Genomic DNA, 69,948 nt, shown 5'->3' with positions numbered 1-69,948 from the left:
TTCAAGGACAAACCCCCCTGCCTGAGGGTACCTGGCAGTCAGCTGACCTGGTCCTGACTAGTTCCCCACTAACCAGGCCCCCACTTAACAAGTCCTGCTGACTGAAACCCAACTGACCATGTTCTGCTGACCAATCCCTGCAGACTGGGTCCCCCTGATGAGGCCCCAGTGACCAAGCCACCACTGACCAGGTCCCCAGTGACCCATCTCCCCAGACCAAAACCCATTTTCTTGAGTTACGTGTTCACTAGGGTTCAAAGCTGAGTGGGGACAGGCTAAGCTTCAGAATCGGGGCACTTTGAATGTTTCCAGGTATTTCCACATCATTCTCCAAGGTGATGTTACCAATGCGCTCTCCCACCATTAAGGGTTTCTTCCTGCCTCCAAAACTGTTGGCATTGCCGGACTTTTATCTTGGGTGATGGGTTTGCAATGCCTCGTGGTGGCTTCCCGTCCCTCATGACTGGTGAGGTTGGGTGCTCTTGTGTTTTCATCCTGTGCCACCCAGGTGCCCCCCCACCCCTTTGCTGTCTCTGCTTCGTAAGAAGATCTTGTTGCCTGGTCAACTCCAAGTGATCACAGGTTCAGGGGTGCCCCCAAAATGAGGTGCTTGGTGTTTGATGAATGACGTTGAGGCCAGGACAGGTCAGGAGGCAGATGGTCCTTGTGGACAGAAAGGGTTTCTTCCAAGTCTAGACATGACCAGAGAGAAAAAGGGGAGAAGGAGTGAGCCTGATTTTGAAAGATGAGAATTGGACATGAAAGGAGGAGAGGGAGGAAGAATAAGCAGTTGACTAAAATATATACGTGGTGATTCCATGCATATGATCAAAACATGATCATGTGATCATGCACTTTTCTCAAGCTCAAATGGAAGAAGTACACATAAGTTTCCCCATTCCTCCCACAAAGCACAAAAACCCTGGGCTGGACGTCGTACATAAAAACGTGGGACTGGATAGGATTCCACCTTTAAAAACGAGAAAGCTTGTGTTTACCACGTGGATGAACCCAGAAGACGTTCAGTGAAATAAGCCAGGCACAGAGAGACAAACGCAGCCTGTCTCACTTGTGGAATCTAAAAAGCTGAACTCTCGGGAGCTGAGGGAGGGAGGAGGGATTAGACAGATGCTGGTCAAAGGGCACAAGAGGAATTGTCCAACACGGTGACTCTCATGTATTCTCGAAAAATGCTGAGCAGGCTGGGTGCAGTGGCTCACACCTGTAATCCTAGCACTCTGGGAGACCCAGGCGGATCACTTGAGGTCATGAGTTTGAGACCAGCCTGGGCAATGCAGAGACCTCATCGCTTTTTTTTTTTTTAATATAAAAAAAAATTGCTGAGCAGATTTTGAGTGTTCTTCCCACAAAAAAAAATAAGCATGTATGGTGACAGGTATGTCAAGGATGTATTAGCTTGATGTAGGTATTTACACTGTATATGTCAAAACACGTTCTATGCGTAACATTTACAATTTTGTCAAAATAAAAACTGAGAAATTGGATCAAAATAGAAAATAAGACTGAGTGGTGGAGAGGAGAAAGACACGCTGGGGATTTCGGGACTCAAGGAATGACACAAAAGTGAGTTATGTGGGGTTTTCTTTCCTAGTCGCAATCAGCCCAAACTTGGACCTGAAGAAGCTCAGAACCCGTGAACGCCACCAGGCACAGTCAAAAAAGCAAAAAAAAAAAAAAAAAAAAAAAAAGCCCAAACAAAACCCTGTTCTCTCTAGCCAAAGGACCAGGAGGCGGGCAGCCCAGCGAGATCCAGCGCATTCAGACAATTACCGCTAACTAAGCCGGTCCTTGGCCTTGGGTTGATTTTTCTGCTACCTCACTTTGGGGCCGGGCTGGTCCCTCCACCCTCTCAGGATGCGTTTCTCAATCCAGACGCTGGGGGGCGCTGGTACATCGCGAGCCCCGCGAGGGTCTTGCCCGGGACGCCGCGGAGTCTCCTTCCCTCCTAGGGACACAGAGCCTCCCAGGGCCGCGCCTGTAAGTTTTCCAGAGGTCGCCAAAAACATTCAAGACCCGGAAGGAAAAAAACTGTAATAGCACACACTTCGATGTTTGACCACGTAAAAGCAAGGCTACAAAATCAAATACTTGAAGGGAACGTCTACTTAGTCGGACACCGTGCCACCTGGATTCACCGTTGGCTCCAGAATTCCCCCAACGGTGCCATCACGTTGGAAAATCATTTATGGGTTGGATCTTCTCTATTGGCAAGAATGGCTGTGCGTACACAAGAAGCATATGAGTTTATTGGGACCTCAATAATTTCACAAGCAAAAAGATAACAATCCCTTCTACTTGTTTACCTATTTGTGTGTGTGTGTGACAGGATCTTGCTCTGTTGCCCAGGCTGGAGTGCAGTGGCGCGATCACGGCTCACTGCAGCCTCAAACTCCTGGGCTCGAGTTTGATCTTCTCACTTCAGCCTCCCCAGTAGCTGGAAGGGTGCACACCACCACACTCAGCTAATTTTTTGTGTGTGTGTGTGTGTGTGTGTAGAGTCAGGGTCTCACTATGTTGCCAGGGCTGGCCTCAAACTCCTGGGCTCAAGTGATCCTCCTGCCTCGGCCTCCCAAAGTGCTTGGATGATGGGTGTGAGCCATCAGACCCAGCTGCTGCTGCTTTTTTTTTTTTTTTAGACGGAGTTTCACTCTGTCGCCCAGGCTGGAGGGCAATGGTGTGATCTTGGCTCACTGCAACCTCCACCTCCTGAGTTCAAGCTATTCTCCTGCCTCAGCCTCCCAAGTAGCTGGGACTATAGGCACCTGCCATCACACCTGGCTAGGGTTTGTATTTTTAGTAGAGACAGGGTTCCACTGTGTTAGCCAGGATGGTCTCGATCTCCTGACCTCGTGATCCGCCCACCTCGGCCTCCCAAAGTGCTGGGATTACAGGTGTGAGCCACTGCACCCGGCCCTTCTTTTCTTGTTTTAGACAGGAAGAAATACATTCAATGTGAGTGCCTTTTAATGTTTGATATTAATCAGAATATTGGCTATTAATGGTATCAGTATTAGAGATGCTCCACCCAGCCCTCTGCCTTCACCTATGCTGTTCCATTTGGCCTCCATCACCCTTCCCTTCCCACATCAGCCAATTTACCTCCCATTCATCCTTCATATTTCAGCTCAGTGTTACCACCTCAGGGAAACTTTCCCTGGTCCCGAGGGACAAGATACTGTTTGTTGCCGGGCGCGGTGGCTCACGCCTGTAATCCCAGCACTTTGGGAGGCCGAGGCGGGTAGATCACGAGGTCAAGAGATCGAGACCATCCTGGTCAACATGGTGAAACCCCGTCTCTACTAAAAATACAAAAAATTAGCTGGGCATGGTGGCATGTGCCTGTAATCCCAGCTACTCAGGAGGCTGAGGCAGGAGAATTGCCTGAACCCAGGAGGCGGAGGTTGTGGTGAGCCGAGATCGTGCCATTGCACTTCAGCCTGGGTAACAAGAGCGAAACTCCGTCTCAAGAAAAAAAAAAAAAAAAAAAAGAGCAAAGCTGCTGGGCATGGTGATTCATGCCTGTAATCCCAGCACTTTGAGAGGCCGAGACGGGTGGATCACAAGGTCAAGAGATCAAGACCATCCTGGCTAACACTGTGAAACCCTGTGTCTACTAAAAATAGAAAAAATTAGCCAGGCATGGTGGCGCATGCCTGTAGTCCCCACTACTCGGAAGGCTGAGGCAGGAGAATCCCTTGAACCCAGGAGGCGGAGGTTGCAGTGAGCCGAGATTGCACCACTGCACACTCAGCCTGGGTGACAGAGTGAGACTGTATCTCAAAAAAAAAAAAAGAGCAAAGCGGTGAACTCTGGATTCAAAAAAAGAATAATAATTAGAGAGCACAGAGGAGGCAAGCCTATTATCTGGAAGTGCCACCTACTTTTCACATTCCACACTGGGTTACACCTAACTGCAAGAGAGGCCAAGAAATATGATATTGGAACTTTGGTCCCTAAATAATTGCATGAAGCAGAATTGCACGCTGAACTGAAACTAGAGAGAAAAGTCAACTTTAAAAATATTGAATTTTGGACCTCTCGCTTCTTTTTACTGGAGCTTAGACTTTTGTCCTGACAAACTTAGTAATTGGTTCCAGAAGTGGGGTACACCAATGATATTCACTTAATAGCAGGGTTGTGAGGACACAGATATTTCAGGCTGGAAAGCTAGGTTTCCTCCCTAGGCCAAGGCAAACCATTTGGTAAAACATGGTCAACCAAGTCACTTGGCTGTGATTTTGTTATTATAGAAGGGGAGAATGCATTTTTGTGGAGCGCTGGCACTCCACATTCCATCCCCTAGCCACCAAATATATGAAAACATCCTTCTTCCCACCATAGAGTACATTTATACCCTTCCTGGAAGAATGCAATCTAACATCCCATGTCATCGATGCATCCAGCTCAGAGTCCAAAATCTCTGGCTATTACACAGTCTTCTTCATCAAGCAGGTCTTACCGTTTCTCTCATGATCCAATAATTTGTAACTAAAAGCCAATTTGTCTAGCCCTCTCCTCATTGAAAATACAATATTATACCAATTCCTGGCACATAATAATGATCAAATCTTGCTGGGCAGGATTTATTTATTTATTTTTATTTTATTTTTATTTTTTTAGAGACAGGGTTTCACCATGTTGGTCACGCTGGTCTTGAACTCCTGACCTCAGGTGATCCACCTGCCTTGGCCTCCCGTAGTGCTGGGATTACGGGCGTGAGCCACCACGCCCAGTCAGTATTTATTTTTTTAACTATCTGCTTGTAAAGTAGAATAAATCCTTTGTTGAGACCCTGGTGGCTCTCTCTGGGAAACTCTGTCATCTGTTGTTCACTGTAGTCTCTGGTTTCTCTACCTCGGGTGTTCTTCCTTGTCCACCTATCTTCCACGACCATATCTAGAGTGAGTTTTGAGGGGGATGCCCTGCTTGGGAACTCTGCAGTTATCCCAGCCTGATTCCTGTGGTGCAAATCAGGGACTTCCTTAAGGCTGACACGCAGGCTGGGCTCCTGGTTTCAAGGTAATTCTCTAAAACACTTAGTGAGCTATTTGCTCCCAGTCAGTAACCACATGCAAAGTTCTTCTGAAGACATCATTTTTACATTTCTTAGTTTACCCAGGCCTCTCTACCATGATAACGGAGGCTGCCTGAGGGCATTTGAAACAAATATGGTTAAGTGGAAAGCCTTATTTACTACTCACTCAGATGTGTAACAGGGGTCAGATGACTTCTCCAACTCTTTGCAGCCTTTTATCTGTGGATTCTTCCATCTCTGTTTGCATGTCGGCCAAGTTCTTGACTGCTAAGTCCACGTCTTTCTTGTAATACTTTGCTAAAGGCAGCAGGAAGCAGCCAACTCACAACCATATTCTGGCTCTTCCTACTAATCACTTCATCTAGAACTTCAAGCTCGGTTACCATATGAACTCTCTTCCTAGTTCTCTAAGATTATAGTTTCACCAACCGTTTTGACTTGGCCTAAGGAGGATACCCAGCTTTCCAGCCTGAAATATCTGTGTCCTTGCAACCCAGCCATTAATCAAACGCCATCTATTCTCACGGTTACACCCCGCTTCTGGAACCAATTACTGTTTGTTAGGACAAAAGTCTGAGCTTCAGTAAAAAGAAGTGAGAAGTCCAAAATGCAGTATTTTAAACAGACAGAAGTTTATTTCTCTCTCTAGTTTTGGTTCAACATGCAACTCTGCTTCCTGCAACCAACCACAGACCCAAGTTGCTTTCATTTTATTTCTCCATTAATTGCTAAGGCATTTGCCCTGTCTGGAGGTTGGATCTTAGGTAAGTCCACATACCAGCTTGCAAATAAGGTATAAAGAGAGCATAGAGGAGGTAAGTCTACTGTCTTCGAGGCTTCACTCAGACGGTGCACACATAACTTATGTTCATATCGTAAGGTCTTTCAGGCTGAACCATGGTGCCGTGGCCCGCACGTACAGCTCTGGAGGGCCTTCCGGAATTAGAAAGCCTGAAGTAACTGGAAGACCCTGAAAAGCAGAAGAACGATCAACCCCTGTGGTGCCTAACTAACTTGAGACAATCTTCTTTTGTTTCTTATTTCGGCCCCAGTCGATAAGGCCACTGGACATTGTAACCAACCTTGGTCAACCTCGTGACTCCAGACCCTACGACCCCCTCCCAGCTTGCAAACCTATGACGCCCTCCCAGTTTGCAAAAAAACTGCCCTAAACTGTAACTTCTGGAACTGTCCACTGCTTACCCCAAACCTATAAAACCAACTCCTATTCCTCCGCCCTTCGCTGACTCTCTTTTCGGACTTAGTCCGCCCGCACCTAAACGACCATGTTGCTCTCACAAAGCCTGTTTAGGGGGAGGTCTCTTCATTCAGAGCGTGCGTTTTAACACATATTCCATCAGCAAGAGTCACCCACATGTCCTCACTGCAAGGGAGGCTGGAGAATATGGCATCCCTGCAAGGTCATAATTCTGTCTGCTACAGAAGATGGGAGAGTAGAATTGGTACACAGTGAGTATTCTCCAAAGCATGATTCAGTTATTGTCTTCCAGTGTAGCCATGAGCCAATCTTACATATAAGAACACTGTAAGACAAAGATACTATTACCTTCAGCCTAGGGATGTTAAGAGGATTAAAAGACAACGTGGCACCTGTATACTGGCAAGAAGATTTGAGATGTTAAATGGACAATCATATTTGATTTAAGTGTGTACGAGGTAAAGCACAACTCGGGGCCGGGCGCGGTGGCTCACACCCGTAATCCCAGCACTTTGGGAGGCCAAGGCAGGCAGATCACAAGGTCAGGAGGTTGAGACCAGCCTTGGTAACATGGCGAAACCCCATCTCTACTAAAATACCAAAAATTAGCCGGGCGTGGTGGCACGTGCCTGTAGTCCCAGCTACTCGGGAAGCTGTGGCAGGAGAATTGCTTAAACCTGGGAGGCGGAGATTGCAGCGAGCTGAGATCGCACCACTGCACTCCAGCCTGGCAATAGAGCAAGACTCTGTCTCAAATACACACACACACACACACACACACACACACACACACACACAACTAGTATCTCAAGCCTACACTTAGGATGAGGTTAAAGAAACTACTTCAGACTTTCTTAATTATTCAAAAAATATATCAAGGAAATAATAGTAGCATTGGTACACAGAAGTAGCCTTAGCAGATGCCATTGCTGACCCCTTCCAAATTCTTTCGGCTCACCCCATAGCTCACCTGCAGATAGTTCTCATACACGCCAAAGACTTCCCACACAGAATGTTGATGGCCCCACACAAGGAAAACCGAAGTGCCAGTGGAATGCTCAAAAGGTAACTGTATTAGTCCGTTCTCATGCTGCCAAAGAACTACCTGAGCCGGGCACAGTAGCTCATGCCTGTAATCCCAGCACTTTGAGAGGCTGAGCCAGGGGGAATCACCTGAAGTCAGGAGTTCAAGACCAGCCTGGCCAATATGATGAAACCCCGTCTCTACTAAAAATACAAAAATTAGCCAGGCCATGGTGGCCCACACCTGTAATCCTGGCTACTCAGGAGGCTGAGGCAGGAGAATCGTTTGAACCTGGGAGGCGGAGGTTTCAGTGAGCTGATCATGCCACTGCACTCCAGCCTGGGCGACAGAGCAAGACTCTGTCTCAAAAAGAAAAAAAAGAAAATGAAGTGAGTTTATGTGTGCAAGGCACTTAGAACAGCATGGGCACATTAAAGACATGTCCGTGTTAACTGTAATTATTATTAATTATCGTGTGGTTATGCCTGTTTTATAGCATTAATGGCCAAGCTCTCTAACCCACACGGTTCCCTCGGAGTGCGGCTCAGAGACTTTGGGGAGGACGTGGGGCCTTTTTTTTCCTGCCTGGCCACTGGCTTGCCCCTTCCCAGGTTCTTCTTTTTTTTTTTTTAATAGGGTTTCACTCTGTCGCCCAGGCAGGAGTGCAGTGGTGCAATCTCAGCTCATTGCAAACTCCACCTCCCGGGTTCAAGCAATACTCATTAGCTTCCCAAGTACCTGGGATTACAGGTCCGTGTCACCATGCCCGGCTAATTTTTTTTCATTTTTAGTAGAGACGGGATTTCACCATGTTGGCCAGGCTGGTCTCGAACTTCTAGCCCCAAGAGACTCAACCCCCTTGGCCTCTCAAAGTACCAGGATTAGAGGTATGAGCCACCGAACCTGGTTTAAGAACTGTTTTTTGTTTTGTTTTGTTTGAGATGGAGTCTGGCTCTATCACCCAGGTTGGAGTGCAGTGGTGAGATCTCAGCTCACCGCAACCTCCATCTCCTGGGTTCAAGTGATTCTCCTGTCTCAGCCTCCCAAATAGCTGGGATTACAGGTGCATGCCACCATGCCCAGCTAATTTTTGTATTTTTAGTACAGATGGGGTTTCTCCACGTTGGTCAGGTTGGTCTCAACTCCCAACCTCAAGTGATCCACCCACCTTAGCCTCCCAAAGTGCTGGGATTACAGGCGTGAGCCACCACACCTGGCTGGAACTCTTTTTTTTATTAAGAGATAGGGCCTCACTCTGTTGCCCAGGCTGGAGCGCAGTGGTACCATCATGGCTCACTGCAGCCTCAAACTCCTGGGCTCAAGTGATCCTCCTGCCTCAGCCTTTGGAGTAGCTGGGACTACAGATGCATGCCACCACACCCAGCTAATTTTTAAATTTTTCATAGAGATGAGTTATTGCTCTGTTCCTCAAGCTGATCTCAAACTCCTGGGCTCAAGCAATTCTCCCACCTTTGTCTCCCAAAGTGCTTGGATTACAGGTGTGAGCCACCACACCTGGCTTCAGGGTCATTTTTATTATCACCCTTGTCATCGTATTATTCGATTGTGCCCCGTGAAACGAGACTCCATAGAGTGTAAGCTGAGAACGTCTTTGCTCTTTTCTGTCAGAACTCAGTAAACTCACACTGTTGCCTTGGTCTCTCTGCATGTCTCAAACTGCAGGAGACACGTTTGGGGGTGGTCCCCATCCTCTCCTCTGTTGTTTGATCCCTGCAGCCTCACCTCTGCACTTAACAGCAGACACGCTCACCTGCTCTCAGTCCCGTCAACCGGTGACTTTGGCATAGACCCCACAACCACCGTTCAGGCCTCCCTCAACTGCCACTTCCTCAGGGAGGCTTTTCCCTGCCTTCCACCCAAGACTAATCAAATGCCCACATTCTGCATTCATTAACATTTTTAGGGCTCTTGGCTCACTCCTGTAATCCCAGCACTTTGGGAGGCCAAGGCGGGCACATCACCTGAGATCAGGAGTTCGAAACTAGCCTGACTAACATGGAGAAACCCCATTTCTACTAACAATACATAATTAGCTGGGTGTGGTGGTGCATGCCTGTAATCCCAGCTACTCTGGAGGGTGAGGCAGGAGAATCTCTTGAACCCAGGAGGCGGAGGTTGCGGTGAGCCAAGATTGTGCCACTGCACTCCAGTCTGGTAACAGAGCGAGACTGTCTCAAAACAAACAAACAAACTTAGCCCACGCTCTTAGTGCTGGTCCAGATCCACTGGGATCCTACTGTTTCTCTCCACACCAAGAACTGCTTCTAGCAGCTTCATCTCTCTGCTAGAGGGAGAGTATTGCTTGAACCTGGGAGATGGAGGTTGCAATGAGCTGAGATCGCACCACTGCACTCCTGCCTGGGCCACAGAGAGAGACTCTGAAAAAAAAAAAAAGGAATTACCTGGGAAGGGGCAAGCCAGTGGTGGGGCGGGCAGGGAGAAAAGGGCCCCAAGGCTTCCTCCAGCTGCTGAAGTGGGTGTGGCCCATACAGGGGCAGGTCAGCAGAATCAACAGCCCCTGAGAGCAGCCTTCAATCAATGACAGCGTGGAATTAATTGGTGGATAAATACCCCAGCTCCCTCGCCCCACAGCTGGGACAACTCCAAAGAGTGTGCTCTCTGCTTCCTCCAGAGGCCCTCAGTGGGACTGCACCCTGTTTGCCCGTGGTAGTAACTGGCTTCATAATGGCTACTTTCTATTCCGTTTCACTTCCCACCCTCTACTCGTGTCTCCTTGAGTTACCTCCCAAATAAACTACTTGTCCTTCAATTTTTTTTAAGAGATGGGTCTCACTCAGATGCCCAGGCTGAAGTGCAGTGGTGCAATAATAGCTCATGGCAGGCCAGGCACAGGGGCTTACGCCTGTAATCCCAACACTTTGGGAGGCCAAGGCAGGAAGATCACTTGAGTCCAGGAGTTCAAGACCAGCCTAGGCAACACAGCAAGACCCCACCTCTACAAAAACAAAAAGATATCTAGGCATAGTGGTACATGCCTGTAGTCCTAGCTATTCAGGAGGCTGAGGTGGGAGATCAGTTGAAGTTGGGAGATGTAGGCTGCAGTGAGCCAGGATTGTGCTACTGCACTCCAGCCTGGGCGAGAGAGAGAGAGAGAGAGAGGAAGGAAGGAAGGAAGGAAGGAAGGAAGGAGGGAGGGAGGGAGGGAGGGAAGGAAGGAAGGAAGGGAGGGAGAAAGGAAGGAGGGAAGGAGGGAAGGAGGGAGGGAGGGAGGGAAGGAAGGAGGGAAGGAGGGAGGGAGGGAAGAAAGGAAGGGAGGGAGAAAGGAAGGAAGGAAGGAGGGAAGGAAGGAAGGAGGGAAGGAGGGAAGGAGGGAGGGAGGGAAGGAAGGAAGGAGGGAAGGAGGGAGGGAGGGAAGGAAGGAAGGGAGGGAGGGAGAAAGGAAGGAAGGAGGGAAGGAAGGAAGGAAGGGAGGGAGAAAGGAAGGAAGGAAGGAGGGAAGGAAGGAAGGAAGAAAGGAAGGAAGGAAAACCTCACTGCAGCTTCAAATTTCAGGTCCCATGTGATTCTCCTACCTCGGTCTCCTGAGTAGCTGGGCGACAGGCACAGACCACCATGCCCAGCTAGTTTTCGCATCTTTTGTAGAGATAGGGTCTTGCTATGCTGCCCAGGCTGGCCTCAAACTCCTGACCTCGAGTGATCCTTCCACCTCAGCCTCCCAAAGCACTCCGATTACAGGCGTGAGACATTTTGCCCGAACTCCTTGAACTTTCGTGTCAAGGTTGGCTTCTGGAGGAACCCAGCCTGAGACAGTCATTTGCCCTATTGTAATTAATTCCATAATTGCAGTTATGGGTTGTCCCGCCCCACTGGGCTGAGTCATGCCCACCACAGTGTTCCAAAAACCTGCTCGTGGTAGTAGATGCTTGAAAATGGACCCTGGGTCTCATGACTGGGAGGTGGCTGGGATGCCGATGGGTCATTCCGTGTCCCCCACCCCGTCCTTAGAAGACCCAGATGGAGAGGTTGTCGTGCCGGAGGGAAGCTCACTCCTGAGCTATAAATGGCAGCCTCCACCTGCCTCATGCCCCAGAATACACAGCCTGGACAGCTGGGACAGGGTCCCCCACAGCCGGGAACCCCAAGTGACCCTCCCAGCCCTGACCAGGGCTCCTGGGGTGTTCCCTGGAGCACATACCAGAGGGGATGTAAGCGTAAGTCCGTTACAAGGCTACAGAGCAGGGCACATGGAAGATGCTGATAGACGCATACAGCTAGTCCTAACACCATTCCTAGCCGCCTTCTCCCCTCCTCCGCGTCACACTCCACCTCCAGGAGCTCCCTTTGCAAGACACCATTCCAGGGACAAGGGTCTTCCCTACAAGGCCATGCAGCACACACAGGCGTCTCCTGCGGGAGGGATCTCTTTCCGAGGCCGGTGGTGTCAGGCCTGGAATTAGCCACACCACCTGTGGTGAGGCTGGTTGTAGGGTCTCTGGGGACACCGGAGACAGCAAGGGTGGAGAGGACATCAGGACTGACCTCTGATGACTCAGGCTGAGACAGTCAAGAGAATGAGAAATGGTGGGCACGGAGGTCTGGCCGTGGCAGAGCGGTGCCAGTAGGGCGGGGGTGTCTCAGGACTTCTCGCCAGCTTGATCCTAGAGTCAGTCAGCTGGCCACTCACAAGCTGGGTGACTGTGGGTTAGCCACTCTGGGCCTCAGTTTCCCCATCTGTAAAATGAGGAGGGGCTCATAACCACAGCTCATTTCTGGAGTTTGTTGTAAAGGCGAAGGGGCCCCGCTGGAGCCGCCTCGCCTGGCTGGATGGCCTTGCACAGGCTTGTCTGACGTGGAGGGCCAGCCTCAACTTCCTGCTCCGTAAAAATGGGAATAAAAGCCTGGGCACAGTGGCTCGCTCCTGTAATCCCAGCACTTTGGGAGGCAGAAGCAGGAGGATCACCTGAGGTCAGGAGTTCAAGACCAGCCTAGCCAACATGGTAAAACCCCGTCTCTACTAAAAATGCAAAAATGTAGCCGGGCATGGTGGCAGGCGCCTGTAGTCCCAGTTACTCAGGAGGCTGAGGCAGGAGAATCACTTGAACCCGGGAGGCAGAGGTTGCAGTGAGCCGAGATCATCCACTGCACTCCACCCTGGGCGACAGAGCAAGATTCGGTCTCAAAAAACAAAGGCGGGGGGGAATAAAAACAGTCCCTGCCTCTAAGGGCTCAAGGAGAGTGAAGCGGGATCTGTGAGTCGTGTGCTGAGCTTAGTCCATGAACGGCACTTCCTTATCCACCGTGATCGACAGCCCTCAAGACGAAATTATTCTGGTCTGCTTCTGTCACAGGAGGAAACTGAGTCTGTGTAGCATGGGGGAGGGGTGGGATAAGGGAGGAGGATGAAGAATGGAGTTGGGGAGGGGTCTGGGCTGGGCTCTCTTAACTCCTGAACACGGGGAGAAGCCAATGTCTTTAGCCCATGTACGAGGTTCTAGAATGTTCTATATGCTATTTTTTTGGCCCCTGCACCAACAGGGGTGATGTTCTCACCATGACAAAGAGAAGTAAGCTGGCTTAATGAACAGTGAGGCAGCTGGGAGGGGGCATAGGGGAGCTGGACACTCTTGGCCTGAAACCTACAGTCCCCAGTGGTGCTGGCCACTGCCCAGTCTCTCCCATGATCCGGTTTCCTCTACAGCCTTGGGCAGAAAACAAGATGGCCTCCCTGCCTCCACTCCATCCCACACAGGAGTCTTCATGCTGGCTGGGAGCTGGGAGCCTAGGAGTCTAAGAATCCAGGAAGGCTTCCTGGAGGAGCCATTGGATCTGGGCCTTGAAGGATGAATAGAGGTTTCCTAGTCAGAGAAGAGTGTGTGTGTGTGTGTGTTTGTGTGTTCATTTTAACAAACACTTTCCCATCTTCTAGGGGCCAGGTACCCAGAAGACCACAGATAAGGCCAAGACGACCCAGGCCTGCCCCAGAGCAGTTCACATCCCACAAATGCTGCTGGAATCATAACAGTAATAGTAACAGCTCCTGCGTGCTGAGTGTGCACTGCTAGGGCACAGCATGTGAGAGGAATTCAATGACTGAATGCATGAGCCAATAAATGAAACTTTGTCTTTTAAAAAAAATAAGTATTTATTTTTGTTTTATTCTTTTAGCTCTGCTCTCTAAGGAAGGAAAAGGCTTTCTGGAGTCAGCGAATCCTGCCAGGGATAGCTGGAAGGGAGAGGGGAGGCACAGATAGTAGGCCAAGGCCTGGGGGTGGGAAAATGGGTGTGTAAGGGTCCTGCGTGGAGGAGAGTTGGGGGCAGAGGTTTTTTGTTTTTTTGTGTTTTTTGAGATGGAGTTTCGCTCTTGTTTCCCAGGCTGGAGTGCAATGGCAGGATCTTCACTGCAACCTCTGCCTCCCAGGTTCAAGTGATTCTTCTGCCTCAGCCTCCCAAGTACCCGGGATTACAGGCAGGCGCCTCCACGCCAGGCTAATTTTTGTATTTTTAGTAAAGACAGGGCTTCTCCATGTTGGTCAGGCTGGTCTCGAACTCCCGACCTCAGGTGATCTGCCCACCTTGGCCTCCCAAAGTGCTGGGATTACAGGTGTGAGCCACTGCGCCCGGCCCGGGGGCAAGGTCTTAAGCGGGGGGGGGGGGGGGGGACTGAGGCGCTAAGGCCATCTCCTGTTCTTTGGGAACTGGGGAGCCATAGCTTGATTCCCAGCACAAGAGGGAGGGAAGGAAGACATGAGACCTAAGGAGGACAGCAGGAGCCTGCCTTGGGCTCCAAGAGTTTCAGAGATGGCCCCGATCAGTTGAGTGGCCTTCTCGCCCTTGTGAGCTGGATGCAGTAAAAGCCACAAGGGGGCAGGAGAGACGGAGACAACGGAGAGAGACGCAGAGACAGTCACCAAAAGAGAGACAGAGGGGCGCGGTGGCTCACACCTTTAATCCTAGCACTTTGGGAGGCCGAGGTGGGTGGATCACCTGAGGTCAGGAGTTCGAGACCAGCCTGGCCATCATGGTGAAACCCCATCTTAAAAAAAAAAAAAAGAGAGAGAGAAAGAGACAGAGGCACCATAGAAAGAGGTGGGAGAAATCTGGGAAGGCTCCCTGGGCATGGTGGCAGGAAATAAAGTGGAGGCCTAATCCCTGACACTAGAGAGCCAGGACCCAGAGGGGAGGAGAAGGCTTGATGCTGGGCTAAAAGGCCAAGCCTGTTTAGGAATCCAGGAAGGCTTCCTGAAGGAGGGGCCATTGGATCTGGGCCTTGAGAAAAGGGGGTGGGGGATTGCTCGTTTTACTTAACGAGCACTTTCCCATCTTCTGGGGACCAGGTACTCGGGAGCCACAGACAAGCCCAAGGCAGAAAAGACAGGAGCCCCCCCACATCGCAGCCCCAGGACTCTGCACCCACCCACAAGTCTTCTTCATTTCTCCCAAGGACGAACAGGGAAACTGAGGCTGCCCAGAGCGGCCCCCACCCCAGGTCCTGCCCGTGCAGCTTCTCCTGGGCCTGTGCCGTGCCCACACGCCCACGCGGAACCTGTGTCACCAGGTTAAAAATGGAAACAGCTAGGACCTTTTTTTTTTTTCTTCCTTTAAGAAAATCCCACGTCCAAATAAGGCGAGGACTGCGGGGAGCACGGTGAGCTGGCCAAGTCCTCCCGGGCAAGCGAGTGGCGGCTGGCCCGGCCGGCCTGGGCTTGGGCCTCCTCCAAGACTCGCCCGGCAGGAGGGCGGGTGCACCCGGGGAGGCTATAAGGGCTTCTCCTCCACCCTGCCAGGCTCACTCGCCCCGCAGCCGCAGCCCCCGCCTGCCGCAGCCCCCACAGAGCCCGCCGCGCCCCCCACGTCCCCCACGCCAGCGCCCAGCCATGGAGGCCATCAAGAAGAAAATGCAGATGCTGAAACTGGACAAGGAGAACGCCATCGACCGCGCAGAGCAGGCCGAGGCGGATAAGAAAGCCGCCGAGGACAAGTGCAAGCAGGTGAGCCCCCTCCGCTGGGCCGCGCCGGGCTGCGGGGCGTCCTCTCTGTGCGGGGGGCCCTGGTGGGGAGGACAGGGGCTGATGCTTTGGGCGAGGAAGAGCGAGGGGACCGTGACCTTCCTTGGATGGGGCCCGGGGCTGGAAGGGGGGTGACGATCGGACCCACCCCCAGCAGGGCCAGTGCGAACAAACGGAGTCTGACAGGGAGGGAGAGTGAGAACGTTTGTGAGGGAGGTAGACGCGTCGTTTGCGCTGGGAGGTTGTGTACTAGATAGGGCAGTTGGGGTCATGCTGTGTGTGTGTTTTAGCGTGTGTGTGTACAGGTTTGGGTGTGTTTGGGTGTGTATGTGTGTATAGGGTGTGTTGTGTGTACAGGGGTGTGTGTGTGTGTGTATATATTTGAGACAGAGGCTTGCTCTGTCACCAAGCTGGAGTGCAAGTTGGAGTGACCAGATCGCAGGTCACTGCAACTTCCGCCTCCCAGGTTCAAGTGATTCTCCTGCCTCAGCCTCCTGAGTAGCTGGGATTATAGGCGCGCATCACCACACCTGGCTAATTTTGTATTTTTAGTAGAGCCGGGGTTTCACCATTTTGGCCAGGCTGGTCTCGAACTCCTGACCTCAAGTGATCTGCCCGTGCTTCCCCAAATTCCCAGCACACGCCTGTGCTGGGATTACAGGCGTGAGCCACTGCGCCTGGCCATTTCTGTGTGTTTGAGCAAGTGTCTGTGTGTGTACATCTGTGTATGTGAGCATTTCTGTATCTGCATGTTTGAGCATGCGTACACGTATTTGGGTGTATTTGGGCAATTCTCTGTGTGTCTCTGCGTGTATCTGTGTTTAAGCGTTTCTGCGTGTGTCTGTGTGTGTATACCTACTTTTGTGTGTTTGAACAGTTCTCTGTGTGTCTGTGAGTGTATCTGTGTGCGCCTTTCTGTGTGTGCACATGAGTTGTGTGTGTGTCTGTGGTACGTGTCTATCCGTACATGTGCATATGTTTCAGCTGAGGAGAGTGTGGAGGGGTGACGGTGACTGTGAGAACGAGTGAGTACTAGGAGGGCTGTGAGAGTGCGGGATGCTGCCCGCAGTGCAGGGAAGGTGTGAAAGAGTGTGTGTGTGTTTGTGAGTCTGTGTGTGTCGGTGGTGGGGGGCCATGAGGGTGGCGGGAGAGGCTGGCTGTGTGTGTGCTTGTGCAAACGTTGGTGTGATGGTGATTGAAGGTACGTGTTGACATGGCTATGTTTGCATTGGCATATGTCTATCTGGGTGATGGGTTTCTACTGGCATGCGTGTGTGGGTGTGCACACGTTTGGATGTGTGTTTCTGTTGGGGTGTGTGGATGAGGAGTGTGTGTTTCTATTGGTGCGTGTGTGGATGAGTGTGTTTCTGTCAGGGTGAGTGTGTGTCAGTGACTGGCGTGTGCGTGTGCTTGTGGATGTGAGGGTGGCTGTGTCGACCTGTGTGTGCGTGTAGGTGATGCTGTGCTGCTGGATCAGGAAGTCTCCACTGTAACGGGACCCCGAGGTCTCATGGGCAGCGGCCCAGGAGAGTGGCCGGGCGTGTGAGTGTGTGGTGGGGTCCCAGGGCTGAGACCTGCTGCAGGGCTGACTGCATGGGGTCTGGGGACCGGGATGGGAGCAGAGTTGAGAGTGTGCCTGAGAATCTCAATGTGTATGTGGGGGTGTCCCTGCTGCAAGCTTGGAGGCTGGGGGAGGTGAGCGGCCCATAGCAGACAGAGGACAGGGAGGCCATTTCCCATCTCCTGGCAGCCAAGAGCCCACACAGACCCAGAACTTTAGAAACTAGAGTCCCGGGAACCCTGGCAACGAGGGTCCCAAGGCCGTGGCCATGGCTTGGGGCAGAGCAGGCGGGGACAGTGGGTGGGAGGAAGGAAGGGAGGAGTCCCCTCCCACAGAGCCATGTTCCCCACAAGGCTTATCCACCCGGAGGTCAACTGCCAAGCCCTGGGGAGCGTCCAGGTCTCAGATAAAGCCCTGGGAGGCACCTAGGACTGTGGCACCCAGTGTCCAGCCCCACCCAGGCCAGGAGCCAGGCCGGCCGGCAGCTAAAGGCAAAAGCTCCGAGCTCAGACTGGCCATGTTCAAGTTATGGCTCAGTCGCTGGGTGCTCCGGGGCAAACGCCCCAGCCTGTCTGTGTCTCCACGGCTGCATGAGTGAGGTGCGGAAGTGACAGTAGGGCCTCCCTCACCGCCCCATGACAGGATTAGAGGTGACTGTACAGATGGCACCCTTGGCCCGGCGCCTGGCACAGAGTAAGCGCTCAATAAACGTGGGTTGATTTCCTGCCCCGCCCTACTTCCCCTTTGGGCCTCCCCAGCCTCCAGTGCCCCGGGGCTGCCCTAAGAGTCTGTGTCACAGGGAACACGCCCCTGTGTTCCCTGCCACAAGCTCCCTTTTCCTTCTGTATGAACCTCCCTGGCAAACACAGACATCCATCCTGTGCTGGGCCAGCTTATATCCATCATTTAGCCCTCACCATGAGGGACTTAGCCAGAGATTCAGAGAGAAACAAGTTTATGGCTCTAATTCTTACTAAGGTGTGAGTGGCTGATACAGCTTCATCTCCCAAGGCAGCCACAAATTCAGAAGGGAAGAAGCCTCAAAGCCTCCAGCCCGCTGTGTGGCCAAGGAGGTGAGGACAGCTTCTTTTCATTACGCCTTTTTCATCCCACAAAGATGGCCACTGGAGTAGATGTGGACTCAGAGCAAGTCTCCATAGACTGGCACATACGTTGTGTATGTCAGTCTTCTTTTACTTATTTTTGTTTTTTAGAGATGGGCTCTCACTCTGCTGCCCAGGCTGGAGTGCAGTGGTGCAATCACAGCTCACTGCAGCCTCGAACTCCCAGGCTCAAGCAATCCTCCCACCTCAGCCTCCCCAGTAGCTAGGACTATAGGCAATCACCCCCATGCCCAGCTAGTTATTTTAATTTTTGTAGAGGCAAGGTCTCACTATGTTGCCCAGGCTGGTCTCAAACTCCCGGAGTCAAGTGATCCTCCCACCTCAACCTCCCAAAGTGCTGGGATCACAGGCATGAGCCATGGAGCCTGGTTTTTGTGATCCTCCTAGCCTCATGACTGAGGACATGTTCCTGTGCGTCTCTGAGCACTCAGTGTCCCCATCTGTGAAATGGGGACAAATGATGCCTTCTGCCGTTCAGGTGCGGAACCCAAGATCCCAGAATTCCCAAGCAGAAGCCAGAGCCCCACGGGGGCCGATGGCCAGTCCTGCCGGGGAATAGAGGCACTTAGAGTGCCTGACGCTGCAGGAGGCCAGAGAGAGCGACTCTTGGGCCAGCCTGACCTTGGGGGACTGGGCAGCCAAGCATTGATTTCTGGCCCTGCCTACCCAGTGTGGGAACAGGACAAAGAGACCCAGCCCGGCCGCTTCCTGCCTACCCCGCTCCCCTCCCAGGGCAGCAATATCCTCCACCACTGGCCTTTGACCCCACATCCTGCCTCAGCCCCGCCCCAAGGCCCCATTTGCAGGGACTAAGGCAATCATATTACAGGCAGGGAAACTGAGGCCTGCAGAGGGACAATGACTGCTTACAGCAAGGCTCTGTAGACTAGCGTGTGCCTGGCATATGGAATTTGGGTAGATGGAAAGAAACCTGGTGCATGTCCAGTTTTTAAAATTTTTTATTTAATTTTTACAGATGGGGTCTAACTCTGTTGCCCAGGCTGGAGTGCAGTGGTGCAATCACAGCTCACTGCAGCCTCGAACTCCCAGGCTCAAACGATCCTCCCACCTCAGCCTCCCCAGTAGCCAAGACTATAGGCAAGCACCCCCACTCCCAGCTAGTTATTTTATTTTTTGTAGAGACAGGGTCTCACTATGTCACCCATTCTGGTCTTGAACTCCTGGGCTCAAGTGATTCTCCCATCTTACCCTCCTAAAGTGCTGGGATCACAGGCATGAGCCACAGAGCCTGATCTAATTTTTTTTTTTTTTTTTTTGAGACAGAGTCTCACTCTATCCCCCAGGTTGGAGTGCAATGGCACCATCTCAGCTCACTACAACCTCCATCTCCTGGGTTTAAGCAATTCTCCTGCCTCAGCCTCCTGAGTAGCTGGGATTTCAGGTGCGCACCATGACACCTGGCTAATTTTTTGTATTTCTAGTAGAGATGGGGTTTCACAATGTTGGTCAAGCTGATCCTGAACTCCTGACCTCATGATCCGCTTGCCTCGGCCTCCCAAACTGCTGGGATTACAGGCGTGAGCCACCACACCCAGCACAGGCTCACCTATTTTTATACCCACTGCCTACCACTGAAGGGTTTGGAGTTGTCACTGATTCATCCCAAATGCTTTTTTAAAAATTATACTTTAAGTTCAGGGGTACACGTGCAGAACGTGCATGTTTGTTGCCTAGGTACACACGTGCCATGGTGGTTTGCTGCATCCATCACCCTGTCATCTGCATTAGGCATTTCTCCGAATGCTATCCCTCCCCTATCCCCCACGTCCTGCTATCCCTCCCCTGGCCCCCCATCCCCCAACAAGCCCCGGTGTGTGATGTTCCCCTCCCTGTGTCCATGTGTTCTCATTGTTCAACACCCACTTATGAGTGAGAACACGCGGTGTCATTCCGAACACTTCTTACAGTGTTCCCATAGCGGCCTCAGTCCCAGACCTGACCCCCGAGGAACCCCAGGCTGAGGGCAACAGTCAGACTATGAACACCTCCAGCTCAGAGGTCAGCTGTGGGCCAAAGGGAGGGACAGAGGCTCGGAGAGTCACGGGGTGGTGAAAGCTCTGCTCAGGGCAGCAGAGCAGGCCACCAGGGTGGGGGAGACTTGGGACTGGGCATGGAGGGACAGTAGAAGCCCTCCCAGTGAAAAGCAGAAAGTCATTCTTAGCAGTGGGTCCAGCATGGTCTAGAAGTCAAGCAAACCAGCTTTGGAATCAGACTAACAAAAATTCAAACCCCTCATCTGTGTGGCGTCAGGCGAGTCCATTCCCCTTTCAGAGACTCTGTTTGCCCTTCTGTAGTATGGGACCTCCCAGAGACAATATTTGTAACACGCCCTGACCGGGCACAGTGGCTCAAACCTGTAATCCCAGCATTTTGGGAGGCTGAGGTGGGGCGATCACCTGAGATCAGGAGTTCGAGACCAGCCTGGCAAAACCCTGTCTCTACAAAACATACAAAAATTAGTCAGGTGTGGTGGCGAGAGCCTGTAATCCCAGCTACTAGGGAGGTTGAGGCAAGAGAGTCACTCGAACCTGAGAGGCGGAAGTTGCAGTGAGCCGAGATCGTGCCACTACACTCCAGCCTGGGCAAGAGAGCAAGACTCTACCTCAAAAATAAATATGTATATTTGTAACGCACCCAACACATTCTAAGTGCCGGATAGCCCCCTGCTGCCTTTATCCCTGTCCTCACCTGTTCTTGCCCAGAACATTCTCCCCAAAAAAGTAGTCAAAACCCCAAACCACACAAACAAAACAACTCCCAACCAGCCAGGGGGAGTGGCTCATGCCTGCTGTCCCAGCAACTCAGGAGGCTGAAGTGGGAGGATGCCTTGTGACCAGGAGTCCGAGATCAGCCTGGATAACACGGCGAGACTCTATCTTAAAAAAACAAAAACAAAACACCCAAACCGTCTTCATATCCTGATAAGCCCGGTGCTGTCGGATTTGCTCTTCCTCTTCCTACACGTTAGGAGAGCCCTGTGCTCGGCACACAGTTGGCACTCGGTAAATGCTGTGATCCGCAGATCTGGAAGGAAGCCACGTGGACGCTGTAGGTCAGGGCTGACCTATGAAACGTCTCTAAGGAAACTGGCCCATTTTCTCAGTCAAGGCAGAGGTTCAAAAGCAGCTGCTGGAACGCTCAGAGACCAGCATGTCAAGGCTTCTCTGTTCTGCAGATGAAGGAACTGAGGCCAGAAAAGGGGACGGGGGTCACAGAGCTGGGATGTGGAGTCAGGCTACCAGGGTCCCGGCCTGGAGGTCAAGGTCAGGCTCTATAGACTCTGACTTTGCCCTGATCTGCAGGCAGCCCTGGGTTGGGCTTGGGACGTTCCTGGGGACTTCAGACAGAATAGCCCTCCCTGCTCTCTGCAGCGCCTCAGCTAGACACCTTTGCAGGTCACCTCAGTGACTTCAGCTGAACCCCAGCTGCCAGCCTCCACCCCATCCTCCAGCAGCCCCCAAGATGGGAAGCCTGGATGCCTTTTTTCTTTTTCTTTTTTTTATTTTTTTGAGATGGAGTCTCGCTCTGTCACCCAGGCTGGAGTGCAGTGGTGCAATCTCGGCTCACTGCAACCTCCACCTCCCAGGTTCAAGCAATTCTCCTGCCTCAGCCTCCTGAGTAGGTGGGACTATAGATGCCTGACACCATGCCCGGCTAATTTTTGTATTGTTAGTAGAGACGGGGTTTCACCATATTGGCCAGGCTTCAATACGGCCTTTTAAGAGTTCACACGTTCCAGCTACTTGGGAGGCTGTGGCAGGAGGATCACTTGAGTCCAGGAGGTTCAGGCTGCAGTGAGCTATGATCACACCACTGCACTCCAACCTGGGAGACAGAGCAAGACCATATCTAAAAAAAAAAAAAGCCAAAAATGCACACATACGGTTGGGTGCAGCGGCTCACGCCTGTAATCCCAGCACTTTGGGAGGCTGAGGTGGGTGGATCACTAGGTCAGGAGTTCAAGACCAGCCTGGTCAACATGGTGAAACCCCGTCTCTACTAAAAATACAAAAAACCTGGCGCACGCCTGTAATCCCAGCTACTTGGGAGACTGAGGCAGAGAACTGCTTGAACCCATGAGGCGAAGGTTGCAGTGGGCTGAGATCTCGCCACTGCACTCCAGCCTGGGTGACAGAGCGAGATTCAGTCTCAGAAATAAAATATTAATAATAATGCACACACACACACACACACACACACACACACGGGGCACCTGGTACATTTTGCACATCCTCTCAGGGGTGAGCCTGTAACCTAGAGAGGATTGAGAGCTGGAGCCACAGGCACAACAGCTTTTTAAACATACCTTCTTCAGGAAGAAAGAGAAGAGACGCAAGTCAGAGAGGGAGGAAGGAAAGCTGGCCTGGTGTGAGGACCAAGATCAAGGGTTTCTTCTTCGTCAGCTCAGGCAGTTATAACAAACACCACAGACTGGTGGATTCAATAGTAGACATTTATTGCTTACAGTATGGAGACTAGATGTCCAAGATCAAGGTGCCAGCAGATTCCATGTCTGGTGGGGGCTCTCTAGCTAGCTTGCAGACGGCCACCTTCTTGCTGTGCCCTCCCATGGGAAGAGGAAAACCAGCTCTGGTCTCTTCTCATGAGGGCTCTAATCCCATCATGGTGGGTCAACCTCAAGACCTCACCTAAACCTCATCATCTTCCAAAGGCTGCCGTCACCAATTACCATCACATGGAGACGAGGGCTTCAACATATGAATTGGAGAGGGGGCAGAAGCAAGCATTCAGTTCATAATAGGCTTATCTTCAGAAGACGTGGGCTCAAACCCTGTGCTGTGTGACCTGGGGAAAGTCATTCCACCTCTCTGAGCCTCCTGCTGTGGGGAGGAAGCAGGAGAATGAAGCTTGGCTCAGTGGGGGCTGCTTGCCCACCCTGGAGCAGGAACAAGATGAGTCAAACGATCTGAGGCAAAAGACAGATCCAAGCCTGGTGTGGTGACTCACGCCTGTAATCCCAACTATTTGGGAGGCTCAGGCAGGCAGATCATTTGAGGTCGGGAGATCAAGACTAGTCTAGCCAATATGGCAAAACCCCATCTCTACTGAAAATACAAAAATTAGCTGGGCGTGGTGGTGTGTGCCTCTAATCCCAGCTACATGGGAGGTTGAGGCAGGAGAATCATTTGAATCCAGGAGGCAGAGGTTGGAGTGAGCTGAGATCATGCCACTGCACTCCAGCCTGGGCAACAGAGCGAGACTTTAAAAAAAAAAAAAATTCAGATCCAGGCATGAACTGGATATGATCACCCTAATCCAGAGTTGGGGGCCCAGGGAGGGAGTTAGAGCCTGGAGGTGACAGGAAAGGCTTCTTGAGTCGGCTCTTGATCGGTGTGGCAGGGGGGTGACAAAGATGAGAGGTGATGGGGGCTGTGCTTTGTGTCCCATAGACCCGAGCTTCTCAAACTGGGAGTGGTGGGAGGATAGGGGCAGAGTCTTGGGATAAACAGAGGACTGAAAATTTAGGGAAAGTAGGGGATATTTTATTAAAATGAACATGGCCTAAATGCAAAAAACATTTAAAGACTTAACCTGAGCCTTCAAAGAAAGTGATCCTGTAGCAGTGAGTCTCTTCTAGCCAAGCCTCGAAAGCCCGGAAATAAGGCACTAGATCTGAGCCCTTCAGCCCTTCAGAGTATTTTGGTGAGACAGTCTGAAAACCACTGCCTTGGGCCATAGGGAGCCATAGCAGGTTCTAGGCAGAGGGAGGACAGATGTATTTGTTAGAAAGTTTCTCTGGCTGCCCGTGTTGAGGTCAGAACAAAAGGGAGAAAGGCTGGGGACAGGGATGTGGGGGGATCCAGGCGCGGAGAATAAGACTGCTTAACCCCAGGTCATGATGAGGCTGCACCCCTGAAACTGGAATGTGTGTATTTTTGGAAAGCGTGTGGCGTCTTCAGTTTCCCAAAAGCTGTCATCGATTTCCCTAGAGTTCTGGGGACCCCAATAAGGCTAAAACAGCTGGTCCTCAGGACGAGGGAAGGACGATGTGACAATCCTACTATCAGGTAACCATGGATGGTGTGGTGCGTGCTATGGTAACCCCTGTTTTACAGATGAGGAAGCTGAGGCCTTGAGAGAGACAGGGCACTTGTGAATATGGGTGGGCACCCCTGCACCTCGGGGACGTGCCCCAGCCCCCAGGCTGACCCGTCCCCTGCTCTGTCGTCCCCAGGTGGAGGAAGAGCTGACGCACCTCCAGAAGAAACTAAAAGGGACCGAGGACGAGCTGGACAAATATTCCGAGAACCTGAAGGACGCGCAGGAGAAGCTGGAGCTCACGGAGAAGAAAGCCTCCGACGTACGAGCGCAGGGATGCGGGAGCCCGCGGCGGGGCCGGGCGGCTGGGTGGGCGGGGAGCGCCGCAGGAGGAGGAGGAGGAAGAGGAGGAGGAGGAGGAGGAGGAGGAGGCGGCGCCTCCCGGCGCTTTCTCCAAATAAGTCCCGAAAAGGGGCACTTTCCAGCAGCTGTGGCCAGCGGTGCCGACGTCAGGCCCTCCCCCAGCGGTGCTGACGTCGGCGGCCCGGCCGGGTGACCTCATCGCCCCGACGGCGGCCGGCCCGGGGGGCGGGGAGAGGCGGGGGCGGCCCCCGCGCAGGCAAAGGCTGGGGGGCCGGGGCGCGGCCGTGCAGCTCTCGCCCGAGCCGAGCCCAGCCTAGCCGAGCGCCCGCCGCTGCCCGTGCGCCTCTGCGCCTCCGCGCCATGGCCGGCCTCAACTCCCTGGAGGCGGTGAAACGCAAGATCCAGGCCCTGCAGCAGCAGGCGGACGAGGCGGAAGACCGCGCGCAGGGCCTGCAGCGGGAGCTGGACGGCGAGCGTGAGCGGCGCGAGAAAGTGAGCGCCCCTGCCCCGGCCCTGCGCCCGCAGCCTCCTCCCCCGCGCGCCCTCCTTTCTTCCCTGCTGCCCGCGCGCCCTCGCGCAGTCCTCGGGCCCCGATCGCGGACCCGCTTCCCCGCGCCGAGGACCCCTTTCTTCCGCCTCCGTCCTCCCTCCTGTGCCTGGGACTGGGGAGGGGGCGCCGCATCCTCGGTCGGGCGGGGCCGGCCGCGCAAGAAATGGGGGATGGGACCGAGGTGGTGCGCGATCTCCGGGTGGAGAGGTGGAGCGGCGGGAGGGGTGCACCGTGCAGGCTCCGGCTTGGGGCTGGCGCCGGGGTCCCGGGCGGAGGGAAACCCGCGGCCGGACTTGGGGGTGGGGAGTGAGGATGGAAACGTGGAGCTTCTATTGTCTGGGTTTGACCGGCCGACCGGGATTTCGGCGGCGGTCCGGGGATCTGGGGAGGGGGTCGCACTTTCTCGCCTCTGTCGCGGCTTCCCAGCTCCTGCCTGGACTTCCCCGACCGTTTCCAGGGGCGCGGCGGCGACGTGTCTGCTCCTGGCGGGGTGGGGGGGGTGGCGGAAGTTCAGCCCCGAGCCGCCCGCCTTTCTCTCTCCAGCTGATTCCTGCGGGAACCTGGGCGGCGGGACCCTGCCTTCCTCCAGAAGGCCCCGGGAACGCTACCGCGGGGCCCTGGACCCGCGATCGTTTGAGCGCCTGCAGTGCGCCTCCGCTAGGAGTCGCGGGGCCCAAGACAGACAATGGGTCTGAAATAGGAGGGAGTTTCACCACCTCCTCAGCATCATCCCCTGGCTGTCCCTCGGGACAGATGGTGGCACCGCCAGGGGCTGGGGACAAATCTGGATTCTGGTCCCATCTCATGCCACCTACCAGCTGCATGACTTGGTATTTACAATCTAGGACCTGTTTCCCCCATCTGTGAGCCTATAGGATTGATAAGAATGCCGACCCCTCAGAGTAGCAGGGAGGGTCCCAGGAGTAAAATCTCAGGCGTGGAGCCTGGTGCTTTGTAAGTGCTCAATTGTGTTTTGTTTTTTGTTTTTATTTTTGAGACAGAGTCTCGCTCTGTCGCCCAGGCTGGGGTGCAGTTGCGCGATCTCAGCCCACTGCAAACTCCACCTCCCGGGTTCAAGCGATTCTCCTGCCTCATCCTCCTGGGTAGCTGGGATCACAGGCGTGCGCCACCACGCCCGGCTAATTTTTTTGTTTTTTTGTTTTCAGAGACAGGGTTTCCCCATGTTGGCCAGGCTGGTCTCAAACTCCTGACCTGAGGTTTGAGATCGGCCCGCCTCGGCCTCTCAAAGTACTGGGATTACAGGCGTGAGCCACCGCGCCCGGCATTTTTTTTGTATTTTTAGTAGAGACGGGGGTTTCACCATGTTGTCCAGGCTGGTCTCGAACTCCTGGCCTCAAGTGATCCATCCACCTCTGCCTCCCAAAGTGTGGGGATTACAAACCTGAGCCACCGCGCCCGGCCTCAATTGTGTTTTCTGTGCCTTCCCTCTACCCTGGGAAGAGCTCACAGACAAATGGAGACAGAGGAACTGACTCACTGATGAAGTGAGATTTGCATTCCACGGGTTTTCTGTGCAGTTATGGGAGCATGACACAGGAGGCTCCAAAATGGAGGTTGAGCAGGGTCTTATAGAATAAGTAAGTTTACTGGGACCAGAGAAGTGAGTGTGCACAGACTCAGAGGCAAGAAAGTGGTATGGTGTGGGGGGCTGGGGGGAGGCAGTGCGGGTAGAGGTTGAAGCCCAAGAGCCCTGAAAGCTAAGTAAGTGTTAAGGCTCAGGTGGGGGCCCTAGAGGGGCAATAGGTGCCTGGCCAGATGGAATTGGTGGTGTGAATTGCCAGGTCTGGGAAGGGTCCAGATGGGGGCCGCAGCCTGGGCCCTGGTTGAAGCGTTTAATCCTGTAAGGATTGCTTTGGCCTGAAGAGTCCTTAGAAACCCGGTGTAAGCCTCATTCAGTAGCCGGTCTGGCCTCTTTCTCACACTTATCCGACACAGCTCTCCCTCTGATCTCATCCCAAGTCATCTCGCTGGAGGACAATTAACTCGGCTTCAAAATGGCCCTCAGCCGCAAGCCAAGACTTAGGAGTGGGACGGTCTAGTTGGGAGGGAAGATGTTTTTTGGAAAGTTGAAGACTTTCAAAAATTCAAAAAGTTCTTGAAAAAGCAAAGGATGCTTCTCTCTGTCTGGGAGAGGAAAGAACCTCTCCCAGGGCAAAAGGAACTAAGAACAGGGGTGGGTTAAAAAAAAAAAAAAAACCTCTCACTCTTGTAGAATAAGCCAGGAGCCGGCATGTGGTAGACTTCTGGGCCTGTTTCCCGACAGCTGGTTTCGTTTAGATTTTTGTGTGATTAACTGACATCTTCCTGTTCCTTTGCCACATGTATCTAGCAAGCCTCTTTTACCTTATAAGGGAAATCCTTTGTAGCCTGTGGAAGGCTTTGATTGCAGGAAGGGGCGGAACCCAAAATGACTGGCAGTGACTAGCAGTTTTTCAAAAATATATATATATGTATGCGTGTATAGATACGCGTGTATCTCTCAGCTCCAGACAGTTGAAAATCTGCCAAAAGCGCTGGCTGCCAGGATTCAGAATTTCCCACGTAAGGGCTACTCACTTTTTAAAAGACAGCTCATGAATCAAGCCCCTCTGTTTGATCTTTCAAATCAATTCCTTGACTGCTAATAGGTGCGCGGTTTTTGTTTTTGATTGTTTGTTTTTGGCGGGTGATGAAAATGTCCTGGAATTGGATAATGGTGTTGGTGGCGTTTTTTTTTGCAACATCAGTTCCTGCCCCAGTTACTGAAGGTGGTAGGAGGAGTTAAGATCTACGCAATTAAAAAGAATGAAAGGCACCCATTCATGGGAAGGCCTGAGTGGCATTTCTTAAGACAGTTTCATCAGTGGTTTTCATGGATTGTCCGTATTGGTGTTTCAGAGGACGCTGCAATCAGAAACACCTGTGGGAGTGCGGGTCTGCTTCTAGGAGTCTGGGGCTGAGAAGCCTTCCTGACTCGTGTCTTTCAGCCACGTTAACCTTGTTCTTTTTTTTCCCCATATGAACTTAAGGGGAAAGGACAGGGAGTGGTTTCCTAATAATTTTTTCTTTTTTTTTGACACGGAGTCTCTCTCTGTCACCCAGGCTGGTGTGCAGTGGTGTGGTCTCAGCTCTCTGCAACCTCCGCCTCCCAGGTTCAAGCAATTCTCCTGCCTCAGCCTTCCAAGTAGCTGGGACTACAGGTGCACCACCACACCGGCTAATTTTTGTGTTTTTAGTAGAGACGGGGTTTCACTATGTTGGCTAGGCTGCTCTCGAACTTCTGACTTGGTGATCTGCCCAGCTCAGCCTACCAAAGTGCTGGAATTACAGGCGTGAGCCACCGCGCCTGGCCGTTTTTTTTTGTTTTGTTTTGTTTCTTTGAGACAGAGTCTCACTCTGTCATCCAGGCTGGAATGCAGTGGCGCAATCTCAGCTCACTGCAACCTCCATCTCCTGGATTCAAGCGATTATTCTGCCTCAGCCTCCCAAGTAGCTGGGATTGCAGGCGCTGCCACCACGCTCAACTAATTTTTTGTTTTTTTATTAGAGACGAGATCTCACCATGTTGGCCAGGCTGGTCTCAAACTCCTGACCTCATGTGATCCATCCACTTGCCCAGCCTCCCAAAGTGATAGGAGTACAGGCGTGAGACCACACCCGGCATTCCTAATAATTTTGATAGCCTTCCCAATTCAGGGATTCTTCATTTGCCTTGATAGGAAAAAGCTAGTGTGGCTTCCTTTTTTCCCCTCGATTGAGGCTTGTTTGACCTATTCTCAATATTCCTTCCGAAGAGTGGGCATCACTGGAAAACTTGCCTGGCCTCGAAGCCCTGGCAGGACCTAGGGGACAGGTTCTGACAAGGAAGAGCCCTGGATGGGTCTTAAGAGGCCATTCATGCTGGGCGCGGTGGCTCACGCCTATAATCCTAGCACTTTGGGAGGCCGAGGCGGGTGGATCACGAGGTCAAGAGATCGAGACCATCCTGGTCAACAAGGTGAAACCCCATCTCTACTAAAAAATATAAAAATTAGCTGGGCATGGTGGCGCATGCCTGTAGTCCCAGCTACTCAGGAGGCTGAGGCAGGAGAATTGCTTGAACCCAGGAGGCGGAGGTTGTGGTGAGCCGAGATCGTGCCATTGCACTCCAGCCTGGGTAACAAGAGCGAAACTCCGTCTCAAAAAAAAAAAAAAAAGAGGCCATTCATATCTTACCAACTGAGTCTCTGAACAAAACCACTTCCCCTGGTGGGGCCCCTCAGTTTCTCTACCTGTAAAATGGGTGCGATGTGTAAGGATGAAATTGCAGTAAAATAAAACCATGGCAGTCCCACCTGCTGGGGATAAGCAGCGCCACATCCTGGAGTTACAGCCTCAAGGCAGTCCTGTAACTAACCAGGCTTTGGGATGGAGAGGGCCAGGACAGTGAAGCAACCTTCCCAACACCACGTGGCTATGAAAATGACAAAGCAGCTGGGTGCAGTGGCTATGCCTGTAAATCCCAGCACTTTGGGAGGTCAAGGCAGGTGGATCATCTGAGGTCAGGAGTTCGAGACCATCCTGGTCAACATGGTGAAACCTCATCTCTACTAAAAATACAAAAATTAGCCAGGCATGGTGGTGGTGGCTGCCTGTAATCCCAGCTATTTGGGAGGCTGAGGTAGGAGAATGACTTGAACCCGGGAGGCAGAGATTGCAGTGAGCCAAAATCACGCCATTGCACTCCAGCCTGGGTGACAGAGTGAGACTCCATCTCAACAACAACAAAAAGAAGAAAATGGCAAAGTATGGCCGGGCGCAATGGCTCATGCCTGTAATCCCAGCACTTTGGGAGGCCCAGGCGGGTGGATCACATGAGGCCAGGAGTTTGAGACCAGCCTGGCCAACAAGACAAAACCCTGACTCTACTAAAAATACAAAAAATTACAGGCATGGTGCATGTCTGTGATCCCAGCTAACTCAGGAGGCTGAGGCAGGAGAATTGCTTGAACCTGGGAGGCGGAGGTTGCAGTGAGCCGAGATCGTGCCACCGCACTCTAGCCTGGGTGACAGCGAGAGACTCTATCCCAAAAAAATAAAAGGAAAAGAAAATGACAAATCAGGGGATTCCGGCCCAGCACTTTTTGGCCCTGGAGTTCCTGCTTTATTGCTTCCCATTGTATTTCCTTTCTTGTAGGTAAAAACACCTCAAAGAGCCAGTAATACCGTTGGGGTATGTCTCCCATGCCTGCAACCAACTTTTCTTTCCCTTTTCATATCTTTTTGTCCTGCCATCTCTCAGCCAGGCTGATGGAAGGATGGAATTCCAACGAGGCTGCCCCACCTTTTCCCACCTTGGTAATTGCGTGGCCGACATTTAACTGAGGGCTTCATATTCTTGGATTTATCTTGCCGTTCCGGTGAATGGGAGCGGAACTCACGGGACACGATGAGCCAGGTCGCTCATGGCCTTGCTTTCTAGGAATCCCACAGTGAGCCCTAGAACTCTACATTGTAACACTGTGCGCCTTTTTCAGAGAACAGCCTATCTTAGGTCTTAGCCTAACGTTGGGTCTATTGTGAGCTGCTGGCGGGGCTGGCACTGACACTGATCTCAAAGCACATGGTATGTTCATCTCCTGCGTTGACTCAACTCCCTGTCTTGTACTGGGACACTCGCCTTTTGCTATTGAGTGGTGAATGTTTCCCGGACATTTTCAGGGAAGATCATACTGACATTTTGGTACGAGTGTTGATTACTTATGGCCCGGACTCCTCGGTGGGCTTTGATGGGGAAATCGGGTTAATGGAGGGCAGGACACGTGAGAGGTTCCCACTGGTGGGTGGCCCGATACTTCTTAACTTGGCTGCAACTCCAACCCCCCCAGGCTGAAGGTGATGTGGCCGCCCTTAACCGACGCATCCAGCTCGTTGAGGAGGAGCTGGACAGGGCTCAGGAACGACTGGCCACAGCCCTGCAGAAGCTGGAGGAGGCGGAAAAGGCCGCAGATGAGAGTGAGAGGTAAGGATGCTTTGAATCTGGTGGCATCCATGTTTGCTTTTGGAAAATGGGGATCGGCTCGTGCTGCCGACCTCCCAGAGCTGGCATGAAAGTAAACAAGGTCACAGAGACATGCACCTGTCCACAAATGCGTGACAGTGCTTTGTAAACCGTCACTCCGTGCGTAGAGATGTTTATCCTTGGCCAGATGCGGTGGCTCACGCCTGTAATCCCAGCACTTTGGGAGGCCGAGGCGGGCAGATCACCTGAGGTCAGGTGTTCGAGACCAGCCTGGCCAACGTGGCAAAACCCCATCTCTACTAAAAATACAAAAAATTAGCCAGGTATGGTGGCAGGTGCCTGTAATCCCAGCTACTTGGGAGGCTGAGGCAAGAGAATCACTTGAACTTGGGAGGCACAGGCTGTAGTGAGCCGAGATCATGCCATTGTACTCCAGCCTGGGCAACAAGAGTGAAGCTCCATGTCAAAAAAAAGGGGTGCGGGGCATTTATCCTAATGGTAACCATGAAAAGAAACTTCCAACAGACAGAAAGGCAGACAGAATGGACAGATGTGAGACTGCAGGTATGACTGTCTGTGGTGGTTGGTTTGCAAAGCATTGCTTCTCGTATTTTCTCTGAAAGCCATGGTGCCTCTTCTCAGTGTTCCTGAGACACCAAATTTCAGAGTAGACCAGGTGTGGTGGCTCCTGCCTGTGATCTCAGCACTTTGGGAGGTGGAAACAGGCAAATTGCCTGAGCTCAGGCATTCGAGACCAACCTGGGCAACCTGGTGAGACCCTGTCTCTACAAAAAATACAAAAATTAGCCGGGTGTGGTGATGCACACCTGTAATCCCACTTACTCAAGAGGCTGAGATGGGAGGATCACTTGAGCCTGAGAGTTTGAAGCTGCAGTGAGGCAAGATTACACCACTGTACTCCAGCCTCTGAAGGAGTGAGACCCCTGTCTCAAAAAAAAAAAAATTTCGCTGGGCGCGGTGGCTCACACCTGTAATCCCAGCACTTTGGGGGGCCGAGGCGGGTGGATCACGAGGTCTAGAGATCGAGACCATCCTGGTCAACACGGTGAAACCCCGTCTCTACTAAAAATACAAAAAATTAGCTGGGCATGGTGGCGTGCACCTGTAGTCCCAGCTACTCAGGAGGCTGAGGCAGGAGAATTGCCTGAACCCAGGAGGCGGAGGTTGTGGTGAGCCGAGATCGCGCCATTGCACTCCAGCCTGGGTAACAAGAGGGAAACTCCGTCTCAAAAAAAAAAAATTTCAGGATACTGTGGAAAGGAGGAAAGGAAACTTGGGATGTGTAGGTGATTGTTAGTGGAGTTCTCAGGTAGGCTTTAGGCTTTTGGACGGTCACAGCTATTTCAGGGACAGGTGCAAACCAGCAAGGTTAATGTACTTGAAACTGACCCTGAGCCAGGTGCGGTGTCTCATGCCTGCAATCCCAGAACTTTGGGAGGCTGAGGCGGGAGGACCTGAGGTCAGGAGTTCGAGACCAGCCTGGCCAACATGATGAAACTCTGTCTCTACTAAAAATACAAAAATTAGCGGGGTGTGGTGGCGGGTGCCTGTGATCCCGCTACTCGGGAGGGTGAGGCAGGAGAATCGCTTGAACCCGGGAGACAGAGGTTGCGGTGAGCCAAGATTGCACCACTGCACTCCAGCCTGACGACAGAGTGAGGCTCTGTCTCAAAAAAAAAAAAAAAAAGAAACTGACCATGTTCCTCGCCCCCGCATGGCATCTGTGCTGCATCCCAACTACCAGCAGGGTGCCCTCTCCTCAGGAGCTGGATCATTCTCTGGCACGCCTTGGCACAGGCTCTCTGGAAGACTGAGAGTAGATTGTGTAATTCACAGAAGCAGCAGCCTCTGTGTGTGGTGGAAAAGGAGTTCCTTGTGTGGCAATGGTGTGGGCCCAAGCATTGATCATCGCGTCTGCCCTCAGTCACACCAGAGTTCTCACTTGAGCCAGCCACCATGGTTTTGTAGTATAAACGCCTCCCAAAGATGTATTTCTTTATTTTGTTTGTTTGTTTGAGATGGGGTCTCACTCTGTCACTCAGGCTGGAGTGCAGTGGCGCTGTCTCAGCTCCCTGCGACCTCTGCCTCCTGGGCTCAAGCGATCCTCCCCGCTCAGCCTCCAGAGTGAAGCTGGGACTACAGGCACCCGCCACCATGCCCGGCTTATTTAAGGTGCATTTCTCACTATGCTGTGGTGACTGCTAACCAGAGATTAGAAACCGGCTTAGGGAACCTTGGAGATCGCATGTTGTCCAAGCTGGAAATTTCTTCTCAAATAATGGAACAACCAGGGCAGGGGGAAAAGCTGCCACAGCAGACTCTGCTTCAGCCACTGAATCGAGGCAGAGAGTGGCCACTCCGGGCAGCCATGGGGCAGTGGAAGATCTGGTCACAAGCGCTCCTGGCTGTGCCTGGGGCCTGGGTTAGCTGCTGTCACTGTCATACCAGCCTGGCTGGGTGTCCACGTTGAGGGCTCCCATCTTGGCAAACCAAGAGAGCCTGCGAAGGCCAGTCTCTTCTTTCCACCATGTTGTCCCGAGGGCTTTGGTGACACCCCTGTTAGAGACTGCTGTGTCTCAGTAGAAAGAATTCTATACTTGAAGCGGGGGATGTAGAGTCAGCTTCTCCCACTGGCACTTCCTGTGTAGCCTTGGGCAGATCATTTTGATCTCTTGGGTGCTGCAAGGGGTTTGGGGGCAGTAGATACCCCAGCAAGCTTGCTCACGTGCTGAGGGTGAGACCTCGTACACCCTCGTGAGGGTGTTTTGAGACTTAGCTGAGAATGGGTGACACCCCACATGGACATATTTATTGGACAGCAAGAAGTATATGGTCTCTGCGCCGGGCGGCAATGATACGCATCAGTGACACATTATCCCAGGCCAGCCTCTTCTTTCGTTTTCTTTTTTTAAACGCACAAGGTCTTGGCAGGGTGCGGTGGCTTATGCCTGTAATCCCTTGGGAGGCGGGCGGATCGCTTGAGCCTAGGAGTTTGAGACCAGCCTGGGCAACACAATGAGACCCCATCTCTACAACAAAATATTAAAAGTTAGCCAGGCATGGTAGCGCATGCTGGTAGTCCCATCTACTCAAAGGGCTGAGGTGGGAGCATCACCTGAGCCCAGGAAGTCAAGGCTGCAGTGAGCTATGATTGCACCACTACACTCTAGCCTGGGCAACAGAGTGAGACCCTGTCTCAAGAAAAAAAAAAGTACCCATCTTGCTCTGTCACCCAGGCTGGAGTGCAGTGGCGCAGTCACGGCTCACTGCAGCCTTGAACTCCTGGGCACAAGCGATCCTCCCACCTCAGCAACATAGCAAGACCCCTACCTCCACAAAAAAAAATTTTTTTTAAATTTAGCCGGGTGTGGTGGCACACACCTATAGTCCTAGCTACTCAGAAGGCTGAGGCAACAGGATCGCTTGAGCCTGGGAGGTCAAGGCTGCCGTGAGCTCTCTGGGTACCACTGCACTCCAGCCTGGGCAACAGAGTAAGACACCATCTCTCAAAATAAAAGAGCTGGGTGCGGTGGCTCACGCCTGTCATCCCAGCACTTTGGGAGGCTGTGACAGGCGGATCACCTGATGCCAGGAGTTCAAAACCAGCCTGACCGACATGGTGAAACCCCATCTCTACTAAAAATACAAAAAAATTAGCCGGGTGTGGTGGCTCACACATGTAATTCCAGCTATTCAGGAGGCTGAGGCAGGAGAATTGCTTGAACGCGGGAGGTGGAGGTTGCAGTGAGCCAAGATCGCGCCACTGCACTCTACCCTGGCACCTGGCGACAGAGCAAGATTCTTGTCTCAGAAAAAAAAAAAAGAAGATAGATGAGAGGTGGGTGGAGGAAGGGTGTGAGTGAAAGCACTCCTGGTCGCTCCTTGCAGAGGAATGAAGGTGATAGAAAACCGGGCCATGAAGGATGAGGAGAAGATGGAGATTCAGGAGATGCAGCTCAAAGAGGCCAAGCACATTGCGGAAGAGGCTGACCGCAAATACGAGGAGGTGAGTGGGGCTGGCAGATGGCGCAGCAGCAGGAAGCGGGAGGAAATGCATCTGCCGAGATAGCGGGGATGCCGGGGCCAACAAGAGGAAGCTCTTGGTTAGGTCAGCTGTCCTTCTGCGCGCACATATGTTTGTCCAGAGACAGCCACTTGGCTAGGAAACTGTCTCCCACGATGCCAGAAAGTCCCGCGGACGCTTGTCTAACGTAATGGGAAAACTGATCGGCTCACTTGTGTCCTTAGCTGGGCGTTTTGGCGCCATTGGGCAGACATGGAGGACTGTGGTCCCAAGCCGTGGATTTTTCAGACCGTGTACGCTCAGCCCCTCCTTTACCTGCCTCGATGGCTCGGCTCTTCCCTCCCGCCTCTTGTCTGCCTCACTCCTTGGGCCTGAGTAAGAGAATCAGGATTTCCTCCAGGCCCCGGGATGGCTCTTAGAGTTGAAGCACCAGCAAAAGGCCAGGCTCGGTGGCTCAGACCTATAACTCCAGCACTTCGGGTGACCGAGGTGGGAGGATCGCCTGAGGCCAGGAGTTTGAGACTGGCCTGGGGAACATAGTGAGACCCCATTTCTATAAAATAAAATAATAATAATAATAATTAGCTGGACATGGTGGCATGTACCTGTAGTCCCAGCTACTTGGGAGGCTGAAGCAGGAGGATCGCTTGAGCCTGGGAAGTCAAGGCTGCAGTCAGCTCTGACCGCACCGCTGCACTCCAGCCTTGGAAACGGAGCAAGACCCTGTGTCAAAAAAATTTTAAAAGGCTAGGCATAGTGGCTCATGTCTATAACCCCAGCACTTTGGGAGGCTGAGGCGGGCAGATCACCTGAGGTCAGGAGTTCATGACCAGCCTGGCCAACATAGTGAAACCCCATCTCTACAAAAAAGACAAAAATTAGCCGGGTGTGGTGGTGGGTGCCTGTAATCCCAGCTACTCGGGAGGCTGAGACAGGAGAATCGCTTGAACCCGGGAGGCGGAGATTGCAGTGTCGAGATTGTACCACTGCACTCCAGCCTGGGTGAGAGAGAGAGACTCTATCTCAAAAAAATTTAAAAAACAGGACCAGCAGAAAACTCCATGTTGCAGCTGATCTAGGGGTCTGGGTGGGGCATCCGTGGGGGCTCTCTGCAGTGGGTGGGAGAGTGCACAGCTGGTGGGGATCGGACTTAGTTGGGCCTTTCTGTCTCTGCAGGTAGCTCGGAAACTGGTCATCCTGGAGGGTGAGCTGGAGAGGGCAGAGGAGCGTGCGGAGGTGTCTGAACTGTGAGTGGCAGAACAGGACTGAGCGAGGCTGGCTCAGCTCCCGGGGTGGAGTGGGAGGGAGCTGGCTGTGCTGGGAATTGGCTCTGACCAGGGCCTCTGCTCAAGTGGACGGGCGTCGGGAGCTCATGGCTCATCCTCTCATCCTTTCTCTTGGCTTCCATGACAAAGAGAGGTGGTGACTGTTCTTACTGCCGCGGTAAGCGCCGCCCACGTCTTGACCCTTTCCGCAAAGATATGGGGAAATAGGAGTGAGACAGGAGGCAGCAGTGAAGCCCATTTTCCCAGAGAGGATATCTCAGGGGGCTGTGCCATCTTAACACAACCCTGACCTGCTTCAGAAGGCAGGCACCCCCATCCGTATCTAAGTGCCTTGCTCCTACTGTCAGTGTTTGGCCGAGGCACATTCCTGGGGGGAAGGTGAGAAGCTTAACAGGAATCCCACGAGCGCTGAAAAAGCAAAATGCCTGCCCTCTTGGCCTCGGGCGAGGAATTCAGCCCACAGAGCATCCTGGAGTGTGGAGAGAGATCTGGTTTCACAAATCCACTCTGGGCTTCCTTCCTGGCGTGTCCCATGCAAACTCTCATTGCTGTCTGCCCGTCTCCTGCCCTCGATCCCATTCTTACACCTTCCGGAGTCAGGCTCATCAATCATAGATTTCACAGGTCGGTGTTGCCTCACCCTTGGCAGGAGACCAGGAGTGCTTTCCAAGCCCTCCAAAGACTCCTCGGGCGGCCTCGCCTCTGCCTGGTATGATAGGGCTTTGATAAGCACATAGCATTGCACTGCAGAAAAATCCATTAACATTTTTCCTCCACATTCCTTCTGGGGCCCCCCCCCCGGGGCTGTGTAGGTTTCTCGTTTCGAAAATTTCTTTTAGGGTCGATTGCTATTGCCCAGCTGTAAGGGAAGATAAGACACAAAAATCCTTTGTCTTTGTGCAGAAAATGTGGTGACCTGGAAGAAGAGCTCAAGAATGTTACTAACAATCTGAAGTCGCTGGAGGCTGCATCTGAAAAGGTTGGTGGTTGGCTGGAGCTGGAGGGGGGCTTGCCTGACTTGGCTCTTTTCTTCCCCCGAGGGATGGGGGAGCATGTCAGGGTATGGGGAATCTGACCTTTATTTAACAGTAGCGTTAGTGCCTGGCAGCCAGGGTTTTTCCCCTACAGAAAGAGCTAGATTTCTCATGCAGTCTTGGGTGTCCTCTTCCATGAGGTCTGAGCACCATCTCTGATCTCCATCTCAGGAGGATAGAGATGGAACATGAGGTGGCCGGGCGGGATGGCTCACGCCTGCAATCCCAGTACTTTGGGGGGCCAAGGTGGGTGGATCACAAGGTCAGGAGTTCTAGACCAGCCTGACCAATGTAATGAAACTCTGTGTCTACTAAAAATACAAAAATTAGCCAGGCGTGGTGGCAGGAGCCTGTAATCCCAGCTACTTGAGGCTGAGGCAGGAGAATCGCTTGAACCCAGGAGGCAGATGTTGCAGTAAGCCGATATCATGCCATTGCACTCCAGCCTGGGCAACCGAGCAAGACTCTGTCTTAAAAACAAACAAATAAACAAACAGAACACGAGGCTCCTTTTAGGGAGATCTGAGCATAGTCATATAAATACAGAGCCTCCCTCTCACCTGATTCCCTGCTTCCTCCAGAAAAACCATCTCAAAGGTGCAACGACGATCAGAGGTGGAACTGGGCTTTTTAGGTTGAAACAGCACCCAAAGCAGTCACTACATGGCAACTGTATCAGGAACAAAGGACACACTTCCATGGCCGAACCCCACTGAATTCCCCAGCCTCTTCTCTTCCTCATTCTTGTTCCTGCTTTTGCAGTTTCACAGACATGTTTTGTTCTCCCGTCACCTCCACACCCCGCCTGTTTTTTGAGACAGAGTCTCACTCTGTCGCCCAGGCTGGAATTCAATGGCACGATCATAGTTCATTGCAGTCTTGAACTCCCGGGCTCCAGTGACCCTCCCACCTCAGCCACCACCTGCTATTCACTCAGCTCGGTGTGGCTTTCCTTTTTTGCATGTTAAACCCCCAATTCATCCTTTTTTTTTTTTTGAGAGCGTCTCACTCTGTCACCCAGGCTGGAGTGCAGTGGTGCCATCTTGAATCACAGCAGCCTCCTCCTCCCGAGTTCAAGTGATTCTCCCATCTCAGCCTCCTGAGTAGCTGGGATCACAGGTGTGAGCCACCATGCCTGGCTAATTTTTATAATTTTTGGTAGAGACATTTCATCATGTCGGCCAGGCTGGTCTTGAACTCCTAATCTCAAGTGATCTGTCCACCTCAGCCTCCCAAAGTGCTGGGGTTACAGGCATGAGCCACCACGCTCAGCCTAGAGATGAGATATCGCTCTGCTGCCCAGGCTGGAGTGCAGTGGCGTGATTATAGCTCACTGCAGGCCCCAAACTCCTGGGCTCGAATAATCCTGCCATCTCAGCTTCCTGAGTAGCTAGGACTTGCAGGCATGCACCACTACTCCTAAACTGTTTTTTGTTTTTGTTTTTTGTAGAGTGCAGTCTCACTGTGTTGCCCAGGCTGGTCTTAAACTCCTGGGCTCAAGTGATCCTCGCACCTCAGCTTCCCAAAAGGGCCGGGATTACAGGCATGGGCCACTGTGCCTGGCCTCCTATTCTTCCTTTGAGCTTCTGCTTAAATGTCACTTCTTCTGAGAAGCCTTCTCTGATTTCTCCTCTAGGTGAGGTATTTCTCTGCTGTGTAGCCCTGTCTACTACTTTTCCTGGCATTATGATTTCTTACATTTATTATAATTACTCAATTAATTGCATGCTTTCCTTGCTAGATTGTAAGTTGTAAGGACAGGGACCATGTCATCTTGTTCAGAGCTGTGTCCCTAGTACTAGCCTTGTACCTGGCCATGTCTGTATTTTGTGTGTGTGTGTGTGTGTTTTTTAGTAGAGACAGTGTTTCACCATGTTGCCCAGGCTGATCTCAAACTCCTGGCCTCAAGTGATCCCCCTGCCTTGGTTTCCCTTATGTGCCAGTCCTGGCAGTATTTGATACTAGGATGTTTAAGGAATGAATTCAGTCAGTGTGTGTGCGTCAAACCTGGGCCGGGGGTTAGATGAGATGTGACACCAGTGATAGGGCATCTGCTCTTTTTTTTTTGGAGACTTACTCTGTCGTCCAAGCTGGAGTGCAATGGCACAATCTCAACTCACTGCAGCCTCCACCTCCTGGGCCTAAGCAATTCTCCTGCTTCAGCCTCCTACGGATGCACACCACCACGCCCAGCTAATTTTTGTATTTTTAGTAGAAATGGGGCTTCACCATGTTGGCCAGGCTGGTCTCAAACTCCTGACCGCAACTGATCCACCCACCTCGGCCTCCAAAGTGCTGGGATTACAGGTGTGAGCCACCGCCCCCGGCCTGGCATCTGCTCTTGAAGAGCTCAGAGTCTAGTCTAGTGGAAGAGATTGACAAAGTCACAGAGTGCTTTGGGAATACAGTAGAGGGACCTTGGTAGATTGTGTAAGGTGTCACCAAGGAGGCAACATTTAAAGCAGCTGTAGGCCCAGCGTGGTGGCTCATGCCTGTAATCCCAGCACTTTAAGAAGCCAAGGTGGGAGGATCGCTTGAGCTCAGAATTTCCAGACCAGCCTGGGCAATATGGCAAGACCACGTCTCAACTAAAAATTAAAAAATTAGCTGGGCATGGTGGCACACGCCTGTGATCCCAGCTACTTGGGAGGCTGACATGAGAGGATCACTTGGAGGATGGAGGTTGCAGTGAGCCAAGATTGCCCCACTGCATTCCAGAGTCAGGCTTCAGTCATGACTTGATTATGTAATAGCCATGTGACCCTAAGCAAAATAACTTCACCTTTCTGCGACCCTTTCCTCCCCTATAAAATAGGATTACAGATACCTGGCTGTGATGCCATTGACTATGTCTGGACCATGGCAAGCAGCAAATAATAAGTGTTAGTTATTATTGAGAGGCCGAGGCAGGCAGACCACCTGAGGTCAGGAGTTCGAGACCAGCCTGGCCATCACGGCAAAACCCCGTCTCTACTAAAAATACAAAAATTAGCAGAGCATAGTGGTAGGCGCCTGTAGTCCCAGCTACTTGGGAGGCAAGTCAGAGGAATCGCTTGAGCCTGGGAGGCGAAAGTTGCAAGTCGCAGTGAGCTGAGATTGTACCACTGAACGCCATCCTGGGCGACACAGCAAGTCTCTGTCTGATTAAAAAAAAAGACAAGTATAATTTCTGATAGGTCGTCATGAGGAGGGGAACATTCCATGCTAAGGGACACATTCATGGATGGGGCCTGGAACTCAGAAGTCCAGAGATTATCATCAGGGAGTGCCTGTCACCCTGGGGAAGGTGGTGAGGAACGGGCTTGGAAAAACAGAGAGGACTGAATGGCACAGATTTCCAGTTATCTCTCTTTCCTCGGCATACTTTTATCTCAAGTTATCAGTTCAGGCCCTCTGATCAATACCATCCCAGAGGACTTTCCCCCACATTCTCCACATTTCACACATACTTCTTCTGCTGGGGAAAGGTGCCTGCCTCGACTCTGCCTGCTTCTTTTGTTTTTTGAGATGGAATCTTGCTCTTTCGCCCAGGCTGGAGTGCATCGGTGCGATCTGGGCTCACTGCAATCTCCACCTCCTGGGTTTAAGCAATTCTCATGCCTTAGCCTCCCGAGTAGCTGGGATTACAGGCATCCACCACCATGCTCAGCAAATTTTTTGTATTTTTAGTAGAGATGGGGTTTCACCATGTTGGCCAAGCTGGTCTCGAACTCGTGACCTTGTAATCAGTCCACCTCGGCTTCCCAAAGTGCTGGGATTCCAGGCATGAGCCACCGCGCCCGGCCATGCCCTCCTTTTCTTAATACAGCATTTTGCTTTCTCCCACAGTATTCTGAAAAGGAAGACAAATATGAAGAAGAAATTAAACTTCTGTCTGACAAACTGAAAGAGGTGAGTGTGTTTGCACCCAGCGAGCTTAGGTTTCTCCTGGGGCTGGTCTTGAAGCTGTGATGGGAACTCTTTTCTTCTTATCTAGGCTGAGACCCGTGCTGAATTTGCAGAGAGAACAGTGGCAAAACTGGAAAAGACCATTGATGACCTGGAAGGTAAGAGGTTACCATCTAAATAATGTGTGCCCTGCCCTGCCTCCCCCTCGGGATACATCTAGGGACAGTTGGGGGTGTGTGTGGAGGAGCTGGGCTGGGCCTTGTTGCCTTAGGAAAGTAAAGTGCGTAGTGATGTCATTTCTGGATGTCTTGGAACACTGGAATAGGATAATGCAAATAATTCAGACTTGAGTTGTTACTTTCAGGAGGTAAATTACCTCTGCTTAGTTAGTCCCATGAGCAAGTACAGAGAAACAGGTATGACTCTCTCTGGTTTAAAAAAAAAAAAAAAGTCATGCCAGGTGTGGTGGCTCACGCCTGTAATCTCAGCACTTTGGGAGGCTGAGGCTGGTGGATCACTTGAGGTCAGGAGTTTGAGACCAGCCTGACCAACACAGTGAAACCCCGTCTCTACCAAAAATGCAAAAAATTAGCCGGGCATGGTGGAGCCCGCCTGTAGTCCCAGCTACTCGGGAGGCTGAGGGAGGAGAATCGCTTGAACCTGGGAGGCAGAGGTTGCAGTGAGCCAAGATCATGCCACTGCACTCCAGCCCGGGCGACAGTGAGACTCCATCTAAAAAAAAAAAAAGTCTTCACAATTTCCTTTGGTTTGCTCATTTCTGATAGATGCCTGGCATTTTTTTTTTTTACATGCCTTGCATTTTTGCAGAAGCTCTGTCCCAGAGAGCTCAAAGCTTATCACAGTGGGAAAAACAGAACTACGGGAAATGTAGGCACCGCAGCAACGACTCTAGTCTTGCAAGTCTGGGGCCCACATCTCCCAGAATTTCTTGAAGAGTTCCGATGTTTAACATTTGGTCTCATGTTCTTCATGATATAGCCCAGAAATTCCAGAATCTTGGGGTTCAAATGGAATCCTCCAAACTGCCCATCCCATACAGAAAGGACGCGTTCTTCAGACCGCGTGTCCCAATGTTTTTTTGGGGGAAGTGAGATTCCCATATAAGAGAAAATGCCCCATTCCGAAGTATGATCTTTAGACAGGGTAATGTCATTGGAAATCAGAAATAAACTGGGGGCGGGGGCTGGTGGGGAGAAGCTCTGTCACTCCTGGTCGCCACTGCTGTGAAGCTTCATTCTGGCTAATCCCCCTGTAGAACCTCAAACCCCACCTGGAAATCACTCCGTAGATCTTTTGTTTTCTTCATCTGTTCCCATAGAACACAGCTTTCTCCCAGTCTGTGCTTTGTTTGCTCACGTTTTTTTTCTTCCTCTTGTGGTTCATCTGTGGCACTCCATTCTGATCCTTGCCTTCTGTCCCCCGTACCTACCTACCTCTTCTTCTGAACTGTCTCGCTGGGGACCTCCGCCCTCTAGATGAGTTATACGCTCAGAAGCTCAAGTACAAAGCTATCAGCGAGGAACTGGACCACGCGCTCAACGACATGACCTCTCTCTGAGAGGCAGTCAGATTGCTGCCCTCTGTCCTGCTCACGTGGTGCCTCCTACGCCCCTGTGGGCTTCTGGGAGCTCCAGTGCCCTGCCTCCTCTGGTTTGAACGTCAGAACCTTCTTCTGATGTGTCTGTGACTCTACAACCGAAATAAAGACGGGCCGTCCTCCTCCTCATGCCCCTCATTCTCATTTTCTCCACTTGCCGCCTTTGAGCCGTAGCTGTGTGCCCTTGACCGTGGCCTGAAACACAAAGTGGGTGAGGTTAGCCTCGAACTCACAAATGAAAAGCTCATTACAAATAGAAAATTATCTACAGGATGCATTTCTGAAGACTTGAAAACAAAAGCAAGTTAGGCATGTGCTCTCAGATACCCCTGTTAGCTAACAGCATCTGCATTCCAATAGTTTTGTTTTGTTTAGTTTTGTGATGGAGTCTCACTCTGTCGCCCAGGCTGGAGTGCAATGGTGTAGTCTCAGCTGACTGCAACCTCCGCCTCCCCGTTTCAAGTGATTCTCCTGCCTCAACCTTCTGAGCAGCTAGGACTACAGGCACTTGCCACCACACCAGCTAATTTTTTTGTATTTTTAGTAAAAACAGGGTTTCACTATGTTGGCCAGGCTGGTCTCAAACTCCTGACCTCATGATCTGCCTGCCTCGGCTTCCCAACTGCTGGGATTACAGGCAATAGCCACCACACCTGGCCTTTTTTTGTCATCCACGCTGGAGTGCAATGGCACCATCATAGTTCACTGCAACCTCCACCTCCAGGGCTCAAGCGATCCTCTGACCTCGACCTCCCAAGTTGCTGGGACTGTACAGGCATGCACCACCACACGAGGCTGATTTTTGTACATTTTTGTAGAAGGGGGGAGGTCTTATTTACGTTGCCCAGGCTGGTCTTGAACTCCTGGACTCAGGCAGTCTGCCCGCCACACCCTCCCAAGGTGCTGCAGTTATAGGTATGAGCCACCGCGTCTGGCCGCAGTGGTTTTTCCTTGAATAGAAATTGTGAATGGAGACTCATCCTTATAAACCGCTTAGGCAGCTTAAGAGTCAGCAGGGATTTGGAAAAACCAGCAAGCCGGTGTCAAAAATGCGGCTCCCCTTGAATGGGGCTTGAACTACGAGTTCAAATAGCGGCAGTGACCTGTTGATCTCTCTTCCACCTTGTCTCATGTGTTCTCTCTGTGTTACCCTGGGGCTTCCCATGGCTGCTCACTGCTCATCCAGCTCCCAGTCCTGGGAGGAAGTTCACCTCCACGCCCTGCCCTTAGAAAACTGACTGTACAAGGAGTGAACAGGCCTCCCATGAACAGGGCAAGGGAGTGGACAGTGCTGTGACCTCAGAAGAAATGAATTCAGAATTCTTTCCCGAATTCCAAAGTTGCCTGGGTTGCTAACATCAGTCTCCCTTCATATCTGACTTAGTTATAACAGGAACTTTGCTTTAGAATAACTCATAAGGTTGACCTGTGGATTTTTTTTTTTTTTTTTTTGAGACGGAGTTTCGCTCTTGTTACCCAAGCTGGAGTGCAATGGCGCAATCTCGGCTCACCGCAACCTCCGCCACCTGGGTTCAGGCAATTCTCCTGCCTCAGCCTCCTGAGTAGCTGGGATTACAGGCACGCGCCACCATGCCCAGCTAATTTTTTGTATTAGTAGAGACGAGGTTTCACCATGTTGACCAGGATGGTCTCGATCTCTTGACCTCGTGATCCACCCACCTTGGCCTCCCAAAGTGCTGGGATTACAGGCTTGAGCCACCGCGCCGGCCCGACCCGCGGATATTAAAAGGTCATACTGCCGGGCGTAGTGGCTCATGCCTGTAATCCCAGCACTTTGGGAGGCCGAGATGGGTGTATCACCTCAGGTCGTGAGTTCAAGACCAGCCTGACCAACATGGAGAAACCCGTCTCCACAGAAAATACAAGAAAAAAAAAAAAGGTCATACTTTTTCCTGCATGAGGGTTATGGAGAAAACAAGGTCACACTTCTTTTTTTTTTTTCCGGAGACAGCGTCTCATTCTGTTGTCTGGGCTGGAGTGCAGTGGCGCCATCTTGGCTTACTGCAACCTTCACCTCCTGGGTTCAAATGATTCTCACGTCTCAGCCTCCCGAGTAGCTGAGATACAGTCGCGCACCACCACGCCTGGCTAATTTTTGTATTTTTAGTAGAGACAGCTGTTGTTGACCAGGCTGGTCTCAAACTCCTGGCCTCAAGTGATCCACCCACTTCTGCTTCCCAAAGTGCTGAGATTACAGGCATGAGCCACCGTGCCCGGCCCAGGCTATGCTTTTTTAATGATCAAAAACACACCAATTTGTCAAAGATAATCCAAATTTCAAATAGTCCATCCAGTTCTCCCCTGCACCCCACCACCACTACCACCTCAAATTATCACGTATCGTTGACATTCAGGTGTCCAAGCCACGTCTTCCATGCTACCCCTCGAACCTGGAAATGGCATGAAAATCTCCAACTAGATCCACAAATTTCAGTCATCCATTCTTACTCCGATTTTTTTTTTTTTGTCTAGGTGGGAAGCTCTGTCTCTGTTACTCTCTATATTCATTCATTCCTCCAAAATGCATCTACCCTAAACTACCTACACTTTTCCACCTCGGACTCCCTGCTCCTGACTGCCATGCATCCTGAACTTTTGCAAAAACCATTCCCCTCACGCACTGCCATATACATGCCCTTGGAAAGATTACAGACTGTGTAGGGGCTGGGTTTTGTTTGGCAATCTGTGTGTTTGCTCCTGGAATTTTCCCAGGCATTTCTGGACTCCACCCTTTGAAGTAACTATGCAGCCTGTCTATCCAGTCATTCTACCTAGCTAAGCACCTAAGTGGAATTTCAGAGATTAGTGATATGGCTGGACGTGGTGGCTCATGCCTATAATCCCAGCACTTTGGGAGGCCAAGGCGGGCAGATCACTTTAGGTCAGGAGTTTGAGACCAGCCTGGCCAACGTGGTGAAACCCTGTCTCTACTAAAAATACAAAAATTAGCCGGCGTGGTGGTGGGCGCCTGTAATCCCAGCTACTCGGGAGGCTGAGGTGGGAGAATCAATGGCTTGAACCCAGGAAGCGGAGGTTGCAGTGAGCTGAGATCACACCGTTGCACTCCAGCATGGGTGACAGAGCAAGACTCCGCCTCAAAAAAAAAAAAAAAAAAAAAAAGACTTCAAATGTCCTTAAAGCATGAATGAAAAATTTAAAAAAAAAAAAAAAGAGCATGGTAATGGATTTATGGTGGGTCCTTCTTTGTGGGCCTCTCATAGTGTGCCATGCCAGAGTAAGTGGCAGCCTCGAACCATTGCCCAGCCCCTTACCTGTGGGCTGTGAGCACTGAAGGCGGTTGCACAGTATAAATAAATGAATGAATGAATGAATGAGAGATTAGTGCTGTGGACGTCTCCACTATCTGTTGATAGTCTATGAGCCTTGTCCTGATTCTCAAGGGCAGTTAACACTTTCAGGGAAAGTCATTTTATCTCAGACTTAATAAAATAGATGCCAGAGCATCTAAGTGACAAGATGAAGTGAAGGATTTGTAGTCAAGAGACTAGGGTTTAAGGCCCGGTGCAGTGGTTCACATGTATAATCCCAGCACTTTGGGAGGCCAAGGCAGACGGATCACTTGAGCTCAGGAGTTTGACACCAGCCTGGGCAACATGGCAAGACCCTGTCTCTAAAAATAATACTAATATTTTATTTTTTAAAAAAATTTTAATAGGCTGGGCTTTGTGGCTCACGTCTGTAATCCCAGCATTTTGGGAGGCCGAGGCGGGTGAGCTCAGGAGCTCCAGACCAGCCTGGCCAACATGGTGAAACCCCATCTCTACAAAAATACAAAAAATTAGACAGGCATGGTGGCAGGCACCTGTAATCCCAGCTACTCGGGAGGCTGAGGCAGGAGAATCGCTTCAAACTGGAAGGCAGAGGTTGCAGTGAGCCAAGATCGTGTCATTGCACTCCAGCCTGGGCGACAAGAGCAAACCTCCCATCTCAAAAAGAGAAAAAAATTAATAAAAAATAAAGAGACCAGGATTTAAAATCCTAGCTCTACCACTTTAACCATGCCAACGTGAACAAGCTGCTTAGCTTTTCCACAAAATAAAGGTGATATCTCCGCCATTGTGAGGATTAAATGAGGTAATAGAGAAACTGGCTCATACTACAATCAGCATTCAGTGAACATCTATTCACCCACACTGGATAGGCCCAGCTCACTCCTTCTGATGGAATCCTCCCAGGTCATAGTCACTTGACTTTTTTTTTTTAGATGGAACCTCGCTCTGTCATCCAGGCTGGAGTCCAGTGGCACAGTCTTGTGCAATCTTGGCTCACTGCAACCTCTACCTCCCAGGGTCAAGTGATTCTCCTGCCTCAGTAGTATCCTCAAGTGATTCTCCTGAGTAGCTGGGATTACAGGCTCCCGCCACCACCTCGCCCAGCTAATTTTTTGAATTTTTAGTAGAGACACGGTTTCACCATGTTGGCCAGGCTGGTCTTGAACTCCTGGCATCAAGTGATTCTCAGTGGTTCATGGCAGTAATCCCAGCACACCTGTAATCCCAGCTATTTGGGAGGCTGAGGCGGGTGCATTGCTTGAGACCAGCTTGGGCAACATGGCAAAACCCCATCTCTACTAAAATTACAAGAATTAGCTGGGTGTAGTGGTGCACACCTTCAGTCCCAGCTACGGAGGCTGAGGTGGGAGGATCACTTGAGCCTGGGAGGCCAAGACTGCAGTGAGCTGTGATCATGCCACTGCATTCCAGCCTGGGCAACACATGAGACCCTGCCGATAGATAGATAGATAGATAGATAGATAGATAGATAGATAGATAGGGCTGCCATCTTCTGCAGTCATTTTTTCATTCTGTAAATTTCCAGGCTGATCATATCATACTTTATGAGGAATGTTCCTTTCCCCCAGTATTTTAATGAGTCTTGGCCTTGCTCCTTATCAGCCATCACTTATTGCAAACTAAGTTCTCTCTTGTGCTCTGTCACGCATAGCTCTAAATGGCATCTTTTTTCTGTCTTTCTTTTTTAATTTAAATTGTTTCTTTTCTTTTCTTTTTTTTTGTTTTTTGAGATGGAGTTTCGCTCTTGTTACCCAGGGTGGAGTGCAATGGCGCGAACTCGGCTCCCCGCAACCTCCGCCTCCTGGGTTCAGGCAATTCTCCTGCCTCAGCCTCCTGAGTAGCTGGGATTACAGGCACTCGCCACCATGCCCAGCTAATTTTTTGTATTTTTAGTAGAGACGGGGTTTCACCATGTTGACCAAGATGGTCTCGATCCCTTGACCTCGTGATCCACCCGCCTCGGCCTCCCAAAGTGCTGGAATTACAGGCGTGAGCCACCGCGCCTGTCAATTTAAATTGTTTCATCAGCTCAGTCACTTAACAACATGCCTGTAGTCTGGCTTAAATTTCAGTCATGTTGCATTTACCTGGGGTTTGTCTCCACTTGTAATTTAAACAGCCATTCCCAGAAGCTCCAAAAGAAAGATGAACCGGTATAGGGTTAGATTTTCCTATCAAAGGCTCAGAGACCAATTAACTTGCACTTGAGTGGAAATTTATATTAACTCACGAATATCTAGGACTGAAATCTTATCTTTGTGTAACATGTCGTAGGTTCTGAAGCGTTTCTCATTCATTCCTCATCATAACCCCCACACCACGCATTGATATTGTTACCCCCACTTGGCAGATGGGGAAAACAGACGTAGGAAGGGTAAATGCTTATCTCAGTGGGACAACTGGGGCTTAAGTCTAGGTATTCTGACTCTAGGGTTATCAGAGTTCACAGGAAAAATAGAGGGCACCAAGTGAAATCTGAGTTTTAGATAAGCAATGAATAATTTTTTAATCATAAGTACATCTCATGCAACATTTGAGATATACTAACACTAAAATATTATTTGTGGTTTACCTGAAATTCAGTTTAGCTGGGCACCCTGCATTTTGTCTCACAACTGTGACTCCCAGATTTGGTGCTTGGTCCCTAGTATTCCATGATGTTCTGCTGTAATTAAAAATACAAAGTGCCGGGCGTGGTGGCTCACACCTGTAATCCCAGCACTTTGGGAGGCCGAGGTGGGTGGATCACAAGGTTAAGAGATCGAGACCATCCTGGTCAACATGGTGAAACCCCGTCTCTACTAAAAATACAAAAAATTAGCTGGGCATGGTGGCGCGTGCCTGTAATCCCAGCTACTCAGGAGGCTGAGGCAGGAGAATTGCCTGAACCCAGGAGGCAGAGGTTGCGGTGAGCCGAGATCGCGCCATTGCACTCCAGCCTGGGTAACGAGCGAAATTCCATCTCAAAAAAAAAAAAAAATACAAAGTACTGGCCAGGCATGATGGCTATAGCCCTGTAATCCCAGCCCTTTGGGAGGCTGAGCAGATGAATTCCTTGAGCCCAGGAGCTCGAGACCAGCCTGGGTAACATGGTAAGACCCTGTCTCTATTTAAAAAAAAAAATGCAAAAATTAGCCAGGTGTGGTGGCATACACCTGTAGTCCCAGCTACTTGGCAGGCTGAGGTGGGAGGATCACCTGAGCCTAGGGAGGTCAAGGCCATGGTGATTTGTGATTATACCACTGCACTCCAGCCTGGACAACAACAACAACAACAACAACTTTATTTGTTGTGACTTTCACCCTGGCAGTTTGAAGTTTAGAAATCTTTGTTTTTTGGCCAGGTGCGGTGGCTCACACCTGTAATCCAAGCACTTTGGAGGCCAAGGTGGGCAGATTACCTGAGGTCGGGAGTTCAAGACCAGCCTGACCAACATGGTGAAATCCCATCTTTAAAATAAAAAAAGAAATTTTTTTTTTTTTTTTTTTTTTGGCTGGCCATGGTGAGTCACGCCTGTAATTCCAGCACTTTGGGAGGCCGAGGTGGGCTGATCGCTTGAGGTCAGGAGTTTGAGACCAGCCTGGCCAACATAGTGAAACACCATCTCTACTAAAAATACAAAAATTAGCCGGGCAGTGGTGGCGGGTGCCTGTAATCCCAGCTACTCAGGAGGCTGAGGCAGGAGAATTGCTTGAGCCTGGAAGGCAGAGGTTGCAGTGAGCTGAGATCGCGCCACTGCACTCCAGCCTGGGCAATAGAGTGAGACCCTGTCTCAAGAAAAAAAAAAAAGAAATCTTTTTTTTCTTTCATTTAACAAATATGCTTATTAATTTATCTTTCCCCCTACTCTTAATCCTCACCAGAGAAACTTGCCCAGGCCAAAGAAGAGAACGTGGGCTTACATCAGACACTGGATCAGACACTAAATGAACTTAACTGTATATAATCAAAACAGAAGAGTCTTGTTCCACCAGAAACTCCGGAGCTCCGTGGGTCTTTCTCTTCTCTTGTAAGACGTTCCTTTTGTTATTGCCATCTTCGCTTTGCTGGATATGTCAAGCAAATTATGAATACATGACCAAATATTTTGTATCGGAGAAGCTTTGAGCATCAGTTAAATCTCATTCCTTTCCTTTTTTTCCCCCCAAATGGCACCAGCTTTTTCAGCTCTCTTATTTTTTCCTTAAGTTGCATTTATTCCTAAGGTAGGCAGGGTATTTCCTAGTAAACATACTTTCTTAAGACGGAGGGCATTTGGTTCCTGGGAGAATAGGCAGCCCCACACTTTGAAGAACGCAGACCCCAATATCTAGTGGATCTATTTAAAATGCTGAAGAACATAACCTTTTGGGTCAAGGTTGGTCGAACTATAGGAGAGAACAGGGACCATCACATGGGTGGGGATTTTCCATCCAGAGCCAATAAAAGGGCTGGGCGGGGTGGGCGGGGGGCGAGCATTGTGGGAAATCATAACCCATGGATAAATTAACCTGAGAATCCTGGCCCTTCTCCACACTCCACCATGCAGAACAAACATCCTCTCAAGCAGTCAACGTAGAATGCTTGGGAAATAGTCATAATTACCCACATATTTTCTGGATAGATCCTTGATGTGATGTTCTGCATATTTCCTTCATTCTAAAGTTGTTCTCCTGCCGGGTGTGGTGGCCCACGCCTGTAATCCCAACATTTTGGGAGGCCAAGGTGGGCAGATCACTTGAGGTCAGGAGTTCAAGACCAACCTGGCCAACATGGTGAAACCTGGTCTCTACTAAAATTACAAAAATTATGATGGTGCCTGCCTGTAGTCTCAGCTACTCCAGGAGACTCAGGCAGGAGGATCCCTTGAACCCAGAAAGTGGAGGTTGCAGTGAGCCGAGATCATGGCACTGCACTCCAGCCCGGGCAACAGAGTGAGACTCCATCTCAAAAAAAAATAAAAATAAAGTTGTTCTCTGAGGAGCAAATGTCTCATTCCAATAATGACCCATCCACTCAGCAGGAATATGGTGGAGTTCAGTCCAGTTCAGGTCAGCCATATCCAAAAGACCACAAGTCATTAATAAGTTGAGCAGAAGAGTTTTTCTTTTCTCTTAGCAGAAAGGGCCTCTCTGGCAGCAGAGATTAAAAATTGGCCCAACTTCATTTCCATACTTCAGGGAATAGCAAACTGAAGATTTACTTATCTAGGACTTGAATTCCTTCTTTGGGACCAAGTTAATAAAAGACCAAGAAACTCCTGATTAAACTGGATAATGGAGGATTTTATAGACAGGGCTGCACACATTGGCTTTGTTTTACTTCTGTTTTCTCAGTTAACATCTCAGAGCTGGAACATTCCATATTCCCCAGCAGCGTGTCGGGGCCAACTAAAGTTTACAATTCCGACTAAAAATCACCCTGCTTCTCGCTTATTTGAATCCCCTATCCACCCCGCCCCACCACCCCGCTCCTATTTATTCAGCACCACACTACCCAGGAAATACACTAGCAAATTGTGCAATTGAATGAAATCCACACTTTTCTTTAGATTCTTGCAACTGTATCATATGTAATAGTATCACTTTTCTACATTTTGGTCAAATAAATTTTTACATAAACTACAGTTTGTGTGAATTTTAGAACGTGTGCGGGTACACAGAGCATTTTGGTTCAACAAATGTTAACGGGACGGAAAGAGGAAATAACGGAGCCAAGAACGAAGAAAAGGTTATCTGTTTCCTTTATATCATAACTTCGTGATACAAGGATATTACGATCTCATTACTGGCAAGAGCACTCAGCCTCAGTAACTCGAAAACTGGCCTTCATTATCCCGTCTTGCCTGAGCCAGGCTGTAAAGAATGAGTAGGATTTTAATAGATAAGAGCAGGCAACATCGTCTCTGTTGCTTGAGTTAGGAAGGCCTGCCTGGCTAAGGCTTTCTGAGTTGCATATATAAAGCAAAGCAGACTAGCGTGGGCAACAAAGTGAGACCCCATCTCTACAAAAAAATACAAAAATTTGGCCAGCTGCAGTGGCCAAATTACACCTGTAATCCCAGGATTTTGAGAGGCCAAGGTGGGCAGATCGCTTGAGGCCAGGAGTTCAAGACCAGCTTGGCCAACATGGTGAAACTCCATCTCTACTAAAAATACAAAAATGAGCTGGACATGGTGGTACACACCTATAATCCCAGTTACCTGGGAGGCGGAGGTTGCCGTGAGCCAAGATTGCACCACTGCAATCCAGCCTGGGCAACAGAGCAGGATGCTGTCTCAAACACACACAAACACACACAAATTAGTAGGGCATAGTGGCACGTGCCCGTAAGTCCCAGCTACTCAAGAGGCTGAGGAAGGAGGCTTGCTTGAGCCTAGGAGGCAGAAGGTGCAGTGAGCTATGATCCGCCAGTGCACTCCAGCCTGGGGGACCATCTTTGAGCAAGACCCTGTCTCAAAATAATTAAATAAATAAAGCAAAGCAGAAGTAGAAAAGCTGTAAGGTAGGCTGGGCCCACATTGATGAAAGCTTGAACTTAATTTAGGCAGGAGTGGAGAGCCACTAAAGACTGTAGGAGGCCGGGCATGGTGGCTCATGCCTATAATCCCAGCACTTTGGGAGGCCGAGGCGGGCGGATCACGAGGTCAAGAGATCGAGACCATCCCGGTCAACATGGTGAAACCCCGTCTCTACTAAAAATACAAAAAATTAGCTGGGCATGGTGGCGCATGCCTGTAATCCCAGCTACTCAGGAGGCTGAGGCAGGAGAATTGCCTGAACCCAGGAGGCGGAGGTTGCGGTGAGCTGAGATTGCGCCATTGCACTCCAGCCTGGGTAACAAGAGCGAAACTCCGTCTTAAAAAAAAAAAAATTTAGCCTGCTGGATGGCAGAGAACTTAGAACAGAGTGCCAAAGACCACTACAGTTTCACTACCTGGATTTTGATATTTTGCCTCGAGATCTTTTTTTGAGGAGGAGAGGCAGGGAATTGGAAAGAGAAATGAAAGCCTTTAAAACATTAATGGAATCTGCAAACAACTCTATTATCAAAAAAATAACAGGCCAGGCGCTGTGGCTTACGCTTGTAATCTCAGCACTTTGGGAGACCAAGACGGGTGGATCACCTGAGGTCAGGAGTTCGAGACCACCCTGGCCAACATGGTGAAACCCCTTCTCTACTAAAAATACAAAAATTAGCCAGGCATGGTGGCACATATCTGTAATCCCAGCTACTCAAGAGGCTGAGACAGGAGAATCACTTGAATCCAGGAGGCGGAGGTGGCAGTGAGCCGAGATTGTGCCACTGCACTCGAGACTCCTTCTCAAAAATAAAACAAAATAAAATAAAACAACAGCAGGCAGAGACAGGGGAGGATAACTCAAGCCTAGCCAGGAGTTCGAGACCTGCTTGGGCAATAGAGCGAGACCTTGTTCTCCAAAAATAAGTTAAAAATAACTGTCCAGGCACGGTGGCTCACACCTGTAATCCCAGCACTTTGGGAGGCCGAGGTGGGCAGATCACGAGGTCAGGAGATTAAGACTATCCTGGCTAACAAGGTGAAACCTTGTCTCTAATAAAAACACAAAAATTAGCCAGGTGTGGTGGCATGCGCCTGTAGTCCCAGTGACGTGGGAGACTGAGGCAGGAGAAGTGCTTAAACCCGAGAGGTAGAGGTTGCAGTGAGCCGAGATCACCCCACTGCACGCCAGCCTGGGTGAAAGAGCGAGACTCCGGTTCAAAAAAAAAAAAAAAGCATTTCCTTTATACCAATCCAACCTTTAACTGACACTGGGATGATTTAGATGGTCAGTACAGGGAGTATGAATGAATGAAGTCACCCCTCCAATAAGGGCCCTGCCATGACTTGACCACAGTTGTCCCTTTGTGTTTTCTCCCTCCTCTCTCCCCACTTGGGTTGTAATCTCATCTCAGGATACTGTTTTAGTCACGCCTGTGGCCTCAGCACTTAACACGTCACTGTGTTCAATGTTTGTTCAACGGACCTGCCCAACTTTTGGGGAGTTCCCAATGCCATGAAGTACGGGTGGAACACAGGGTGAGGAACACTTCGTGAGGGATATCAAAGCCTAAGAGGAAGATTTTGAATTTTATCCTGCCAAGAGACCATGGATAGCTACTAAAGGAAGTGGGTTGTTTTTTGAGACAGGGTCTGACTCTGTCATCCAGGCTGGAGGGCAGGGGCTCGATCATGGCTCACTGCAGCCTCGACCTCCTGGCCTCAAGGAATCCTCCCACCTCTGCCTCCAGAATAGTTGGGACTACAGGTATTTGCCTGGCTAATTTTTGTTATTTATTTATTTGAGACAGAGTTTCGTTCGTTACCCAGGCTGGAGTGCAATGGCGCTATCTCCGCTCACTGCAACCTCTACCTCCCAGGTTCAAGCGATTCTCCTGCCTCACCCTCCTGAATAGCTGGGATTACAGGCCACGTGCCACCCGGCCGGGCTAATTTTTTTGTATTTTTAGTAGAGACGGGATTTCTCCATGTTGGTCAGGCTGGTCTCCAACTCCCAACCTCAGGTGATCTGCCTGCCTTGGCCTCGCAAAGTGCTGGGATTACAGGCGTGAGCCACCACACCCAGCCTAATTTTTGTAATTTTAATTGAGACAGTTTCGCCATGTTGACCAGGCTGGTCTCAAATGCCTGACCTCAAGTAACCCGGCTGCCTCAGCCTCCCGTAGTGCTGGGATTACAGGCGTGAGCCACAGCACCCAGCCTAAAGTAAGTGTTTTAGAATAACCACACTGCAGGGTGGAATCTGGATTAGAGAAAATGGTCAGGGAGACCAGTGGAGAAATGTGACGATTCCACTGTGGCAATGGAAATGGAAGAACGAGATTCAAGAGCTATTTGTTTGTTTTATTTTTTATTTTTGAGACCGAGTCTTGCTCTGTCACCCAGGCTGGAGTGCAGTGGTGCAATCTCGGCTCACTGTAACCTCCACCTCCCTGATTCAAGCCATTCTCCTGCCTCAGCTTCCTGAGTAGCTGGAATTACAGGCACGCGCCACCATGCCCAGCTAATTTTTTAAATTTTTAGTAGAGACGGGGTTTCACCACGTTAGCCAGGCTGGTCTTGAACTCCTGACCTCAGGTGATCCACCCGCCTCAGCCTCCAAAAGTGCTGGGATTACAGGTGTGAACCATGGCGCCCGGCCCTCAAGAGCTATTTAGAACCTCCTTAAAAACCAGGATATGACAGATGAGAGATGAAAGGCAGCTGTCAAAGATGGCTTAAGTTTCACTCGCAAGGAAAATCAGGACAAGCCGGTCTGGATATTAGCTGATGAGTTCGGTTGTGAACATGCTGAGTTAGGAGTAGCTGACAAATCCAAAGTTAGATGTCCAGAACGCAGATGGACGTGAAGAGATGGCTCGGCTAAGGATAAAACAATGAGACTAGTCAGCATGGAGACATTAGGAGCACCCAGAAAGTGAGAACAGAGACAGAACTACAAGGAACACAAATTCTAAGGGACAAGCAGAAACCACCCACTCCCCCTCAAAAAAGACTGCAATGGGGTCTGAGAAAAATACAATCAAAGAAAGGGAGGCAGAGGTGGCAGGGAGAGGAAACCAGCAAATAAAATAGGGATAGGGCCGGGCATGTGGCTCACACCTGTGATCCCAGCACTTTGGTAGGCAGAGGCAGGGGGCAGAGGGCAGATCACTTGAGGCCAGGAGTTCAACACCAGCCTGGCCAACATGGTGAAACCCCCATCTCTACTAAAAATATAAATTAGGCGTGGTGGCAGGCACCTGTAATCCCAGCTCTTTTGGGAGGCTGAGGCAGGAGAATCTCTTGAACTCTGGAGACGAGGGTTGCAGTGAGCAAAATCACACCACTGCACTCCAGCCTGGGCAACAGAACAAGACCCTGTCTCAAAAATAAGTATATAAATAAAATGAGGATAATACCAAGAAAAAATAGAATATTCAGAGGTGGTCAAGACTATCAAATACCACAGAGACTGAGGCCTGTGAGGTGGTCAGTGGCTCTGGCTGAAGCTTTTCTTAACCAGAGCTATATTAGCAGAATGAGCTGAAGTGGAAGGGAGGAGGAAAAGCTGGGGTCATCCTTCTGCAGATCCTTAAGTGAGATCCTTAAGTGAGGACCCTGGAGGCCCCAGAGTGACCTAAGAGAGACTGGACCATCTCTAAGAAGCAGGAAGCCCTAGTGAGCAAATTGCTGCCTGGGAAGACTGGCACTCTGAATTCAGATACCAACTTCCACTTTTGAGTGGGGAGGGGGGAAAAGTCACTTAACCTCCTCTGGCTTCAGTTTTCTCACCATCAATGGGGAAAAAAAACATAACATCATTTTGCTGGGCTGGTACTGGGATTAAATTTTTTTTAAGTCAAGGCTTTGCTCTGTCACCCAGGCTGGAGTGCAGTGGTGCAATCATAGCTCACTGCAGCCTTGACCTCCAAGGCTAAAGGGATCCTCCCACCTTAGCCTCCTGATTGGTTGGGACTACAAGCATGCAACACCACACCTGGCTAATTTTTTAAAGTTTTTTTTTGTTTTTTGAAAGAGTCTCGCTCTGTCACCCAAGCTGGAATGCAGCGGTCTCGAACTCCTGACCTCAAGTGATCTGCCCGCCTCAGCCTCCCAAATTACTGGGATTACAGGCATGAGCCACCAGACCCGGCTGCAAGCCCGATTTTCCTAATGTATCCCTCCTTTTGTTTTTTCGAGTGTCTTGCTCTGTCGCCCAGGCTGGAGTGCAGTGGGGCAATCAAGGCTAGTGGAGCCTCAATCTCCTGGCCTCAAGCGATCGTCCTGCCTCGGCCTCCCGAAGCGCTAGGATCACAGGCGGAAGCCACTGCGACGGTCTGTTTTTTCAATGTTGAGAGGCCCACCAGACACAGAACTGCCGACTCAAGATAGGACCCAGCATCCTCACCGCCCTAACCTCCAAGGCTGGCCCGGACAACCCATAAGGCGGCCGAGGGCGGGCCCTCAGGAGGCCGGCGCGCGCCCTGGGGCACAGCTAGTGGTGGTGACGCCGCTCACGTGGTGGAGACCTTGGATATCTCTAAGCAGGTTGCCAAGCCACAGCCGAGACCTCGGATCTCGCCTCGGGGGTCACTTTTCGATTATACAGCGCCTCCTCTCTCCTTCCTCCCTCGGCTCACGCTGCCCCTACTAAGAGATCACAGACAAGTATAAAGTCTCTATAGTCCTTTCCCGCGCTCGCTTCGGCGCCTACTGCGGCTGCGCGAGTTGTGAGGGCGAGACCCAGAGATACCCGCCCCAACTATGCGCGTGCGCCCTCTGCTGGCGCCTAACGGACCTCCGGGTGCGCGTGCGCACGCACCCCAAGCCCCGCCCACAGACTGCCGGCCCGCGAGCCTTTGGCGCCGCTCGTTGCCTTCCCTTTCCCATTTTGGGGCGGGGCCGGGCCGCCCGAGTCAGTGGTAGAGGCGGGGCCACATAATGCCACGCCCGCCTCGTCCCCATTTGAAGCCCCTCGACTCTTTACTGCTGGTCAATCAGAGCCCGTCCTCATATCAGTGCTGGCCAATGGGAGGTACGCTCGGGCTGCTTCCGGCTCCGCGCTCCGCTCGCCCCCTCCCCAGGTCTCCCCGCGGCGGGCGGGACGCAGGGGCGAGTGTCGGCCGCGGTGACGCGCAGCGGGCCTGGAGCCAATAAGAGGCGGGATCAGCGCTGATGGACGGGGCTGGTGGCCAGTGGAGAGGCGCTGGCTGCACTTCCCGTCGGGGAGAGAGTGTAATATGGCGAAGACCTACGATTACCTGTTCAAGCTGCTGCTGATCGGGGACTCGGGGGTGGGGAAGACCTGTGTCCTGTTCCGCTTCTCCGAGGACGCCTTCAACTCCACGTTTATCTCCACCATAGGTAGCGGGATCGGGGAGTGGCTAGGGGCGCCGGAGGCCCGGGCTGGGCGCGCCCCTGAGGGGCTGGGGCTGAGAAATCTACCCTGCTGGGCGGGCCGAGGGCTCTGAGAGGGTCGGAGGGGCCTGAGGGGAGAAGAGGAGCCGCCTGCACCGCCGTTCGGGGTTTCATGGGCCGTGGCGGGGGAGACCAGGTGCCCATTTTGCAGATGGGATAACTGAGGCTCAGATCCTCAGCCCGCTCGTTAGGGAGTGTTATGTCCTGTGCAGGCGTCTTTGCGCCCGTCCTTTCGGTCTGTCCTAGCAGCAGCCCTCGAAGCGGTTCTTTTGCGGTTCCTGCCTTACAGACGTGGAAACTGAGTCATGGGGAATTGGCCGTGGGAAAAAGACTGTGACATGTCACCTTAATGAGCAATTGCTATGTGCCAAGTCCTTCACGTGCATTTCCGCACTCTCTAGTTTCGGTGTTAAGTGCTGTTATGAGCCCGTCTCACAGATGAATAATTTGAGGCTCAGGGAGGGCGTGGAACTTATCCAAGGCCACACAGTCTGCAGGTGGTGAGAATGGGATTTAATGGAATTTAATCCTGGCTGTGTCTCACCCCAAAACTCGAGGCTTAGCTCTCCTAGAGAGTTAGCACCGCACACCCCTGGCTGATGACAAGCTCAGCTAATGCACCTTGGAGCCGGGACTCGAACCCACACCATTCCTCCTTTTCTCTGGAGTATCCAGAGGTTGAGTCCCTCTCCCTGCCATGTTTTCCCCCATAAGTGTGTTTTCCTCTAGAGGAAATGATAAGAGGAGTCAGGACCTTTTCTCTGCCTGCCTTTTATCCTGCTCCAGGATGACAGCAATGGCAAGTGACAGTGCTGCCTGCCCTGGGACCTGTCATCCCCGAGAAGATGAAAGATAAAACCCTCAGTGAGAAACTAAATCAGCCACTGCCACAGACAGCCTTGACTTCCCTATCAAAGGGCCCAGGACACCGGTTGTCACTTCAGAACAGCTTTTCCCGTAGGGCCAGCCCACATCGTGGTTGAACAAAATTGGCTTGTTCTGATGTCTCAGTTGTGACATCCACAGAAGTGGAGCTGACCTCTCTCAGCGCCACAGAAGCAGTCCTGGCCCACGATGAAAAGTTTTGACCTGGGAGTAACACCGATCAGAGTGGCCTGTGAGCTCTGCAGCCCTGCTAGGGATGGGGATAGTGAGAGAGCGGTCACTAAGTCCAGGAGTTTATTCAAAGTCAAGAAAACGTAGAGAATGGCCTTTGCTTTACTGTGTGACTTCAACAGAATCGTGTTATCTCCCTGAATCTCATGATAATGTGCCAATTCCATTCTTGCCCCTCCTCGAGGAGCTGCACTTTATAAAACAGTTATATGCCAGATGTAAAGTAGAGAGAATTGACTGGAAATCATTACATCTGGTTCCTAGTTGCTGTTGGCCCTTGAACGTGCACTGCCCCTCTCTGACCCCTGCTATCTTCAGAGCAGGAGTGATGCTGTCTGCCTGGGCTAGTGCCCTGGTGGTTGAGGATTAGAATTAGACAATAAGGGGTTGTCACCACAACCAGAGGCCATCTAGAGAAAGCAAATGAATGGCTCCTGTGGTGACAGCTTCCACCCTCTGAAGACAGATGTTTCTGAATTCTTCCCCCTCCCCCACTCCAAGGCCAAACTTTAGGGTAACCCTTGTGCCCCAAACAATCAAGAAGTGGCTTTAATTCAGCCTGGACAACATGGCAAAACCCCATCTCTACAAAAAATTAAATAAAATTAGCCAGTCATAGTGGCTTACCCATGTAGACCCAGCCACTTAGGAGGCTGAGGTGGGAGGATGGATTGAGCCCAGGAGGTCAAGATGCAGTGAGCTGTGATGGTGCCACTGCACTCCAGCCTGGGCAACAGAGTGAGATCATGTCTCGAAAAAAAAAAAGAAGAATACAGCTGTGGGCAGACTGTGACTTGCATTTACCCAGTTCCCAGTTTCCTAGCCTCAGCACCTTCCCCTCAAAGCCCCCTCTTTAGAGTTACTTTAGAGCTTTAAAGAGGCTATCTTCCATTTGCAGATGAGGATATGACTTGGTGAAAGTTACCTAGCAAGGTGGAGGTGGCACCTGACCCCAAGATCCCTCCCTCCCACCCCAGCATTCCGCTCCTTCTATTTGTAGCCTTCTGTCTTCTAGGAAAGTCTAATTCACCGTGACCTTGAAGTTCAGGCCTCATAATTCTTAGGCCTCGTAAAGTTTGCACTTCCTAATTAAATTTGGCATGTTAGTGAAACCCAGCAGGAGTGTAGGGCGGAGCGCTGCTGTGGAGCTTGGCCAACCTAACAGTGCTCCTTGATTTTATGTGTCCCTGTGCACGCGTGACAGGAGGTGGGGTATGCTTTAGGAAGCCTAGGCACACTGGGCTGTCTAGTCCTGAAGCAGAATCACCTGAATGCTTAAAGACAATTCCGTAAATTAGCCAGAGGTGGTGGCACTTGCCTATAGTCCCAGCTACTCGTGAGGCTGAGGCAGGAGAATCACTTGAACCCACGGAACAGAAGTTGCAGTGAGCCGAGATCATGCCACTACACTCCAGCCTGGGCAACAGAGCAAGACTGTCTAAAAAAAAAAAAAAAAAAAGCAATTCCGTGTTGGCTGAGTGCACCTCTGGGTTTTCTTTATAGACCAAGGATTGAGTGGCTGTTCATTTTCTGCCACTCAATCCTTAACATTTTGCCAAAAGTAACATATCACCAAAGCCTATTCTCAGAAGCCCCATCGATCATTTTGTGGTGTGAACTTGGCCCTGTGGCTCCCTGGAATGGGTTCTCACCAGCCTGGCTCAGCGCCACTGACTCCTCAGGGGCCCATTCATTCCTCCAGTGACAGGGTTGGCATTCGAGAAAGTGCTTTGTGAACCGCTCAGCACCACATAGACCCTGTTGCGCTTTAATTCTTTGATCCAGCCTTATTTTGCCAAGGCCTCTGTGGGCCAGGCAGCCGTTTTGGCACGAGGGCTGCAGAGAGGACCGAGTGAATCAAGGTGCACTCAGGACTGTGCTACCAGCTTCTAGCAAATGCATATTCAGTCACTGGGAGGTAATAGCAGTGGATGAGACTGTCAAGTCCCTGCCTCCAGGGAGCTTACGTTTGAGAGGGCGAAATTCCAGTGCTGAGGCTGGCTGGATGGAATTAGCATCCCCACCCTGGGTTCAGAGAGGTCCAGCCAGGCCTGGGCCTCAAGTCTTCCCCTGCATTTGAAGAAACTCCTGGTGGCAAAGGCTGAGTCTGGTTGTTCCTCGTCCACACGAGTCATTAGGATCTGCAAGCGTTACACCCAGGTCCATGCAGCAGGTAACACAAATACAGGTCAGATAAGTTAATAAATAGGTAAAGGCGAGTGGACGAGGATGGTCAGGAAGGCTCCCCTCAGGAGGGATCTTGAATAGGGACCTAACAAAGGGATAGCCAGGGAGCTACAGGACGGAAGAACTTCCCAGGACAGGGAAGAGCAAGCGTAGATGCCAGGAGCGTGCTTGGAATGTTTAGGAAATAGCTGTGTGGATGGTGTGGCTGGAAAGAGAAGGTCATGAGCCAGAGTCCCGAGAGGTGACCAGGTTAGGCAGGACCTCGGCACACAGGGGCAGCTGTTTCCACTTTATTCGAGGGAAGGGGGCCAGGGAAGCCACTGGAAGATGCTTTTTTGTGGGAAAAAAAATAGCTTTACTGAGATAGAATTCTCATACTCCTGCCGGCCACAGTGGCTCACACCTGTTACCCCAGCACTTTGGGAGGCCGAGGTGGGGGGAATCACCTGAGGTCAGGAGTTCAAGACCAGCCTGACTAACATGGAGAAACCACGTCTCTACTAAAAAAAAAATACAAAATTAGCTGGGCATGGTGGCACATGCCTGTAATCCCAACTACTTAGGAGGCTGAGGTAGGAGAATCACTTGAACCCAGGAGGCAGAGGTTGCAGTGACCCAAGATTGTGCCATTGCACTCCAGCCTGGGCAACAAGAGCAAAACTTCTCAAAAAAAAAAAAAAGAGAATTCTCATATGCTTGTACAGTTGGCCCATTTGCAGTGTACAATTCAGTGGCTTTGGGCACGTTCACAGAGTTCTACAACTGTCACCACAGGCAATGTGGGAATACTTTTCATTACGCCAGAAGACACCAACCCTTCCAGTGTCCCCAGCCCCTGGCAACCGCTAATCAGCTTTCTGCTTCTATGGATGAGCCTGTTCTGGACGTGTCTGTTAATGGAATCTCACACTAAGTGACCTTTAGTGTCTGGCTTCTCTCAGCCTCATGTCATCAAGGTTCATCCACGTTGTATATCATGGATGAGTGCTCCGTTCCTTTATTTATTTATTTATTTTTAATTTTTTATTTTATTTATTTATTTTTTTGAGACAGCGTTTCGCTCTTGTTACCCAGGCTGGAGTGCAATGGCGCAATCTCGGCTCACCGCAACCTCCGCCTCCTGGGTTCAGGCAATTCTCCTGCCTCAGCCTCCTGAGTAGCTGGGATTACAGGCACGCGCCACCGTGCCCAGCTAATTTTTTGTATTTTTAGTAGAGACGGGGTTTCACCATGTTGACCAGGATGGTCTCGATCTCTTGACCTCGTGATCCACCCCCCTCGGCCTCCCAAAGTGCTGGGATTACAGGCGTGAGCCACCGCGCCCGGCCTGCTCCGTTCCTTTCTATGACTGAGTCATATTCCATTGTATGGTTGGACCACATTTTGTTCATCCATTCATTCGTTGGTGGACACACAATAGAGAGTTTGGAGCAGAGGCCCTGGCGAAGTGGATGACACCTGTAATCCCAGCGCTTTGGGAGGCTGAGGCAGGTGGATCATTTGAGGTCAGGAGTTTGAGACCAGCCTGGCTGACACAGCGAAACCCCATCTCTAGTAAAAATTCAAAAATTAGCCAGGTGTCGTGGCGGGCATCTGTAGTCCCAGCTACTCAGGAGGCTGAGGCAGGAGAATTGTTTAAACCTGGGAGACGGAGGCTGCGTTAAGCCGAGATGGTGCCACTGCACTCCAGCCTGGGCAACAAGTGAGACTCCATCTAAAAAAAAAAAAAAAACGGACAGTTTGGAGCAGAGGTTAGCTGTGTGACATGGTGGTTAGGGTTGTATTTTTGAAGGCTAGGGAGGGGACTGAGGGAACAGTGGGAGCCTGGGGAACATCAAGGTGGCTGCAAGGTCACTGTGGGGAAGGGGGATGGAAGTGGGAGGTAGGAGACAAGAAGGATGGGGTCAGAAAGGCCTATTAGGAGGTGATCTTCAAGAGGGCCTTAAAGGAGGAGAAGTTTGCCCAGCTGACAGGCCAACGGGACACAGACCACCCACAGAAAAGCAACAGCATCTGCAAAAGCCGAGGGCAGGAGAGAACGTGACCATGTGCACCTGCACATTGTGGGGCCCGAGGCCCTGTGTGCTTGGGGCCTGGCTGCAGGGTGGCGGGGAGCGAGGGACTCAGGCCTGCAGAGTGCTCTGCTGAGACCCAGTCTGCACAGCTGCCTGGGGCGGGGAGTGGGCTCAGCTGGCAGCAAGGGACAAGAGCAGGGCTTTGCCACCTGTGCCCCCTGGGTTTGCTCTGCACTGCTCCCATCAGCCCTTGGAGAGGGAAAGTATCTCCAGGAGTTTCCAGATCTGGAGATTCCGACATCCCGCGTGCCCAGTGCCAGGCAGGGTCTCCGTAAGCCATGACAGCTGTCACCTGCACAGGTTGGCAGTGCCCAGCTCAGACAGCTTAGGAAATGGGCTGACAGTGATATGCCTTTTTTCCTTTTCTTTCAGGAATTGACTTTAAAATTAGGACCATAGAGCTCGATGGCAAGAGAATTAAACTGCAGATATGGTAAGAGTCATTGTTCTCTGTCATTCTCTTCACCTGGCCAGGGCGTTGAGCCGGAAGCCCTTGGCATTCTCCCTCCACCCTCCCTGTGACCTTGGCCTCCATTTCTTGGTGCCCAGTCCTGGCACATGGGGCTTTTTTCAGAAGCTCCTGGAGTTTTATACCCAGCCCAGAGGTGCCAGGGTCTATAGCATGGGCACAGAGCTGCCCAGCCCCAGTTAGCTCAGTGCTCCACTGCGGGCACTGTCTGGGTCTGGGCTTCACAGTGGGCTGCTTATGTTATACGGGGAGAGAGCCCTTTCAGTGCCAGGTGCTGGTGACGGCTGCATGAACCGTGAAATGCCCCCGCCGAGAGTTTCCTTTTGAGCCTCTCCACCCACTCAGAAGCATAAAGGTCCAATTTCACTTCCTCTTTTCTCTCCTGGGGCAGCCCAGGCCTCCCTTCCCAGCATACAGACCCGAAACCCCCAAACCGAAATTAAGCCAAGGCTGGGCCCCCTGGCGAAACCTGCTTCTATTCCTGAGACCTGCGGGTGACTTCCCGTGCACATACAATTAGAGAAGTGGTGAGGCTCCTCTCTGGCCTGACTCTAGTTTCCTGAGACTGAGTTCAGGTGGTCGGGTATAGTGGGGTACTGCCCTGCACACATGCCACTTGCATAGAGTCACTGGCCCTAAGCAAAATCAAGAGAAGTCAAATTTAAGAGCGTGGTGCAGGCTGGGTGCGGTGGCTGACACCTATAATCCCAGCACTTTGGGAGGCCAAGGCGGGCAGATTACCTGAGGTCAGGAGTTCGAGACCAGCCTGACCAACATGGTGAAACCCCGTCTCTACTAAAAGTACAAAAAATTAGCTGGGCCTGGTGGCAGGCATCTGTAATCCTAGCTGCTTGGGTGGCTGGGGCAGGAGAATCGCTTGAACCTGAGTGGCGGAGGTTGCAGTGAGCTGAGATCGCACCACTGCGCTCCAGCCTGGGCAACAAGAGTGAGACTCCGTCTCAAAAAAAAAAAAAAGAGAGAGAGCGGTGCAATTTCCCTGTCACCCAAACCAGGCAAGTGCCTTTGGGCGGGAGCTGTGTACCTGGAGATGGGCCATGAAGCCGTCCTCCCTCAAGTCTCAAGGCATGAGCCATCACCCCCACTTGCCAGTTTCAGGGAGCCCCACAGGTCCCCTCGGCTCCAGGTGATGTTCACCTCTTAATCTGGCTTGGGGAGTCTGGGGCAGGTTGAACGCGCAGTCCATCCTGCAGACGTTCGTAGTCAGTCAAGCTCTGGCTGCCTTGTAAGTTTCTCCACTTCCAGCACGTTGGTGCCACATCACCCTTTGTTCCCAAGTCCAAAGTGACACTGCACCAGCAAGCAGAAATTTCACTTTCCTCCTGCCTTCCTGCTTCTGCTCTTAGCAATTGTGGTGAGGTCAGTGACTCAAATCTCTTCTAAGACAACTAGGACGGTGGTTGAGGAAAAAATGGCTGTTCTTAACTACTCATGTCTCCTGCTGCTGGTGCCAGAAAGTCAGCTCCAAGCAAGGTGTTTCTGCATGGTCCAGACATACAGAGCCTTCCAGGTCCCTGCAGGGCTGTGGGAGGAACTCTGGGCTGGGAGACAAAAGACATGAGTATTGACCTGGCTCTGCCACCAATCAGTTAGGTCACTTTTATTTTATTTTATTTTATATTTGAGACAAAGTCTCACTCTGTTACCTGGCTGGAGTGCAGTGGCATGATCTCAGCTCACTACAACCTCCGCTTCCTTGGTTCAAGCGATTCTCCTGCCTCAGCCTCCTCAGTAGCTGGGATTATAGGCACCTGTCACCATGCCAGGCTAATTTTTGTATTTTTAGTAGACAGGGTTTCACCATGTTGGTCAGGCTGATCTTAAACTCCTGATCTCAAGTGATCCGCCAGCCTCAGCCTTCCAAAGTGCTGAGATTGCAGGCGTGAGCCGTCATGCCTGGCTTTTTTTTGTTTCCTGTGATAGTATCTCACTCTGTCAACCACACTGGAGTGCAGAGGCACGATAGCTCACTGCAACTACCACCTCCCAGGTTCAAGCAATTCTCGTGTCTCAGCCTCCCAAGTAGTTGGGACTACAGACACGTGCCACCATGCCCGCCTAATTTTGTATTTTTACTGGAGATGAGTTTCACTGTGTTGGTCAGGCCGGTCTCGAACTCCTGGCCTCGAATGACCCACTTGCCTCTGCCTCTTAAAGTGCTGGGATTACAGGCATAAGCCACTCGCCCAGCCAGTTAGGTTACCTTTTTTTTTTTTGAGACGGAGTCTTGCTCTATCACCCAGGCTGGAGTGCAATTGGAGTGCAGTGGTGCAGTCTCGGCTCACTGTAGCCTCCACCTCCCGGGTTCCAGCAATTCTCCTGCCTCAGCCTCCCAGGTAGCTGGGACTGTAGGCACATGCCACCACGCCCGGCTAATTTTTATATTTTTAGTAGAGATGGTTTCACCATGTTGGCCAGGCGGGTCTCAAACTCTTGACCTCAGGTGAACTACCCGCCTTGGCCTCCCAAAGTGCTGGGATTACAGGCATGAGCCTGAGTCCCAGCTGCACCCAACCAAGAGCTACGTTTCCGAGCCACATGACTGGCTCATCTGTGAACCAGAAACTCCAAGGAGAATTCCCTGGAAGCAAAGGTGCAGAAGAGGGAGAGGGCGCGTGGGTCAGAAATCCTGTCATGGCTCTGCCTCATCAAATGACCTGAACCCTTCCAAGCCACAATGTCCTTCCCTGTAATAATAGGTAGATTACAAGGTGCTGCCTCAGCAGAAGAACTCACAGCAGATGACCTGTGAGAAAGCCAGGCGTCCCGGGTAGATGCTCCTTGTCTCCTACTGGGGACAGTTATTTGCCTTTGACGTTGCTAATATCCCTTCTCTTCATGTTTAGGGACACAGCCGGTCAGGAACGGTTTCGGACGATCACAACAGCCTACTACAGGGGCGCGATGGTAGGGATTTTCAGTTTGTTTATTCGTATCTCCTTTTTAAGTCAACATGGGAGCATGACTATGCGTTGGTTACTGAAGCCTAGATGTTTCCGTGGAGCTTGTGCCCCAACTCCTCAGGGTCCTAAGTTAGTCTTAGGAAGAGGCTGTGTGCCCCAGGTCCGCCCCCATATACATACCTCCCCTTCTGGCTGCAGAGACAATGCAGGATTTAAATAAAGTAGAAACATAATTCTTTGGGAATGAAGGAAGACACAGGAAGCCGGTTCTTCCAGGTGAGCTTAGTGCAACTGGAGCCAGCATGCCCTGACTTTTAGGAGCGGTCACGTGACCCACATCAGTCTCGATGGAATTTGCTACCAAAAGCGTGAAGCTTTTCCAGGAGCTGACCTGCCCTGGGCTGTCGGCTGTTTTATCCTTCGCCCAGGCCTGAGGCAGGATGACGTGACAGGAAGACTCACTCATCATCCCTGAAACATTGCTCGAGCACCTTCTCTGGGCCAGGCCTGAACTAGATGCAGAAGGCGGCAGGGGACAGGACAAGGTCCTGTCTTGGGCCCTGTGTGTATATAGCAGGGCATTCAGGGGCGGAGGGAGCAGGAGGTGGAGCCCCTGGACCTGGCCTGAGACCCTGGCTTGCCCTTTGAGCTCCATCTCCTGACTGGGAAAATGGAACAGCACAGCACTGTGTCCTGGGCTGTGCTGAGGATAAATGGCTGTCTCTCCCCATTCCCAGTTCCCTCTGTTCCCTGCTCTTTGCTTGGCACACCCCATCATTTAATTGCTCAGGCAACTGCCTGTTTCCGCTATGAGGGCAGTGCCACGTCCCGGTCCCTGCCATCTGCCTGGTACCGGGGGACCTGCTGGGTCTGCAGTAGTTGCTCAGGAAAGACTTGTGGACTGTGGAGATGAATGGAAGCGTTATGTATTTAGAGCATCCCACGTGGCGTCCGAAACCTCATGGACACCCACTTGTGTGGGTTGCAGCCTTAGCATGCCTCAGTAAAATTAATGTATTTCTTTCCTCTCCCCTCGTAGTGCTCTGGTGGAGCGGGGGCAGGGGGCCTGAGGTCACTGGGGTCTTGGGGAACTTCAGCCTCTGGAGAAAGCTGTGTGACTTGGGGTCTGTCCTAATCTTCTCTAGGCCAAAATAGCCACCTTCCACCCTGCCCTGATCACCAGGCCCTCCCCTGCACCAGGCAAAGGGCCCAGGTGTTAGCTCGGTGTATCTCATTGCGTTTTGTCTGTGTGCCCCTGCGTGCAGATGCCATTGTCATTCCTGTATTATAACAAAGAACCCGAGGTTTGGCCTGCTGTTCTGCCCTGCCGAAGTTCACTCAGCAGGGAAATGGCTGGGCTGCGCCGGACTGTGTGTCGCCAGCACCAAGATGATTGTGGCACTCCATCCTCCTAGACCCGAGCTAACCTGAACAGATGCCGCTGGCTGCGTGTGGCTATTTGAATTTACACAATTAACTTTGAAAATCTAGCCAGGTGCAGTGGCTGATGCCTGTAATCCCAGCACTTTGGGAGATGGGTAGATCTCTTGAGGTAAGGAGCTGGAGAGCAGCCTGGCCACATGATGAAATTCCATCTCTACTAAAAATACAAAACTTAGCCACATGTGGTGGCGGGTGCCTGTAATCCCAGCTACTCAGGAGGGTGAGGCAGGAGAATTGCTTAAACCCGGGAGGCAGAGGTTGCAGTGAACCAGGTTGTACCACTGAACTCCAGTCTAGGCAACAGAGCGAGACTCCGTCTCTTAATTAATTAATTAAATTTTTTTTTTTTTTTTGAGACAGAGTCTCTTGTTGCCCAGGCTGGAGTGCAGCTGGTGCAATATTGGCTCACCGCAACCTCTGCCTCCCAGGTTCAAGTCATTCTCCTGCCTCAGCCTCCCGAGTAGCTGGGATTACAGGCATGCACCACCACGCCCGGCTAATTTTGTATTTTTAGTAGAGACGGGATTTCTCCACGTTGGTCAGGCTGGTCTCAAACTCCTGACCTCAGGTGATCTGCCCGCCTCAGCCTCCCAAAGTGCTGGGATTATGGGCGTGAGCCACCACACCTGACCAATGATTTCTAAAAACATTGAAAATCCAGCTTCTTGGGTCAAAGCAGCCATGTTTCTGGTGCCCTAGAGCCTTATGTAGCCAGTAACAGTCACATGGGACAGCGCCATCATTGCAGCTGGGTCCTCATCTCTGTCAGCATGCTCCTAGACCCTTGGGACTCAGAGTCCCAGGTAAGGGAAGCATTGGATGCCTAGAGACCTATTGTGAGGTTTGCCCAGAGCGGGGCCTGAAAAAGTCACTTGGAGCCCTGAGGGGCGTTTCCAGGTGCTTCTGTGTGATTCTAAGGGAGAGCTCTATCCACTGCCCTGCTAACGCCCAGGTTCTCTCCTCTCAGCTCCTTGAAATAGGTACAAATCCAGGAATTTGAGCCTTGGGCACATGTCACCAACTTAGTGGTGATGGCAGGAATCCTGGGCCTTCACATAGTCCAGTCCCTGGATAAAGGGCCCCAGCCCCCGACCCTGACCACGCCTGACTCACAAGGTCTGCCCACGGTGGCTGGCGTGTGGCAGATATTATGGGCCACTGCAGTCTTGAGGTTCTTCGCCATGGTTGTGGCTGATTGTGAGGCCATTATTCGTGTCCCCGAATTCCTGGGAGCATTTGGAGTTGCAGTGACTTTCTTGCCCTATCTGTGTGGTTTTGTCCCACACCCTTGCACTCACACCTGTCTCACCATTACCACTGCCCCTGTCCTTATTCGGCAAACCTGGACGGCCTCAGACAACTTGGCCAGCAGCAGAGATCATCAGTGCCCTCTGAGGTGCCACAGATGCAGGACTGGGCCCGGGGAGCAGGTAGCAGGGAGGAAGGAAGAAAGCCAGGCCTGGGCTTGAGCAAGCCACGTGCCTTGGAGCCCAGGGTCCCCGGATACAAAGGGGACTTGTGATGGCACTGCAGGCTGGCCTGCTGTGGGCACTCCACAAGGACATCAAGAGCCACACACAGGCCGAGCGCAGTGGCTTACACTTGCAATCCCAGCACTTTAGGATGCAGAGGCTGGCGGATTACGAGGTCAAGAGATCAAGACCATCCTGGCCAACGTGGTGAAACCCTGTCTCTACTAAAAA

General features: G+C 51.3%; 2 protein-coding genes and 1 non-coding gene across 7 annotated transcripts in view; all 3 read left to right on the top strand.

Annotated features, from left to right (window-relative positions):
- The first annotated feature begins 15,069 nt into the window (after positions 1 to 15,069).
- Positions 15,070 to 51,718, top strand: TPM4 (tropomyosin 4). Of its 5 annotated transcripts, none has more exons than XM_064381694.1 (9): positions 15,070 to 15,269; positions 24,190 to 24,315; positions 30,774 to 30,907; positions 34,817 to 34,934; positions 36,129 to 36,199; positions 37,142 to 37,217; positions 41,101 to 41,163; positions 41,249 to 41,318; positions 49,977 to 51,718. In XM_064381694.1, the coding sequence occupies exons 1-9, from the start codon at positions 15,156 to 15,158 to the stop codon at positions 50,057 to 50,059; spliced, it is 855 nt and encodes a 284-aa protein (XP_064237764.1). In that variant the 5' UTR covers positions 15,070 to 15,155; the 3' UTR covers positions 50,060 to 51,718. The 5 variants fall into 5 exon arrangements, with proteins under 5 accessions (XP_064237764.1, XP_064237765.1, XP_064237766.1 ...); XM_064381695.1 differs by lacking the exon at positions 49,977 to 51,718 and adding an exon at positions 42,657 to 42,903 and having other exon boundaries at positions 15,141 to 15,269; XM_064381696.1 differs by lacking the exons at positions 15,070 to 15,269; positions 24,190 to 24,315 and adding an exon at positions 24,641 to 24,848.
- LOC135276870 (small nucleolar RNA SNORA42/SNORA80 family) lies at positions 45,973 to 46,107 on the top strand. The gene has a single exon (XR_010344424.1). It is a non-coding gene; the product is annotated as a small nucleolar RNA SNORA42/SNORA80 family (small nucleolar RNA).
- A 6,103-nt stretch (positions 51,719 to 57,821) lies between the features above and the next one.
- Positions 57,822 to 69,948, top strand: part of RAB8A (RAB8A, member RAS oncogene family) — a 24,177-nt gene continuing 12,050 nt past the window's right edge. Inside the window, exons 1-3 of the mRNA XM_012469867.3 lie at positions 57,822 to 57,980; positions 63,785 to 63,845; positions 66,746 to 66,806. Coding sequence (XP_012325290.1) covers positions 57,857 to 57,980; positions 63,785 to 63,845; positions 66,746 to 66,806 — 246 coding nt within the window. The 5' untranslated portion in view covers positions 57,822 to 57,856. The remainder of the gene's footprint in view (positions 57,981 to 63,784; positions 63,846 to 66,745; positions 66,807 to 69,948) is intronic.

This window comes from Aotus nancymaae, unplaced genomic scaffold (genome assembly GCF_030222135.1).
Source record: "Aotus nancymaae isolate 86718 unplaced genomic scaffold, 86718_ANA_hifiasm-v0.15.2.pri h1tg000028l, whole genome shotgun sequence".
Classification (NCBI taxonomy): domain Eukaryota; kingdom Metazoa; phylum Chordata; class Mammalia; order Primates; family Aotidae; genus Aotus; species Aotus nancymaae.
The sequence above is the reverse complement of the archived record's forward strand: the minus strand, read 5'-3'. Positions and strand labels throughout refer to the sequence as shown.

Excerpts from the sequence above, each read along its gene's own strand:
- TPM4 (XM_064381694.1), top strand. The coding sequence starts at position 15,156 with ATGGAGGCCATCAAGAAGAAAATGCAGATGCTGAAACTGGACAAGGAG. Across the intron at positions 15,270-24,189 it reads CCGAGGACAAGTGCAAGCAG|GTGGAGGAAGAGCTGACGCA; the intron begins GTGAGCCCCCTC and ends TGTCGTCCCCAG. Across the intron at positions 37,218-41,100 it reads TGGAGGCTGCATCTGAAAAG|TATTCTGAAAAGGAAGACAA; the intron begins GTTGGTGGTTGG and ends TTTCTCCCACAG.